Source organism: Scardinius erythrophthalmus, assembly GCF_964197995.2.
Source record: "Scardinius erythrophthalmus genome assembly, chromosome: 1".
In the NCBI taxonomy this organism is placed as follows: domain Eukaryota; kingdom Metazoa; phylum Chordata; class Actinopteri; order Cypriniformes; family Leuciscidae; genus Scardinius; species Scardinius erythrophthalmus.
Genome location: NC_138221.1, coordinates 36953328 through 37024694, shown reverse-complemented (window position 1 = coordinate 37024694; position 71367 = coordinate 36953328). Strand labels below are relative to the sequence as shown.

The 71367-nt window shown below is 39.1% G+C and overlaps 4 protein-coding genes, 1 long non-coding RNA gene and 1 pseudogene across 10 annotated transcripts; 2 read left to right on the top strand and 4 right to left on the bottom strand.

Annotated features, from left to right (window-relative positions):
* Positions 1 to 18647: 18647 nt before the first annotated feature.
* On the top strand, positions 18648 to 21014 carry LOC308692213. 2 transcript variants are annotated; one of them, XR_014030315.1, is made up of 4 exons: positions 18648 to 18983; positions 19108 to 19300; positions 19455 to 19583; positions 20768 to 21014. It is a non-coding gene; the product is annotated as an uncharacterized lncRNA (long non-coding RNA). The 2 variants fall into 2 exon arrangements; XR_014030316.1 differs by having other exon boundaries at positions 19455 to 21014.
* A 63-nt stretch (positions 21015 to 21077) lies between these two features.
* LOC308695980 (putative nuclease HARBI1) lies at positions 21078 to 22098 on the bottom strand (annotated as a pseudogene). The gene has a single exon. The product of its transcript is annotated as a putative nuclease HARBI1 (transcript).
* A 2121-nt stretch (positions 22099 to 24219) lies between these two features.
* Positions 24220 to 30120, bottom strand: LOC308704315 (uncharacterized protein). 2 transcript variants are annotated; one of them, XR_014031787.1, is made up of 11 exons: positions 29815 to 29998; positions 29635 to 29705; positions 29081 to 29207; positions 28829 to 28989; positions 28548 to 28693; positions 28291 to 28447; positions 28108 to 28201; positions 27931 to 27997; positions 27747 to 27832; positions 26311 to 27654; positions 24872 to 25334 (listed from the first exon to the last, which is right to left on the bottom strand). XR_014031787.1 is itself a non-coding variant. In XM_081388519.1 (10 exons), the coding sequence occupies exons 2-10, from the start codon at positions 29693 to 29695 to the stop codon at positions 26805 to 26807; spliced, it is 1749 nt and encodes a 582-aa protein (XP_081244645.1). In that variant the 5' UTR covers positions 29696 to 29705; positions 29815 to 30120; the 3' UTR covers positions 24220 to 26804. The 2 variants fall into 2 exon arrangements, 1 of the variants encoding a protein (XP_081244645.1); XM_081388519.1 differs by having other exon boundaries at positions 24220 to 27654; positions 29815 to 30120.
* A 9245-nt stretch (positions 30121 to 39365) lies between these two features.
* Positions 39366 to 43245, bottom strand: LOC308691271 (uncharacterized protein). Of its 2 annotated transcripts, XM_081366323.1 has the most exons (11): positions 43092 to 43236; positions 42922 to 43001; positions 42743 to 42813; positions 42248 to 42374; positions 41995 to 42155; positions 41714 to 41859; positions 41458 to 41611; positions 41275 to 41368; positions 41098 to 41164; positions 40912 to 40997; positions 39366 to 40819 (listed from the first exon to the last, which is right to left on the bottom strand). In XM_081366323.1, the coding sequence occupies exons 3-11, from the start codon at positions 42801 to 42803 to the stop codon at positions 39970 to 39972; spliced, it is 1746 nt and encodes a 581-aa protein (XP_081222449.1). In that variant the 5' UTR covers positions 42804 to 42813; positions 42922 to 43001; positions 43092 to 43236; the 3' UTR covers positions 39366 to 39969. The 2 variants fall into 2 exon arrangements, with proteins under 2 accessions (XP_081222449.1, XP_081222448.1); XM_081366322.1 differs by having other exon boundaries at positions 42922 to 43245.
* Positions 43246 to 46998: 3753 nt separating this feature from the next.
* nsmce1 (NSE1 homolog, SMC5-SMC6 complex component) lies at positions 46999 to 54054 on the top strand. Of its 2 annotated transcripts, none has more exons than XM_081366301.1 (8): positions 46999 to 47143; positions 47702 to 47840; positions 48029 to 48150; positions 48338 to 48415; positions 52377 to 52523; positions 52676 to 52792; positions 53046 to 53172; positions 53587 to 54054. In XM_081366301.1, the coding sequence occupies exons 2-8, from the start codon at positions 47723 to 47725 to the stop codon at positions 53682 to 53684; spliced, it is 807 nt and encodes a 268-aa protein (XP_081222427.1). In that variant the 5' UTR covers positions 46999 to 47143; positions 47702 to 47722; the 3' UTR covers positions 53685 to 54054. The 2 variants fall into 2 exon arrangements, with proteins under 2 accessions (XP_081222427.1, XP_081222428.1); XM_081366302.1 differs by having other exon boundaries at positions 47136 to 47456; positions 53587 to 54039.
* A 1597-nt stretch (positions 54055 to 55651) lies between these two features.
* On the bottom strand, positions 55652 to 61422 carry kdm8 (lysine (K)-specific demethylase 8). The gene is made up of 7 exons (XM_081389040.1): positions 60421 to 61422; positions 59252 to 59424; positions 59040 to 59172; positions 58893 to 58940; positions 56690 to 56839; positions 56502 to 56594; positions 55652 to 55912 (listed from the first exon to the last, which is right to left on the bottom strand). The coding sequence occupies exons 1-7, from the start codon at positions 60868 to 60870 to the stop codon at positions 55748 to 55750; spliced, it is 1212 nt and encodes a 403-aa protein (XP_081245166.1). The 5' UTR covers positions 60871 to 61422; the 3' UTR covers positions 55652 to 55747.
* Between the last annotated feature and the right edge of the window lie 9945 nt (positions 61423 to 71367).

Genomic DNA, 71367 nt, shown 5'->3' with positions numbered 1-71367 from the left:
TTGCAGCATGGCATTATAATCGTCCCAAATCCTTGTTAATAGGCCTACATAAAGATTTCTGTAAGATTCCATTAACATTAAAGAGTGCTAATAATAGACATATATATATATATATATATATATATATATATATATATATATATATATATATATATACACACACACACACACACACACACACACACATCACGGTTTTGAGATACAAACCCCCAAGCACAGACAGAATTAGGTGAAACAGTTTATTGTAGTGTTGAAGACAAGGAAAAGACATGGAGAAAAATTATGTAGAATATCGTGCTTTTCCAAAATAACCGTTTAAATATGTCAGGTTTGTCAATAATATTTAGCCTCTGTTATATTTAACTTTAATAATACACCGTATATAACTTTCTAAAACAGCCATTGCAGTAATCAAATGTGGACTAGTAGAGGATACAACAGAAGAAAAAGAAGTTAAACTAAGGTAAAAAAAAAAACGTGTTACAACGTGTCTTCACACGTAAACAACACGTTGGGAAGACGATCAGTTACTCGCACTTCCGACCGGTCGCCATGGGAACGCGTTAACAACACGTAAGCACATGTAGGAACGTGTTACATATGATTTTATTTAAATGATCATTAAATTTTTTTGGGGTCGTTTATATGTGGCAGACATGAAAATCAACGAACCTTAATTACAAAGTAAAGTATATTCAGCTGAACTTGTCTAAATGTAATATTAGAACTAGTATATATGTTTTTGATAAACCTTTCCACTTTAACATTTATGATGTTTATTTGTGAAAGATTATGTTTATTTATTTAAAGTTTATTTACTAGATTATTAATTTAGTAATTTTATTAAGATTGAGTAAGTGTTGAGAAGTTCTTGAAACAAAAAAGGATGCTTGATTAGGTTTACTTTTTATTACTTTATTTGTTTGATGTTATGTATAAAAAAATGCATGTATACAGTTTTCCTGAATTGCTAAAATACATTTCCTGGAACCATCACCCACTTTCTCAAAACCTTAAACACAAAACCAAATCTTCAAACTACATTCAGAGAACATCTGACACTTGTCAAAATAAATAAATGTACTATTTTTATCTGTGCTCAAAATCCAACAATGCTTTCAGATCATACACACAGCTCAATATCATAAACACTACAGAGCATTCATTATATCATTCAGTCCAAATATAAATCTAATATGAAAACCTTCTGGATCAAAAAGTAAAAAATAAAATAATAGACTACATTTATGTTGAGTGTTTTTTATGGACTGTGGGAACTTTGTACATTGGGCAATAAAATTAACAATAAAAACTAGTTAAAATGATTATACTGGTCAAGACTATTGAATGTCTGTATAGGCAGTATTTCTGCTCTTTGAAAGTAAAACACATAGCCCCACAAGCACAGGATCCAGGAAAGTTGTTTTTGGGGTACAATATTTATATGTATTGCCTATCATGTCCATTTATAGTCTTACACATCAGCTTGTATACTTGTATGGTTAAAAAGCTGCAAATTTCAATACGAGGACTTCACGTCAGGTCGTCACGTGGGTCACCCGTTTGAAAGTTCAAGACGTTCGGATAGACGTTCGGACAGACGTTCGGTCGGTCGGTCGGTCGTTCGGATGTTTAATTTCGGCACGGAGTACCCGCCATATCGGACGGCTTAAATCCGATACTTTCAGCCGTGTTTACTTAAGATGACGACGAATATGATGCGTTGCAGCCGGGTGTACCTCGCGGCCGCGGGTAGATTGCGTCATCATAGCTTGTGTACTTTGAGCCAGCTCCCAACCCAACTTGGAGAATAGATTAACGGCGATATTTTTTTACCGCGCGATAAGAGTCTCGCGTTAACGCGCCACTAATTTAAAGATTATTTATTCCCTAGCAAGGAAAGGTCAGCAGTCATACAGTCATTACAAAGTGCCTGCAGAGTGTGACAAAGAGTGGGGGCACCCTTCCTTCTTTATATTTGACTCCCTATATGGCATCAGAGTGGCTAAATGAACAACATGTCCCACAACTACACAGTAAAAAATTCCTGTAAATTTACATGGAAATTGTAATGTAATAACAGCAAGTTTTTTTTTTTTTTTTTTACAATGCATTATGGGAAGACTTGTTCACTTCGGGTTGCGTGGTCGACCAACAACAGTTTGTCACTGTTATTTAACAGTATTATACCCTATTTTCGTCGAATGTGCACAAGGGGGCATTTTGGATTATCTGAATGAGGCTCCGCACTTATTTTAATCACCCTGTTATCAAGTAGCCTACCGGTAGCCTACTTATAAAATAACGTACTCGGTTACTAACGTAACCTCGGTTCTCTCTAGAAGAGGGAACGAGTACTGCGTTTTATCAAAACGCTACGGGAAAAGTCTCTTTTCACGAAACACTGAAGCAAAAAATTATCCTTTAATTTTCATATATGTAAAACGCGTTGCGGCAGCAGCAGACAGCTTTGGCGAGACGGCTTGCTCGCTCATTGGCTGCTCTGCGGCAACTGCTTAAGCCTATCGAGCGAGGCCTGGGATGACATCAGGCCAATGAGGGCGCTTCGCGCCCTCCTCGCCACTTCCCGCCGAAACGGGCGTGGCTTACCTCTATAAAAGGAGCTCGAGAAGGCTGACTCACTTGATTTTGATCGCCGAAGCGAACCAGAGTGAACCGTACGCACGGCAGAGAACGCAGTACTCGTTCCCTCTTCTAGAGAGAACCGAGGTTACGTTAGTAACCGAGTATGTTCTCTTACGAGAGTCCTCTCGTACTGCGTTTTATCAAAACGCTACGGGAACCCCTTGCAAAACGCCGTGCGTGCTGGGATAAAAACACTGATCACCGGAAGCTTTTTCAGGCATACAGTGCATAATCACCAGATTGACTCACACAGAGTCAGGGAATAAGGGTGAGAGCCTTAAATCCCTAAATCTTAGCGTCGTAGAAAAAACATGTCCACAGACGCAAGTATAATCATCACATAGACAGGGTAGGGAACCTGAACTAATGTGGAAAATGTGGGTCTTACACAGTTCTGCCCAAGATAGTCGGTAGCGCATAGCGCATGAGTTTCAGCGGTCTGATTAGACGGCTGAACAGATTACACCGACAAAAGCTTAGCCTGCAAGGCGGGAACCTCTAGGTTATAAAACCTGATAAATGTAGACGGCGAGGCCCAACCTGCCGCCGTACATATATCCTGTAGGGAAATCCCGCTGGACCAAGCCCACGAAGAAGCAACGCTTCTCGTAGAGTGCGCTCTGACTCCCAAAGGGCATGGAATGCCCTTGGCAGTATAAGCCAGCGCTATGGCGTCAACTATCCATCTGGATAGACTTTGTTTCGAAACAGCCATTCCTTTGGAACGTCCGCTGAACGAGACAAAGAGCTGCTCTGTCTGTCTGAAGACAGCAGAGCGGGACATATAAGCTCTTAAAGCCCTAACAGGGCAAAGAAAACTCGAGTCCCCTTCCTCACTCGATGCCGGCAGGGCAGCCAGGGATATAACCTGAGCCCGAAAAGGCGTGTTGAGGGATTTCGGCACATAGCCATGCTTAGGTTTGAGTATGACTTTAGAGTCATTAGGACCAAACTCCAAGCACGCCGGGCTCACAGAGAGCGCGTGCAGGTCGCCTATGCGCTTCACTGAAGCGAGAGCCATCAAAAACACTGTTTTGAAAGACAAATGTTTGAGGCTAATAGACTGGATAGGCTCGAAAGGGGCACCTTTCATGGCCGCTAGGACCGTAGAAAGGTCCCACAAAGGAACTGAAGGAGGTCTGGGTGGATTCAGTCTCCTAGCTCCCCTGAGGAAGCGGATGACTAAATCATTCCTTCCCAGCGACTGACCCAGCGTTGAACCAAAGAACGCTGAAATAGCCGCCACATACACTTTGAGCGTGGAAGGGGATCTGCCCTTATCCAACAGCTCTTGTAGGAAGGAGAGAACCTCCGTTACCTCACATTCGAGGGGTGAAATGCTCCGAGCTGCACACCAGCCGGAGAAAACCGACCACTTCGAAGCATAAAGCCGCCGTGTCGACGGTGCTCTAGCCTGAGTGATGGTATTCACGGCTCCCTCTGTGAGACCAACGGGTATCCGTTGAGCACCCACACATGAAGGGACCACAGTTCCGGGTGTGGGTGCCAAATCGAGCCCCCGGCCTGCGAGAGGAGATCTCTCCTCAATGGCAGCGGCCATGGAGCGATATCTGCCAACTGCATCAGAACTGGGAACCATGTTTGGTTCTCCCAGAACGGAGCTACAAGCAGGACTGGGCATTTCGTTTCCCTGACCCGTTCCAGCACCTGTGGCAGGAGGGAGACGGGGGGAAAAGCGTATAACGGGCAGCGCGGCCACCTCCGGGACAGCGCGCTGTCGGTCTTTGAAAAGAACGCGGGGCAGTGCGCGTTTTCGCGGGACGCGAAAAGGTCCACCTCCGCTCTGCCGAATCTCTCCCACAACAGCCGGACTGTTTGTGGGTGTAGAGACCATTCGCCCGGGGGAACATTGTTCCTGGACAGTCTGTCTGGGCCCACATTCTGAAGCCCAGGTACATGCACTGCTCTCAGCGAGCGTAAGTTGTGCTGAGCCCATAGTAGGAGGCGTTTCGCCAGCCTGTACAGGGATATGGATTTCAGACCGCCCTGGCGATTTATGTAGGACACCACAGTCATGTTGTCCGAACGGACTATGACGTGTTAGTCCTTGATACGGGGACAAAAACGTGTCATCGCGTTGTGCACTGCCAGCATTTCTAGGCAGTTTATGTGTAGGAGCTTTTCTCGTTCCGACCACAGGCCGAAGAACGGTCTGCCCTCGAGCAGAGCTCCCCATCCCGAGGTGGATGCGTCTGTCGACACCATCCCCACTCTCGAGGAAGTCCCCAGGCTTACACCTGATTGGTACCAGTCGTCCGCCGTCCAAGGCGCCAGGGCTGAAACACAGCTCTGATCGACCTTGAGGCGTAATCGACCGGTCGCCCACGCTCTGCGCGGTACCCGCGTTTTCAACCAGAACTGCAGCGGGCGCATGCGGAGCAAGCCCAGCCGGAGAACTGACGATGCTGAAGCCATGAGACCCAGCATCTTTTGAAACTTCCTGAGCGGGGTGACAGCGCCGCGGCGGAAAGACCTCGCCGCGCGCTGAATGATCAACACGCGCTGTGGTGACAGCCGCGCTGTCATAGACTGTGAGTCCAGAACGACGCCCAGAAACAAAATCGTTTGACTGGGGTTCAATGAACTCTTTGTCCAGTTGACTGTGATACCAAGATTCTCGAGGTGATCGAGTAAAATGGTTCTGTGCTCCACGAGCTGTGATCGTGATTGAGCTAGGATCAACCAGTCGTCCAAATAGTTCAGCACTCGCATGCCTCTGAGTCTGAGAGGAGCGAGCGCTGCGTCCATGCATTTCGTAAATGTACGGGGTGCTAGGGACAAGCCGAATGGCAGGACTGTATACTGGTATGTCTGACCCTCGAAGGCGAATCTCAAGTATCGCCTGTGGTGTGACGCTATTTGTATTTGAAAATACGCGTCCTTCAGATCTATTGACATGAACCAGTCTTCTCGGCGAACATGCGCGAGAATTTTGCTGGTTGTGAGCATTTTGAAACTGCGTTTCACCAATACTCTGTTCAACCGTCTTAGATCCAGTATGGGTCTGATACCGCCGTCCTTTTTGGGGACTAGAAAGTATCTGCTGTATAGCCCCCCTTCGCTTAGAGCTGGGGGAACGCGCTCTATCGCCCCTTTGCTTATCAGTTTTGATATTTCGGCTCGAAGTAGGTGAGCTACTTCCAACGAGACCGTAGTTTCGACGCGCGCTATGAAGCGGGGAGGGCGTCGACAAAACTGTAGCGAGAAGCCTCTCTTTATAATGCCTAGCACCCAGTCCGAAACCCCTGGGAGCGCTGCCCATGCTTCTGCATGGCTGGCTAGGGGCTGGATACGGAGCGCACTCTGATCGCCGTGCGACAGAGGTGCTTCGGGGGATACAAACATAGGCGTTATGCCTGTGGCATTTGAGGCGGGGCGCGCGCTTAATACAGCGGGCGAGACGCTCGTCCTCGACCTTACTACAGTGCTTAGCTGAGTGAGGGAGGACTGAGAAAGTCTCATAGGACCCATGTGAGCGAGTAGATGTGGGCTGGGAGCGGGCACATTTACTGCTTTGGGCGCGGCGTCTGCCTGAGCAGAGCGCGCGCTCACAGTTCTCGTTTTTACAGAGAGCCTGTGATGTGTTAGACATAGTGTTCGTGGGCACTGGGAAGTGGGCACTCTCACTATGCTGGAAGCGCAACCGACCTGAGTCGATTTTATGTGCGCGGGCCCTATGTGTAGGGCTGTGCTTATGTGTAGTGATGGGCACTGAGGAGTGGGCATCGAGACTACATTTATAGCACCATCGGCCGTGGCCGGGACACCAGAAAATACACTCTTTTCGAGATTTATCTGGGTAGCCGTGAGAACGGCTTTTGTGTGCAGGCAAGCGGGCGGCAGTGCAGGCTTGCTCTCTGCAGAAAACACTGGAACAGTCGCAAACCTTGGGACTGAAACAGCGGGGCGCTTGGGTGGGAGGCCGGCCGCAACGGGACTCACACACCTGCGCTTTCCCAGGCTTGCTAGGACTTCTTCGGCACTTCCGGTTTTACCACAACCCTCGATCGCGGCCCGCGCGAAGAGGGGCGCCGGGCGCTGGACCGAGAGCGGGGCCTCGAGCTGCGCTGTTGTGGCTGCTGCGAAGAGGCGGCCGAAGGCGGGGGCTGAGGCTGAGAGCTCTGCGGGGTCCGTTTGTCACGAACCGCTGCAGAACCGGAGCGCTTCGGTAGGAAGTGCTTGAAGGCTTGAGACGCTTTCTGGGCCTCGGTAAATCTCTCCACGAACTCGGAGAGAGAAGAACCAAAAAGGCCGGTGGAAGACAGCGGGGCATCGAGAAACGCAGTGCGCTCGGAATCGTCCATCTCCGTGAGCGTCAGCCATAAGTGCCTCTCAGCGACAGTGGCGGAAGCCATACACCGTCCCATGGCTTGTGCGGCGGCTTTAGTAGCTCGGAGCGTGAGATCTGAAGCGCTCCTTAAATCCGCGATGCAGATAGCGTCAGGTCCCATCTCGTCCAGCTTACGGAGGAGATCACCCTGGTAAATCTGCAGCGTAGCCATGGTGTGTAGCGATGACGCGGCCTGCCCAGCGGCGGAGAAGATTCGCGCGAGCAGCGTCGACGTCATGCGGCAGGCTCTGGAAGGCAACACCGGTTTAGTCCGCCGTCCAGCAGAGGGCGGGCAAAGGTGGGTCGCTATCGCCTGTTCCACCGGCGGAAGAGAGAGGTAGCCTCGGTCACTGGCATTATCCAGAGAGGAAAATGCGGGTGACACAGATGAGCGCGTCCGCGCAGAGTAGGGCGCGTTCCAAGCCTTCGCAACTTCTTCGTGTAACTCAGGAAGAAAAGGAGCGGGCTTAGATTCCGGAGAAGTGCGCTCACCAGGGAGGAAACTACCATCCAGCCGGGTTCGAGAGGGGGGCTCCGGTGCAGACCACTCGAGGCCGAGGCTCGCCGCGGCCAGTGCGAGTACCCGCATGAGCTCCGTCTCAATGTTGGCTCTCGTTGAGGGCTTGCGGGCAGGAGGCGCGAGATCCTCAAAGCTCGCCCAATCCTCGCTGCCTGAAGCTAGCAGAGAGCAGGAATCCTTCTCCCCCGACGCGGCCTCTGAACCGACTTCCTCTGATGAAGCGGCGGCAGACTGCGGGCGCTGAGCATCAGGAAGTGATTCGAGAGAGGCCGGTGAAGCTGGCGGGCGAACCGGCGAGCTTGGTCGGGCTGGAGCGGGTTCCGGGACCCGCTGCGAGCGGCGCTTTTTACGGCGCGGCATCGCGGCGGTGAATGCAGGCTTGGAAAAGGATGCCAGGCGAGTCCTCAGAGTCACCATCGGCAAAAGCTCACAGTGAGGGCATCCGCCGTCAGCGAGCGCGAGCGCTGCATGGTCCTCACCCAGGCAGGAAACACAGATGACGTGCTTGTCTCCCTCGGTGAGTGGGGCTCGGCACGAGCCGCAGGAAGGCATCTTGAAAAAGACGCAGCTCTTTTAGGGGTGAGTGTTGCGAAGAACACACACACACACAGAAAAGCAATAATATGAAAAGGATATAGGCGTCGGAAAGCGCAGCAGGTACGGCTGTAGAAGGCGGCGTTGGCCAGCGGCTTCGAGGGCTCGTCCCGCTGATGTGCTTGCTTCAACGACGCTGCTTCCGTGATCCAGCGATGCGTGCGCTTCGCTGAAGAGATTAAAATCAAGTGAGTCAGCCTTCTCGAGCTCCTTTTATAGAGGTAAGCCACGCCCGTTTCGGCGGGTACGCCCTCATTGGCCTGATGTCATCCCAGGCCTCGCTCGATAGGCTTAAGCAGTTGCCGCAGAGCAGCCAATGAGCGAGCAAGCCGTCTCGCCATAGCTGTCTGCTGCTGCCGCAACGCGTTTTACATATATGAAAATTAAAGGATAATTTTTTGCTTCAGTGTTTCGTGAAAAGAGACTTTTCCCGTAGCGTTTTGATAAAACGCAGTACGAGAGGACTCTCGTAAGAGAACAATATATAAAGATCCAGTGAATCCTTTGTAATTTTTTTATTTTAGAAGCCGGTTAGTGAACGGGTAAGATTTGCACCTACATTCATAACGCGTTCGTACTGTCAAGCATGCAAGTGAATTATGAAGTTTGAGTTTTGAATGAGTGTTTATGGAACGAGCACATGTGCTAATCTTTTTTGTCAGTAAATGGTAAGTGAGGTATGAACAAATTTTTTAATTGTTGTCTAATTACTGTAAACGTGCCTATGCAAACCAAGCGGCAACCTCCCTGTCTCTCTCTTGAAACCAGGGCCGTGCACAGGGGGGTGGCCCGGTGGCTAGAGCCACTGCCCCTCTGCCCTCATCGACTGAGGTGCCCCTCTTTCCCACCCCCACCGCTCCGCTCAAAGCATGCCGCTGATTCCGCTAATGCGCTCCAGGTTTTCCCGCTCGCTCCGCAGCATCACTCAAAGTATACGACAGTTCACGAAAGCTGTCGCATTAACAGGTAGGCTATGCAAGACAGTGGTTGAATCTGCGAAATTAGTCTTTTTTTATTTTTATTTTTTTATTTATGTCGGTAATGTTTTGCTCTTGGTCTTCTGGCTTCTGGCTCTTTGTACTAGTGCTAACAACTTGTAGCCTACAACCAGGGCTGGACTGGCCATCGGGCATACCGCGCACTTTCCCGGTGGGCCGACGTGCTTTTTGGGCCGATACATCTCATACTCATATATTATTTGTATTATTATTTTTTTTTTCTTTTTAACGGCCTATAAAAATTTGTACATCGGCAGCTCATTCGTTTTGTTTTGTTTTGCTTAATTTGCGGCCGGTGCTGGGTTTGTGCCGATGTAATGCATTGGTCAGAAAAAGTCAGCGTTAGGCTTCTGACCAGTCCATGAAACACGAAGATCAGCGGCCCATTGGTTCTTTTCTTGATTGACACTGGGCTGGGCCAATCACAACTTTAAACGAATGAGCGAGCGTGCAGCAGTGTCAGTGTGTATCTGTCAAAATAGAGAAGAAATGCAAGTAATGTGCAGAAAAACAGCGTGAAAAAATAGAAACAGGCCCTTAAAGCAGACACTGTAAAATGTGTCAAAATACACTACCGTTCAAAAGTTTGGGGTCAGTAAGATTTTTTAATGTTTTTAAAAGAAGTATCTTCTGCTCACCAAGGCTGCATTTATTTGATAAAAAACAAACAGTAATATTGTTAAATATTATGACAATTTAAAATGACTGTTTTCTATTTTAATATTTTTTAAATTGTAATTTATTCCTGTAATCAAAGCTGAATGTTCAGCATCATTACTCCAGTCTTCAGTGTCACATGATCCTTCAGAAATCATTCTAATATGATGATTTGATGCTCAGAAACATTATTATTATCAATTTTTCAAAATTCTTTGATGAATAGAAAGTTCAAAAGAACAGCATTTATTTAAAATAGAATATTTTCTAACATTATACATGTCTTTACTGTAACTTTTGATCAGTTTAACTCATCCTTGATGAATAAAAGTATTGATTTATTTTATTTCTTTCCCTAAAAATAAAATTAAAATTCTTACTGACCCCAAACTTTTGAAGGGTAGTGTTTAATGTTACAAAAGCTTTAGATTTCAGATAAATTCTGTTCTTTTGAACTTTCTATTCATCAAAGAATCCTGAAATAAAAATGTAAATAAATGTTTTCAACACTGATAATAATCATAAATGTTTCTTGAGCATCAGATCCTCATATTAGAGTGATTTCTGAAGGATCATGTGACACTGAAGACTGGAGTAATGATGCTGAACATTCAGCTTTGATCACAGGAATAAATTACACTTTACTGTATATTCACATAGAAAACAGCTGTTATAAACTGTAATAATATTTCAGAATATTACTGTTTTTGTTTGCATTTTTAATCAAATAAATGCAGCCTTGGTGAGCAGAAGATACTTCTTTTAAAAACATTAAAAATTATTACTGACCCCAAACTTTTGAACGGTAGTGTATGTTTTCTGCCCTTCATCAGCTCCAGCGGCAGATGAGGATAGTGAGGAGGATCATGAGAGAGATGAGAACGTGTAGAGCCTGCGGTAAGCAGAACTACTTTCAAAACACTTAGGCTATGTGATGAGTGTAGGAACCCATAACCCAGTTACAGATTATTTCCACATCTGCATAGTTGACGATTACAGCAATTCACTAGAAATTGAATGAGAGGCGTTTGTAAACCATGTTTTCCGCCAAAATAAAAGCTTGATGCAGTTTCTGTCAAAATAAAAGATTATGTGCTTATATCTCTTTCAAGTATAGAAATTAGTACAAAACTAATTATGAAAGTTTCCTTTATTGTTTTAGTGCATTTGTTTTACAAAATATGGCTATTACTGTCATTGGATTAATATTATAACTATTATTATGTAGTAGGTGTAATGTAAATAGACACTGTAACTAAAAGAGGTTTGAATTTTTCTTTGTTTAATTTGCACAAAGAATATGGTTTGGAGCTTTTATTTTTGAACTCAAAGTGCACCAGATTGTTGAATTTAACATTAAAATGCACAAAATTTTCTTATGGCCCCCAAACCCCCCTAGAAGGACCGAGGTCCACCCACCACAGTTTTGCCAAAAATCCTGTGAGAAACACTGGTATTGCTATGCCAATGCAGATTATAGCTTGTTTTAGGCTTCATCACTGTATTAATAAATGTCAAATTTTTACTTATTTCATCTGTTAACTCTCACTCGTTCATATACTCACTCATTACATGGCATTAGTGGTTTTAAGGAATTGGAGTTGGTATGCATATATTTATGGGCGTGCAAAGATGGGTGGTGTTTATGATCATATAGTGGGCCAGTCTAGGCCAAAATGCCAGGGCCGATTTTTTTTTTTTGTTGTTGTTGCTCCAGTCCAGCCCTGTGTACAACATATCTCGTTCTTAGAATTAGCAGCTTGTCTAATCAAATGATTGTACTCTCGATCAGATCTAATACAAATAACTAAATTTTCTGTTGTTGGCACACTTTGTAGTGTGCCAACCCCCCCCCCCCCCCCCAAAAAAAAAACAAAACAAAAACAAAATAGTGCCCCTTTTTTGGTTTAGGCCACTGCCCCTTAAAATGTCTGTGCACGGCCCTGCTTGAAACCAACACGGAAGTGAATTCAACGTCAATTCATCAACTGGCCGCTTGAGGATGGGTGCAGAAGTGAGTCAAATCTGCATCCCCCCATGTTAAAATGCCCAACTTTACAGCAGAAAAAAAAAAAAAAAAACACGTTTACAGCCTGGTGCAAAAAGTGGCTTTGGTCTATATAGCTTATTTTTCCCTTCATGACAACTGTGAGGGGGGTGAATTTTTTATAACTCATCCGTTTAATTTATATTAAGCCTTAAAATTTCTGCATAATTAAGGGTGTCCACTTTTGAGTGACAGGTGGATTCCCGTTGCTGTGGTCATTAGTCATCATTAGCCGTTTGTCTGCTGTCTGTTTGCCGTCACGTTACCTTAGCTCATTGGCTGACTGTAAAAATAAATCAATCCGGGAGTGACGCGCTGCCAAGATGGCGATGGTCGGCCACGCCCACTTTAGGCTTCAAAACCATAGACAGTATAAGAAATGGACATAGCGACCCCATTGGATTCAACGGAGAAAAGTGAAGTCAATTAGAAGCACTCACTTCCTGATGGCCGACCGTACTGCGCAGACTCAAACTGAGCTTGACGACGTAGATGTGACGTGAGCAACCCGTCTGTCTTCTAGTAGTCTTTAAACACCTCAGATGTAAAGTTATTCGCTGTCAAAGTGACGCCAAAATGAATGGGAGTCACTGGATTGCTAACAGCAGGTGGGGGTCAGCTAATCAATGGCGGCGCCCAGGGAAGCTTCAACGTTTTATGAAACATTGGCCCCCTGTGCAAAACCAGTCTTCAGAAACCTACGGGTGACGTCACGGACACTACGTCCATATTTTTTTACAGTCTATGATGCAAACTGCTGCTGGCTTGATTGCAGAACTATTAGCAGCAGGACAGCGTCTTGCACTGCATCTGTTTCAGCCATTTTATAACGTATTTTAACGAGAATCGATGGCTTCGGTAGTTATTAACTAGAGAATCTGTTCTTTACAACATGTTTCCTTGTCAGCTCTGCCGGAAAACATGTGATACCCCTGTGATCTATGTGAAACATATGAAAATACACAGCAATGTCTCAAATATTGTATTTCGTTGCTGCATACTTAACTGTAATAGGAAGTTTAAAAAACATGCTGGTTTGAAATCTCACGTGTACAGACACCATAAAGGATATAGGGCAGAAACCACAATGTGCACTACACTTTCCTTGGAATGTCATGTTGGTTTGTGTAGGGCCAAAAGTTCTTCTTTATCTGAGTTTATTTCTCATGTCAAAATGCACATTAAAGAGGGATAAAAAGTCACATGCCCTTTCAAGCAGTGTGGTAAAACATTTACTGTTAAATCAACATTTACCTCTCATTTGTCCAGAAAACATAACGAAAATATAGGAGGCTTAATTGACTCCATTACAGCAAACCCCGAAGCCAGCTGCTCTCAGATTAATGTTCATTAATCACATTAATGTTCAGTCTGATTCACAGACTGATGCTGGTGAAAATTATGAGGAACCAGATGTTAGTCCTAAAAATGTTGACAACACTTTGTTTTTAAGGAATCTTGCTCTGTTCTCTTGAAATTGCTTCCAGCCTCAGCCATTCAGACAATCACTGAAGACATGCAGTCAATACATGAAATCAATCAGTCCCATTTGCTTTTCAGACTTCAGGAAAAGTTAATCTCACTTAATGTTCCAGAAGCAATGATAAAAACTTGACGATCTTAAAGTTGAAGATCTTTTTACATCCTGTAATAGCCATACATTAATTGTATCAATTTTATTCTGTATATATCAAGTTGTGTCTGTACAGATCAAGTGAATTTTAACTACATGTTCAATATTTTGTATTACTCATAGAGTCAGAAACTGTCACTTTGGATCTCACCAGCATGCAGCACACTCCTTCCTTATCAGCTGAGAGCTCCTCACCACAGCCATGCTCTTATGTCGGTAACTACTGATGGAGAATCAAGCTGTCTTGAAGACATTCAGCCATCTACATCCCATTTTAGGAAATCGTGGTCAAATACCTTTCAGGTACCATGGCAGCTCATGCCTGCAGAAATTCAGTCTGCTATCTCCTCTGGGAAGAGACCTTCACCACCAGCAAGACGACAAAAGGTCAGGGTGCTTGCAGATGAAATGAGAAAATTCCTTCAAAGGTAACAAGTTTGGCTTTATTTTATTTATTTCCAATTAATATGTTAGTATTAGTATGGTGACAATGAAATAGTTCACCCAAAACTTAAATTTATCCACCCTCAAGCCATCCTAGGTGTATATTACTTTCTTCTTTGAGCCGAACACAGTCGGAGTTATGTAAAATTATATACTGGCTTCCAAGCTTTGCAATGGCATTGAATAGATCCCGAGTTTTTGAAGCTCCAAAAACCGCATCCATCCATCATAAAATCCATACGACTCCAGGGGGTTAATGAAGTGAAGCGATGGGTTTTTGTAAGAAAAATATCCATGTTTATAACTTTTATATACTATAATCACTGGCTTTCGGCAACAGCCGTATGCCAGTTAATGAGATAGTCGAGAAGAATGACCTCTAACTCGACATATGAAATCTTATATCAAAGTCCTTTTCTTTCAAAACGTCTCTTTTTAGACCTCTAATTCATGACCGGCATTTTGTGTTTTGCTCTATCCTCTTCACTTCCGCGTTCATCAATTCTAACCTACGATTTCGCCAAGTCTTCGCCATACGTCCTACGTCATGCGTCAGGTCAGAGGTCATCCTTCCGCCAGAACTCAACTCATGCCAGAAGAACGCATGGCTATTCTTCAGAAGACATTTATTAACCCCACTGGATTCATATCGATTACTTTTAGGATTGATTGATGCGTTTATTGGAGTTTCAAAAACTTGGCACTGTTCAAACTTGGCCATTACAAAGCAGGGAAGGATATTATTTAATATAACTCTGATTGTGTTTGGCTGGAAGAAGAAAGCCTGTAAACCCGAATAAGTTAGCAGAACTCAAAAAATTTATGGCAATCGATTGCCTCATTTTTTTTAAGTATTGAAATTCAAAGTTTTAAGTAAGCAGAACTTAAGATTTTAAGTTTGTACTTAAAAATTTAAAGTTAAGAACAATTAAAATCAGAGTACACTAATTCATACATTTAACTTAAAACCTTCATGCAATCTCAATGTGAACACTTTCATTAATATTAACTTATAGTTTAAACAAGTTAGTTTGCTATACTATAAAGTTATCATGCTAACAATAGTATGTTATTCAGCACTTGCTATGAGTACAACATTATAAAGACTTTAGTGCTCTCAAATGAAGCCGCATGCACCACTTGTCACCATGATGGTAACTATCCTAAAACCAACATTAACAGAAATTCTTCTAAATTGGCATAATAAAACATTAATTACTACTAAATCTCCCACTTAACATTAATCTTGCACAAAAAAACATTATATTACACTTAATTTTAGCATTTATTCTCCCATTCAAGTGCCATCAGCAAAGCATGCTGGGAAATCGACATCCCAGCCGTTTCAGTTAAACTTAAGTTTGTTTAAATTAAAATAAATCATTTCATAAAACTCAAAACAATGAAACAGTTTAGTTTACTTAAAATATATCAGTTCTGTGAACTTGAAAGAAAAAGAAAGTGCTAAATACTCATAAAAATTAATTTGATTTAACTAATTAGTTCAATTTAAGTTTGTCCTACTCAAACCAATTAATTATTTTGAGCGTTAGGGTTTACAGTAGGATGGTTTGAGGGTGAGTAAATTATGGGATAAATGAATGTTTTGGGTGAACTATTCCTTTTAAATCATTGTTCACTGAAGATATTCTCCTCTTATTTTTCATACGTTTTGTTGGAATTAATCCAGAAAAGGGGACCAAGGCTGCAAGGGGAAAAGTGATGTCCAAAAAATCTGGGAAAACCGTGCAGAAGAAGACCATAACCGTCAGTACCAAAGTATCAAATCTTTTAAAAAGACTTATGGACTTTGAGTGGCACTTCATTTAAAATGTAGCTGACACTCCCCACACATGCAGTTTGTTTTCAGAAACATGGTGGCCTGGTGTGTTATATTTTGTTTATACAGAGTTGTTTAGATATTAAAAAGGGCTGGTGTTTTTTAAAGCCTAATTTATTTATTTTTTATTATTTAAAATAATTACTTTGTTTTAGTGCAACTGTTTTTGGGCTAATGTTTGCTGAAGCTGGTGTTTTTTAAAGCCTGATTTTTTAAATTTTTTATTATTATTTAATTATTTTAAATTACCTCGTTTTAGTGCAACTGTTTTTGGGCTAATGTTTGCTGAAGCCTCATTTGAGACTAGATTTGTATTTTATATACAGGTAAGTCAATTCTATATATTGTGTATTTGTTTGCCTTTTCTTAAGCCATTTTTGCATTTTTATGGGTGCTTATTTGTATGCACTGAATATTACTTGACTACTTGTATTTTTTTATTTAATTTTTTTTATTTGCCTGTTTTAGTTTACAATAACTGAGCAGAATTTATCTGGTGTTGTATCAGAATAATAATAAAAAAAATTGGCTTTATTCCTTTTTTGTAATCCATGACAGGGTTATAATAGCATGTAGAATTGAAATTATTGGGGTGTCCTTGTAAAAAATAATACTGTAAAAAAAAACAGTAGGCCTAAACTACTAGCAGCTACAGCTGCTAGACACTGGATGCTATTTAGTTATTTAATATATCAAACGTATGTAAAGTCAGGTACCCTACACCTATGGTGTGCTCAAGCCTTACCTGATTGAATTATGTTTTTATATTTAATTTTCAGCTGCTGCCACGTTCTTTTAATGCCTGCAGGCAGGGCCGGCTCTAGCCCTTTGGTTGCCCTAGGCAAGATTGAGTTTTTGCGCCCCCCCCCCCCCCCCATCCCCCCATCCCCCCGCTCTTTATAAGAAAATAAGAAATAAGAAAATTGATAAGTGTCAAGCCTTTATTTGTTATAATTTTGATGATTATGGCTTACAGCTTATGAAAACCCCAAATTCAAAATCACAGAAAATTAGAATTGATATGAATTGATATGTCATAAGCTGTAAGCCATAACAAAGTCTTGAAATATCTCACTTTGCATGTAATGAGTCTATATAATATATTAGTTTCACCTTATAAGTTGAATAATTGAAATAAATGAACTTTTGCAATATTCTAATTTTTCGAGTTTCACCTGTAGTCACTCCAACACTTCAACAAGCAAAATATTACTTAATGATACACTCTAATAAATTGCACATACAAAAATGCTACAAAGAATGTTCATTGATGAACAAACAAAAATGCTCTAATAGTCACTCCAACACTTCAACAAGCAAATTATGACTTGAAGAATCAACTGTAAATTGTTTATACACAAATTCTACAAAGAATGTTCAAGGATATTTACCAAATTGGATTAATTTAAGCAAATTATGACCATTAAACTGGTTTAACTATACCTTCTACAAACAAATATGCTATTATGGATCATGTATGTACCACTACAAAATTAAAATATTTAAGTTCTTTTAGTTCTATCTCAAATAATAAAATATTAACAGTTGTTTCTGCCATTTCTATTCACCTTCAAAGTAACTATAGCTAGCAAACTATAGCTTAGTGACAGCAATGAAACGTCCAATATTAGGTGATGTAGGCTACAATACTAAGCAAATTTATTTCATTGGACACCTTAATAGCTAAGATGAGAAGACTTACTCTATACTGAGCTTTATTTTTTATCTTCTTCCTTTCTCCGTTTTCGTCCCTGTGCACCAAAGGTTTAGACCGCTTCATTTTCGATCAACGCGCCAGCAGCTGAGCACTTCCCTAACGTAACGTAACGCAACCCTCCCGCCCCCCGCCAATCCAGAAATGGTCGACAAAAATCATAAATTCAATCTAATAATCAGGTTGACAAGTAATTAAACGTGTGGTTGAGGGGGCGCCTTTTGATCATGTTTAATAAAAATGTTTTATTTCGCGTTTCGTTCTAATTTTATGATTAATATGGGAAGTAGAAAGGGCGACACTAGAGTGCGTCCGCGCCCCCAACACATTTGTCGCCCTAGGCAACCGCCTAGTTCGCCTATAGCAATCGCCGGCCCTGCCTGCAGGATTGCACCTACATACAAATTTTAATTAGGTTTAATAACATACTGTTCTTCCAGTTTCACCTCTGATAGAATAACAGTTGGGTAAGTTACTCTAAAATAGTTATTAATTACTTTCTACAAATGACATCTTCAATAGTGTAATTAGATTAATTACTTTCTCTAGAAAGTATTGGTCTACTTATTACTTTCTCTAGAAAGTATTGGTCTACTTATTACTAATTACTTTCTAAATCCCATATCAATCTCAACCACTTGAACAATACAAGGAGAGACAAGAAACTGCACTTTTAATGCTCTCAAATAAACAATATACAATTGCATGAAAACTATTCTTAAACTGACCAAAGTGTGTAGAGGGAGAAGGTTACATTAAAAAACATACCTTTTAAAATTTGATGTTAAATCCACTATTGTTTTTTAAAGAATTGTTATATAGTCTATGCAGCATTTAATGCAATTACTTCAGATTTAACTTTCAATTACAGAAGAATTAAGAGTAATCCCTTTAATTAAATTACAGCATTGATTCGAGCAGCCATTTTCTCCAAAGCTAACTCTCTGTCCTTCGCCACTGCAGCTGTGTCGCTGTTTTTTGTTAGTTTTTTTTTTTAAATATGTGTTTGTGCTCTCCATATGCTTGCAGAAGAACATCCAGTTCTGCGGGTGAGAAATATGCAGACCTCTTTTTTTCTGCCACTGTTGCCATGGTGACTCATAATATCTGTGCTCCATTGATAATAGCTTTTTATAGTTGTGGTGCACACGCTTAACTCAGAGTCAGTCAACTAACTCATTTCAGCTGTTCTTAAACTGAAAACTCAGAGTTTCCCATCTCAGGGTAAATCAGCTCAGGGGCGGTTTCCCAGACAGAGTTTAAAATAAATGAGGACTTGGCTAATTCTACTTAAATTAACACGGACTTAAAAAGGGCTTTCCGAGACATTGCTTTATTTGAGATTAAGTAGTACCCGACTAGGGAGTTGCAGACTAAGGTTAATAAAGACTAACTAGCTACTCTCTATGAAGCCTGATTATTGAGAACAAACAGCATGATTCAGCAACAGAAAACAAGAAAAATAATGCTTGGACTTCAATTTGCAATGAATTTAACTCGAATGAAAAAGTAAGCAACAGGACACTTCAACAACTTCAGGTAAGATACTGTATTATTGTTGGTCTACTTTTACATGTCAGTAACTTTGAAATGTTGCTTCATTTTGATCCAAGAATATTACAAACAGCATCATACAGAATTTAAATGTTCTCATCTTTCTAAGATCCTGTGGAAAAAACATAAAAATAAACTTAAAGAAGACAAGTGCTGTTGCACGTAGGGAGCGTTTCAAGACTGGTGGTGGACCCCCAGAAAGATCGGAGACCTTGGAGACTTGTTGACTTCGATCATTGATAGCCACACAGATGATGATCATTTGGACAGTTCAGATGGGGCCCCGTTCCAATCCTCATTTGGTAGGCCACATTAATTCAATATATGCCATCCTTAAACTGCAGGGAAAATGTATTGTTGTCAGTCATTTCTTGCAGTCCTATAACCACAAATATTTCATGAACTGAACTTTTGAATACATATTGTTCACTAATGCTGCAATATAATACTTTTCAGATGATCACCAGAGCTTGGTGGTCCTGAGAGAGGATGAAAGTCAGCCCACTACAGCTGCAGCAGCCTGGAGGGAAGATGGTGTCACTAATTCAGGCCAGATGAGAAGGACCAAGAGTCAAGTCAAGTCAAGTATATTTGTATAGCACTTTTCACAATACAGATTGTATCAAAGCAGCTTCACAGTATTAAATCAAAATAACACAACAAGGTTTGGTTCTAGTGGAAAAATAAATGTCCACGTTTGGTAAGGTTGATCAATAGTATTATTGATTGATTAAATTAAATTAAATATCCCCAACTGAGCAAGCCAAAGGCAACAGTGGCAAGGAACCGAAAAACTCCATCAAGTGACCTAATGGAGAAAAAAAAAAAAAACTTGGGAGAACCCAGGCTCAGTCGGGGGCCAGTTCTCCTCTGGCATTTATGAACTAGAGGCCGGATTTAACTGTAAGATTAAAAATATTATATGAATGCCTGGCTGAAGAGATGCGTCTTTAATCTAGTTTTAAACTGGGAGAGCGAGTCTGAGCAACGAACCGTATCAGGAAGGCTATTCCAGAGTTTTGGAGCGAAATGTGAAAATGCTCTCCCCCCTTTGGTGGATCTGGATATCCTAGGTATGACCAAAAGCCTCGAATTTAGTGATCTTAAAGAGTGTGATGGATTATAGGGCGATAGAAGATCCGTTAAATAAACTGGAGCGAAGCCGTTTAGGGCTTTATAAGTCAATAGTCAACTTTATAGGTAACCAATGTAGTGATGATAAATTGGTGTTATATGATCATATTTTCTTGATCTAGTAAGAACTCTAGCGGCAGCATTTTGGAGTAACTGTAGCTTGTTTATTAAGGATGCAGGACAACCGGCTAATAAAGCATTACGGTAATCTAGTCTCGAGGTCATGAATGCATGAACTAACTTTTCTGCATTAGAAACTGATAGCATATTACGTAGCTTAGCAATGTTTCTAAGGTGGAAAAAGGCTGTTTTTGTAACATGAAATATGATTTTGAAAAGACAGGTTGCAGTCTAGTATAACACCCAGGTCTTTTACTGTAGAGGATAAAGTAACAGGACACCCTACTATGTTAAAGTTGTATTGTAAGAGGTTTTGTGGGCGTTTTTTTGAACCGATAAGTATTACCTCTGTCTTGTCTGGATTTAATAAAAGAAAATTGCGCGTCATCCAATCTTTTATATCTTTAACACACTCTGTCAATTTGGATAATTTAACGTTTTCATCCGACCGTGATGAAATATATAACTGAGTGTCATCAATGGAAACTAATTCCATGTTTCCTTATATTTCCAAGTGGCATCATATATATTGAGAATAACAGAAGAGAAGAGAAGAGAAGAGGCTGAGATATATTGAGAAGAGGCTGACCATGCACGAGAAACTGGCCATGGAATTCCATGAGCACAAATTAAAGTATTTAAAAGATGAACATGAAAAGAAGATGAAAATACTTCATGTTGAGTTAGCCATGAAGGAGGAAGAGAGAAACATGAAGCAGCAGCAGTACAAATGTTCTACTGAAACCAGCACCAATTCAGGGTCCCGATATCTCAATTTGTGAAATAAAACTTTTGTTCATCATCAATCTGTGGCAATTGTTGTCTTCAATCATCTGAGGTAACTTTATTGTTAGAAGTGCCACAAAGCAAAAGCATCTCTGCTCGCCAGTCATTGTCTGGCTCAACCATGGGAAGATCTGGTTCATCCCTATGTTCCATTTGAGGATCTGGGCAGCCATGCTGTAATTGTGAAGCACTGCTGTTGCAATTATGACAATATAGCGTCTTCTTGGTTCAAAGCGCAATGTGTTTCTGAGACACTGGAAACGACTCTTCCATACACCAAACATGCGCTCCACTGTACCTCTGGTATGGATATGAGCTTGGTTGTACCGCTGCTGCTCAGGTGTGACTGCATGAAGGTAAGGGGTGAACAAGAAGTTGTTTTGTGCATACCCACTGTCACCAAGTATGATTCCACTATGTTGACCACCTTCAAACTGAGCGTATAGACAGGAGTTCTGGAAAATTCTTGTGTCATGAGTTGCACCTTTCCAACCTGCAACAATGTTGGAGAACTGCATAGTGGGAACCAGTTTATTGAGAACCAGTTTTTACGATTTCTGTACTCCTCAGAATCTGCAGTAGAGGGACACTTTATTGGAATATGACATCCATCAATACAGCCAATGACTCCAGGGGAGTTTCCATATTCAAAGAACTCCACCTTGTAGTTGGCTTGGCCAGCAGCATCAGGAAACTTGATGTAATCGTACTTCAGTTCACATATAGCTTTGCACACTTTGTGGACTATTTTGCACACAGTTGGTTCACTTACGCCACACAAATCGCCTGTTTCACGATGGAAGGTTCCACATGCCAAAAACCTTAAGGTGATCAGTACTTGTAGCGAAGGACGGATAGGCATTCCCCTAAAAGAATCAGATGAAAGCCTTGTCTCAAGCAGACTAATTATGTCTGCTGCAGTTGCTTTGTACATGCGAAAACAGTCACGAAAGTTGATGTCATCAAAATCATTCAGTGGGTTGCTCCTGTCCATAACCACCCTTCTGTCTGGTCTAAATGGAGCTCTTTCATCATCATTAAAATAGTCCAGGTAATCCATTTTCCTCTATTGCTAAGGTCAATCTGGAGGCCAACATCAATTAATCTGAAGTTAAACCTGCCTCTGGCCAGGTTTAGTTTAAGCCTTTACTTAAATCTAGACTAGTTCTAATCAGACTTCTGGAAATCAGACTTTGTAATTCAGGATTAAGGGAAAGTCTGAGACTATTTTAAACCATGTCTGTGAAATTAAATTTCAGTTAGTCCATCTTAAATCTCCAATTTAGTCTATGATTAGTCTTAATCAGTGTCTGGGAAACCGCCCCTCAGAGTTCAAGTTTTTACACAGAGTTGGTTGATTCTCCTTATTGAAACAGGCCCCAGGTGTGGTTGGCCTTGACAGCTCAATAAGTTGCCCAGCAACGCTGACAGCCAACAAGGCAAAAGAGAGAAATGATACCATACCACTGATCTATATAAATGACTGGATTTCTCACTCAAAGTGGTCAAGCGGCCATCTATCGAATGCCATGTAGAGGGCATTGATTACAAAATGTTGAGGCTAATAATCATGACACTGATCATATAAAAAAGACTGACTGATTTGCTCCAGTTTTAAAGGAATACTCCACCGTCTTTTCATATTAAACTATGTTATTCCCTTAACTAAGACGAGTTGATACATACCTCTCTCGTCTCAGTGCGTGCACTCAATCGCTCTGGCGCGCGGCGAAACTTTGTTCACTCAGTTCATTCAATACGGGCCAAGCAGAGAAGCTACTAAACACCTCCACGTTTTCCCTATTTAAACACAGTTACTCGCGTAGTGTAACTCGACCTAGGACGGTGACACAAAACAAAACGTTGCGCTTTTCTAAGCGTGTAAAATGGATAACTATATTGTATGGCGGAATACCATAGCAAGTGCTTATGAGCACTTCGACTTGGCGGGGTGATATCTTCACTCGTGAAAAATCCTCTCACCGGCCCCCGCTCCCTCTGGTGAAGATATTACTCCGCCAAGACGAAGTGCTTACAAGCACTTGCTATGGTATTCCGCCATACAATATAGTTATCCATTTTACACGCTTAGAAAAGTGCAACGTTTTGTTTTGTGTCACCGTCCTAGGTCGAGTTACACTACGCGAGTAACTGTATTTAAATAGGGAAAACGTGGAGGTGTTTGGTAGCTTCTCTGCTTGGCCCGTATTGAATGAACTGAGTGAACAAAGTTTCGCCGCGCGCCAGAGCGATTGAGTGCACGCACTGAGACGAGAGAGGTATGTATCAACTCGTCTTAGTTAAGGGAATAACATAGTTTAATATGAAAAGACGGTGGAGTATTCCTTTAAGATACGTTTTGGGAATGTATCCCTTATAACTGGAAGGCTATAATTATTGTAGTTTGTGAGATGTGATAGGGTAAAACATAGTCTTCGCTATCCTATACTAGCCTACTATTTAACAAGGCTCAAATATCTGCTGTCATTTCAGTGCATCATGATGTCATGGAAAATGAGCCTGTTTTTGAACTTCACGTAAACGCCCAGCTGATGGCGCTGCAATTGACCACTGACTAATCTATACTTTATGCTTATAATATTATTTTGTTGTTGAAAATATCGAATAACTTAAACAGATCGATTAGTCTCATTCACACTTAAATTAATTATACACTCACATTCTGTAGAACTGTCTGATGCCATTTCAGGTCGTGTCGTAAAAGATGATGCACGTTAACGACCAGCAGATGGCGCTGTAATTGTCCGAATGACTAATCTACAATATTTTGCTTTTGCTTGACAAGAACAATATATTAATTTTACGTGCCAAATGTGCACAACCGTATTTCATCTCAAGACGGTCCATACTTCTGGACCGTTAGCTCTTTATTGTTATACATAACCTAATTCTATTCATACGTTATGCCTACTGCTTTAAGAGAAAGGTGTCCCGTCCCATGTTTAGACAAGACATACTTCAGTGAAGCAGACTTTATTAGAATGTGTAAATGTCTACATGCACTTAGGTGTATGACGTGTTTTCTATGGAAAAAAATAATGTAGCTTCCTGGTTAACACAGGTAGCATAAAACAAAAGCCCCGACAAAACCTGTTCAAATTCCCCTGTATTATTACCCAGACTGTTTCATCATTCTGAGGTTTTACTTTAGAGAATAAGTATAAACATAACAGTGTATTTTATTGATAATGTTTTGAATGCTTTAGTTTACATGGTATCATGGTGTAGGCAGATTTATACACATATACACAATTATACACATTCTGTAAGAATGTCTGTTGTCATTTACGTCGTGTGTTATAAAATATGATGCACGTTAACGACCAGCAGATGACGCTGCAATTGTCCAAATGACTAATCTACATTTTTTTGCTTTTGTTTGACAAGAAAAGCTATATATTAATTTAACGTGCCTAAAGTGCACAATTGTATTTCATCTCAAGACAACTTTCAGTAGTTACATACTTCTGGACCTTTAGCTTTCATTTTGTTATACATCATACTTTATAACTGCTTTAAGAGAACAAAGGTTTGCCATGTTTAGACATCAGTGAAGTATGCCTAAACATAGGCTACTGCTTTACAAGAACCAATTAAGGTCAACCAAGGTGTCCCATGTTTATACATACTTCAGTGAAGCAGCCTTTATTAGAATGTGTAAATGTCTCGACATGCACTTAGGTGTATGACGTGTTTTCCCTGGAAAAATTTATGTAGCTTCCTGGTTAACACAGATAGCAGAAAACAAAAGCCCCGACAAAACCTGTTCAAATTCACAACTGACAGACTCAAGTATTTCACAGACTCTGTTTTACCATTCTGTGGTTTTACTTTAGAGAAGTATAAACATAGCAGTGTATTTACATTGCTCTTATTTAGCATTTTTAGAGTGCTTTTAGTTTGCATGGTAGAACACCATGGTGTAGGCAGATTACATAGACAACATACAAAAAATAATGAAAGGTTTTAGGCACGTATCTATCACTTGTTTGACAGCATAGTTAAACAGGTTGATAAGTCTTTATGAAATGTCCAAGCTAACCAAAAACATAACAGTGTCATCTAAATATATCAAACAGACTGAATCTTGTTGTTTGTAGAAAAAAAAAATGCACAAAATAAAAATACAAGTTATTTCACAGACTCAGATATCAAATATAGGCTTAGAAATGTCTTTAAAATTTGAAATGAGAAAATGTCAAATAATAGAAAACAAACATGTGAATTGACAAGAAATGTAATACGTTGCATATTCCTAGAGTATTTAAAGGGTAACTAAACCCTAAACCAACTTTTTTTAGTTAATGATTTGTAAGAATGGGGCTTTATTAGTGCTGTTCATTGATTCGAGTTACTTTTTTGGCATTTGGGTATGAAGTGTTTTAATTCTACAATATATGGTGTAAAAACGTCTGAGTGCTGCCCTCTTCAGGTTGAACGGTGGCTACTGCAGTTGAATTTTCCTATTGGATGTTTGCGGTACTACGTGATGTAAGCAGGTTCCAGCTCACCACGCCCTCCCTTGGTACGAGCTACCACGCATAGTATTGCATCAATTAGGATAGCTTCAAGTTAGCGTAGATATATCTGTATTTAGTACAGTGTTCAGGAGGGTACGTAGGTGTAGTGTTGCTGGTTGCAACAGCACTGTTGGACTGCATAGCTTTCAGACTTGGAAATTAGGCGCCAGTGGAGCTCAAGTGTGCAACCTGAATTTTACGCGGGATTGCTTCTCCAACGCAATAGAGGTGGAAATGGGCTTCTCCACACAGCTCGCGCTTAAAAGCGACACAGTGCCAAACGCTACTCCTCCTGCATGGACTCCACCACTGCAGCGGCGTCTTGATGTGAGTGATCATATATATAATCACAATTTATGGTTTGGCTAAAGTTAATCCTCTGGGGTCGACAAACGTGCCGGCGCATTTTGCTGGATTTTTTCCACATGGCGGCAAAATATGAATATGCCTACAGAGAGTGCGCTATTGACATCAACTCGATAAAACTCATCAGATGCATGTACTTTACGTCGTCTTACGACCCTGTGAGTCACTCTCCATTTTAGAGTCTGACAGCAGCTGTCAATTGATCCGTCACGGCGGGTCTCAAGTGCACGCCACCCCACTCAGCCCCGCCCTCAGTTCGTCCCCTCTATCTCTGCTGGCGTCTGCCCACTTTTCCAGCATTTTTCAAATATTGCCAGTGGATGGAGTCAGGCTCTGACCAGGGGTTTAGTTACCCTTTAAGGCACAGTGCTTCTTATTGTTTCTATGTCCAAAATTCTATGCAAATATTTAGCTATTAAACCTAAAGTTTCCTATTACTGGTGACACTTTCAGAGGAATGATTCATTGCAACTGTAGAGTTGAATAAGCAAATATCTATCATTTGGTTCAACTTTGTTTCAACAGCACAGAATGATAAGAACCGTCTTGGCCTTGTTATCTTGCTTTTAAAATTTGCATTTGCAAATGTGACTCAGTGTTGCATTTAACATTGCGTGTGTAATTGTGATCAATAATAAAGAAAAATGAACATCAAGAATAGAAATGCATAACCTCTTTGACCATTTAAGGCACTGTTCAAAGTCTTCATGTAAAAACAGTGAAACCTAAATGCAAGGTCTTGGCTTTGAGTCTACATAAACAATGAACATTTGCATAGATTGTATACTGGTCATATTTCTTTGTAACTTTGTATGTTACATCTAAAAATAATTCAGTGCTTCAGTTATGTACAGCACAGCTAAAAAGACTGATATGAAGTGTCTATTTCAATAGTGGGTGGAAAATGCAAAGAAGGTGGCCACAAACTTTGCTGCTCTGATGATGTGGGATCTTGGCCGGTGCTGTGGGGGAATTTCAGCGCTCCACATTCATTAAGCGCTTGTTCAGTTCTGATGCTCGTGCTCCACTGTCCTTCTGTGCTCTTTGTTAAGCCTTCAAAAGCCTGATACCCACCATCACTTGGTGTGACGCTGCCATCATGAACAAATAGAGAAGGATAAAGTGGATTTTTACTAGTGATGAGATTTTTCAAAATTAACTTTTCATCAGAATCAACATCATTTGAAAGGTTCAAACAAACATCCGCATCATTTTCCTGTTTCACAACACCGTTGAAGGGCTGATATCCGTCTTCCAAAGCATCATTAGTGGGAATTGTACACTGGCTCTTGCTGATATCAGCAATCATAGAGTTTTCAAAGCTAAAAATGTCCCTTTTGTCAGATTGACAGGAATGATCCCGGCACTTGTGACCCAGGAAGGAAGAATCATCATCATTGGCCGATCCCAAATACGACATGTTGCTGAAAACCGATGAGCCAGAGCAGTTGCCCGAATCTCGGTTTGCACGGTTGCGTTCTCTTGAGGAACTGGTATCATCACTCTTGACTTGCTGATTGATGGGTGTGTTGTTAAAGAGTTTGAAATCTTCCTCCAGGGCATGTTCGACACGTGATGAGATGTTGATCAGACTGCAATTCTCGTTGTCATTACCAGAATCAAAACCAGCCTGGCCATAATCGTCTGCCGCTGACTCAACACTGTGGGAACTATTCTCATTGTTTGTATCAAATGATAAAGCAGAGATCCTGTAGAGAGACAAACATGTTGAGGCATTATTAATCAGAATTAGAGCGATGCTAGTCTGTCATGTGTTTCTGAAGATTTTGGGAAAACTTACAAGTTCTTTTCCTCCTTAAAGTCCAGTTTTGGAATCTCTACATGGATTGAGGAGAAGTTCATAATGGAAGGAGGCAAAATATGACCCTATTAAACAAGAATGAAAAAAATAAAATAAAACAAGGGGTTGAGCATATAGAAAACTATAAATAGTTAACCAAACAAATTGCATATCTTTCTCCAACCTTCTCTTCTCCAAGACTGGCATTTATTTTTGGCTTGGAGATCTTGTCCCACCAATTCATCTTCATCCTGTAACGAGGAAGTAAAGTGTGTCAGAACTAAATTTGTCAAGGATGCACAAAGGAATAGCAAAAATGCAAAATGTAGAATGATGGCGAGACACAAAACGGAGATCTCACCTCAAAACACAGATGAAGATAGTACAAATGATGATGATTAAAACAACACACAGAGGCGGAACCATCGTTCTGAGTAATTCATTTGGAGATGAGGCTGTGGAGCACATATAGATTGATCAGGATTATTAAAGAGCATTAAAACACATGCAGTAATAACTCTGAGAACAAAACACATTGACTTACAGCTGGTGAACTCAACCGGTGCGCTCTGGTCACTCAATATCTTGCGTTCATTATAGTCTGTGCTCATTCTTGCTGTCAGAATGTAGTTGGTGTTTGGCTGGAGATTTATGCCCACAATCTCAAAGAATCCCAGGGAGTTTGACACATTCTTGGACATCTGTATGGACAAAGTGTTTATTTTATTTTATTTCTTTATGATACATCTATATGTGAATATGCATGAATTAATTTAATATCATCTATATCATCTTCCTTACGGTTTCATCTCCTCCTTCAGTCCTATAGGTCAGATGTATTTCCAAACTTTCTGCAAAATATCTTTTCCCATACTTGTCATCCCAAGTTACATAAAAATTTCCATTTTCAGTCTTCCGCACTGATAAGACTGGAGTTTTTGGTTTGACTGCAGGAAATGAAAATCACATATTTGTAAATGTGTCAGATAAGGCCAGATAACACCTTTTTCTTTTTAATTTCAGAATATTTAAAAGTAATGGAAAAAGCCTAACAAGAACATATAGACAACAAATATACTCACTGAAGTCCATTGTCACAAATGTTTTGCTTAATAAAACATTTGGTCCGTTCAGAAGTGTAGTAGAGATATTCTCTGTTAAAACAAACCCTTGGACTTCAATTTTGCATTCACAGTTGGCACTGAGATGACTTCTCTCAAAGATGCATGTATATTTTTCTAACCTGTAATATAAGAGTTAATAGTGTCAGTTGATTGCTAAATGAACAGTAATAATTTTAGTTATAGTTACAGAGGAATTGAACAAATACATACGTATCTACTACAGTCTGTGTGATGTTGAGTTTGTATCCAGAGCAACTTATGAGTCCGTCAAACCAGAAACTGCACTTCATTTCTGTCTCATAGTCATTGAAACACTTCAAGTCCTTCTCTGTGGGTTCTACAGAGATTTTAGAGATGGGAAATAAAATAAGTCACTATCACAAATTACTAAGATAGAGGTTGTTTTGTTAAAGTAAAAGTTCTTTCGACAGTAAAACACTGCATAAAAAAACATAAAAGTGGTGTCATCTGAATCAGCATGTTCTTGTTTAATTTTTTATAAAACATCCACATCAGCTTGTCATCAACATGTTTTTTTTTTTTTTAAATGAATCAACGATTATATACTGAGCAGAAGGGAAAGACACTAACTTAAAAAAGTGTATAGAGCTAAACATTTGGAAACGATTGTGACACACACACACACACACACACACACACACACACACAGAAGAGCAGAGTAGATACACATGGGGATATTATATATTAATGTAACAAAGTCACAAATAGAGCAAGAGCATATTCTTAGCGAAAGAAACATTTACCGTAACAAAGTGTTTGGCAGAAGAGTGTGAGGATGATCTGACAAAGAAGTGTGGAAAACATCCTGTACTTCCTATAAGCAGAAATATAATGTCATACATCTTTAAACAATTACATATAGCATATGTAACAATATAAAATGTTAAAATATGATATCCACACAAAATATAGTTTTCTCATACCTTTTGACTGTAACTGTATGACAGTTCGTTGTTGCGACCGCAGAGTAAAAAGAAAAGAAAAAGAATTTACTGACCACTCTGTAGACAAATTAAACGTTTGTCAGTCACAGACGCATGAAAACACACGACGACCAGTTGAAACCGTATAAATGATGGTCTACCAAAAGCTTCCCTCTTCGCCCACGCAACATGGAAGTGGAATATGCCAAAAAGGGCGTTTCGAACTTTCCTGGAACACACGCAGCAGTTCTGCTGTTCCACTGACCCCAGCCCTGCGCGCGATCGAGCTGTTCCCGAATCCCGACTGAGAGACGCGCGCTCACACTGATCTCTAGTCTGCTCAAGCACGCGGATAGGCACACCAGAATTACACGGAAAACAAACAGAACGCCCATTAGATATAAACAAGATTGGTCTTCGTTGTAACGTGTTATTTTTTGGGTAAGGTTAGGCAAACACAAAGGAAATTATTATGCAAGGTTCACAAAAAAGGAAGCACAAAATGAGACTGCATTTCAGAGACACATGCAATTATTTTCAGTTCCTGTATCGTATATATATATATATATATATATATATATATATATATATATATATATATATATATGAAGAGTTCAGATGCAAAAGCCTCTAAGTGCCATCTGAAATCTTCTTCTAGAATGACCATTTTTATAAAGCTTGTATATTTAAGTTCAATAATTTCACTTAAATGGCAATGCAAATTACCTATTAATTGTCATTTAAGTGAAATTACTTAACTTAAATATACAAGCTTTATAAAAATGGTCATTCTAGAAGAAAATTTCAGATGGCACTTAGAGGCTTTTGCATCTGAACTCTTCATATATATATCATTTATTTGTTTACCTCTCTGCAACAGTTTCTGGGGCCTGTTTCAGAAAGGAGGTTAAGTGAAAACTCTGAGTATGTTAACCCTGAAATGAAGGAAACTCTGGGTTTTCTGTTTCAGAATGGGAGGTAGCCTATGTCAATCCTGAGAAAGCAGAGTAAGTCAAGCCCGTTTCTGAAAGAGAGGTAACTTATACTCAGAGTCAGTTACCATGGTAACTTACTCTGTGAACCTAACCTGGTCGGGAGCAGTTTTTCTTTGGTAAACCCAGAGTTTCTTTTCGGTCTCCTCCCCTTTTTTAAAGAGGAAGCGGTGTTTAAACACCTCATTCATTATTTCAGTAAATTTATTGATTGCTGTTTTTACTGCTGGTTTTTTTTTTCTATTTTTTTTTATAAGATGAAGTCTATATAACTCATTAACTGCCAACTGAAAATACAGTAGTAGATTAGAGTTACATAATATAGTTCTAAACAAATTCTACAGAATTAAACTGGCATTTACAGAAAATCACTGAACTGTGTTCATCTGTGCAACAGAATTTGATGGACCGTCCTCTTGCTGTTCTTCCACACTCTGGGGGCGCGGGGAGAGATAAGAATACCCGTTTATACTTAGATTTAACCTTAGATTCCATAGGCTACTCCACATAAAAATGTGAAGAAATGTGAATGTGTAGATTGTTTGATGTGTAGACACATAATATTAACATTACCTCTGTAGGCCTCTCTGTGGCAGCAGAAACTCTTTATCCCCATCGTCCTGTGAAGATGAGCATTTGGTTGAGTAAACTTTATAACACTATTTGTCATAATTTTTGGTGTATTGAGTAGGCTACTTACAACTGTCTGAGCCTACACCCATAATATGCGTTACCTGATTGAATTATGTTTTTATATTTAATTTTCAGCTGCTGCCATGTTCTTTTAATACCAGAGAGATGTTCTTTTTAAGACCCCTCAATCTTACTGGCAATAGTGACGCCATGTGGTTGCAAACGGCATGACATTATTTTGCTTTCAGATACAAAGGCCATACTATGTGTGAATAATCATTGACAGATCTGGCATGAGTTTAACAATACAACATGGCCTGCAGGCAATATCCCAGCAAACACAAAACTTTTTTAAAACGTATAGTTGTGTTTGCTTTGAATGCCTTACATATGGTTTTGATATAATCACATAAAAATAAAAAATAAAAGAAAAAAACAGGCCTACCAAGTACCAACCAGGTAGCCTCCCAGACAGCAACAGTGTCCGGCCCACTTCTGCTACGCATGGAATCCACGTGTACCAGATTTGGCCCGGATCTGGGCGGACATATGTTGCTGTCTGGGCTACTTTATAATGTCATAACCGTATGATGACAAAACACATTTGTGCTTTGGCTTTTATCTGTTTCTGTTTTAGATCATCCCGTCGCTCTTATTCCATTTGTTCAAGGAGTTTATGCCACCTTTATAATTAGTAGGCTAAACTTTGTGTTTGTAGATTTGTTTGCATGGTGTTGCAAACAAATGTTGTTTTGTAGATTGAAAATGTAGATTTGTTTGTGTTGTTTGCAACTTTACATAGTAAATGTGCCATCTTTTGTTCAAAACGAGTCAAATGCATTCCATATTGAAACATCTTCGTTCGTAGATTGCAGTATTTTTGTACATTCGTGCTGGGGAAGAAATGCAAATTAATGTATATTAACACAAATCCTTGCTCACACTAACACCAAATAATTGGTCGAAAGATTGTTGTTATGTATAGCTGGACATCTATAAACGTTAACATATGATATGCTATGAGAACAGAATAATGGTGAGACCAAGCGTGCCGCACAAGCCCTGAAAAGTGAAGCCAAAACGTCTCGATCGCCCCCCGGTGACTCGTCCTAGTATAGGTCATAAGCCCCACCTCCCTGTGTTAGTCAACGGGACGTGAGACTCTCACGTCCCGTTGACTAACACAGGGAGGGGTGAGACCAACTAAACAATTAAATTACACTTCAAATCAGGGGCGTAGCCAGAATTTTATTTTTGGGGGGGCCCAACTTAAAATGAGGGGGCAACTAATATACAGTATATATATACAGTATAGCCTATATATATAGCCTAGGCTATAGCAGCCTACGACATAGCTCGGCGATTATTATCTTTTACATGAAGTAGGCCTACAAGGGCGATTATAAAAAGTGTCAATGATGTCATCTTACTCCGCAAATAAGAGTTTGGTTCCAAAACGCGATAAACGTTAAATATGTAGGCTATATATTTTTTTTTAGTTCCCCCAAAAATCTGTATTGTAGGCTATCTGGTCGGTGTTGAAATGTCCATTTTTAATTTTACATAAAATGCTATCCGCGCAGTCAGCGCACCATTCCACGCTTTCTAAACCGCAACGGCGGCGCTTTGAACAAACCCGGCATCCCAGTTTTCCTTCTACTTTGTGATCAGCGGCGGTTTCTTCATTAGGGCGATCGGGCGACGCACCACCAAAGTGTGAAAGGGACTTTTTCAATCACAATCTCATTCAACCACAGAGTTACGCTAGCAGTCACTCACTGTTGTTCTGCCTCTGGATATAGTCCAATCAGCGCCAAGTCACGTTCTGTGGAGTACCGCCTCTTTTTGGGCGATTTCACTCTGGCTGAGAATCGCCCAGAGTCTTCCCATAGACTTACATTCAAAGATTTTTTTTTTCGAACTGCAGGCACTGCAATGCATTCTCTATGGGTTCCGGGAGGGCTCGCACTAACGTGCTTTCGTCATCATACGTAAACTTCACTTGTGCAGCGATTGGTGGAAACAAATATACCTCTAATAATATTTAGCCATAAGCTGAAGTGACATCCAATAATTTCCTCAGTGCATAACTTACATTTCACGGACATATTCTCCATCTGTAAATGTTAGAAAGTCAATATTTCCAGTTTGTTGTCATGAGTGGGCGAGCTTTCTGCAGCCTACTTCCGTGAACGAGCGCCGCCGCGTGCATGCGCGCCGAACAGACGGAGTGCAATAGAATAGGAGCGCAATTATTCGGACTAAAATATACATTAGCACTAAATTATAAATATATTTAGCTAAAATATTTGTTGTTGAATATTTGTTGTTGTTTGTGAACATAAATGTGCTAGAGAATTTCAAACCTACATGTGTATTTTTATGATATTAGCTTTGTTTTTACTTTCTTTTATTTTAAGTTTAGTAAATGTAACTACTTCTTTAAAAAGCATTATTTTATTTTTAGATTGTAATGTTGCAATGTTAGAATGTAATGTGATTTGACCCCTTTTTTTGGATAGACTGCAGATAGACAGCAAGGTTACACTATGTTTGTTTTTATAACCTTCAATATGAACATTGTTTGTAGGACAATATTGATCAGGATATTAAATTTTTTTTTTAAATTAAATACAGGTTTTTTTTTTTTCAAATAGAAAAATAATAATTAAATACTCAGATTATACCATACATCACCATTTAGCCCAAAAATTCAGATTTATTTGGCAATTGGCTATTTCCCAACCCTACAAGCTGAAGTTTTAGCTAAACTTTAGGCTAATGATAGCTACATTATTATCACTGTTAAATTGTTATTTAACAATTAGCCTACATTCAGTCCTGGATTAATAATTCAGTTTGTTGCGCCCCCCCAAATTTTTTTAGCACCAGCCGCCACTGTTTGTGATCCACAAAAAAATAAAAAATAAATAATAATAATCATTTTGACGGCATTGGTGACCCTGTGGTGGGGAAGAAACGTAAGCCATTGAAATCTAATCATTTAGGCTACTTGAGGAGATTAAGAAGATGACTGAGGGAGGAGGAAAAATCTCGACTGTTGCTTTTTCTCACACGACAGCATCAAACTTCTGTCACGCTGACACTTTAACCCCAGGGGATCTTTTGAAAAACTTTCAATTGTTTTACTCAAAGTCAACAAAAACCGAGCAGGACCAAGCCATTTTACAGCTGATCGCCGTAAAAAAAAGTTCAGGAGGTATTTCTTAGCGATGGTGATTTTAATGTCGGCTATTTTTAGTCCAGTGCCTGTAAGTTATATAAGATTAGTATTGACCAAGTTCAGAGGCTGTCATATGTGGATCAACTTACTTTGTTGTGTATTTCAACAGTTAAAATATGAAAAATAACTTTTATATTGATTCAATGGATTAATTGCATTTTGGGGAAAAAGTGTCATGAATTTATTGCATTTTGGGGGGAAACTAATCCTTTTTTATAATAAATATTTGAAAATCAAAATATGGATTTGAAATTGTTATGTTATTATAACCTAAATATGCTATGTGAAAGTTTGAAACAAAAAATAGTGGTTTTAATCTTTCCACTCTCTTGGTAAAGAAAACACATTATTACTCAAAATTAATCATAATGAATTTATCGCGTTTTGAAACCAAACTCTTCATATACAACAGATATAGGCTATACAGGAAATGTGGTCATTCACTGGTTGTGAAGGCGGTTCATCAATTGCAAACAAGTCATTGCGCATTGTGCCGATCTGAGTCGAAGTCTCACCGCTATTCCTGTGCATCCTGTGATGAAATATACGTTTCTGTCTACTAGCCGCTTCACTCGCTGTCGTCTTGTAGTAAGCTGAAGCAAACTCAGATGTAGATAGCTTTTCTCCTTCTCGCTCATCTTTCCGTGCGTAATATTGTACTTTGCACAACGCTGCCATTCACCGCATGAACTCTCACGCGAAGATGACAGCGTAGGTAATGCACAAGTCAAATCAAGTTTGAAAACAGCCGCATTTTACCGCGCAGTATTTTGACCGGTCAATCTATCAGTTAGACTAACACATCAATAATTTCTTATTTTTATTATTTTATTTTAAGCCATCAGAAATCTGAGGGGGCCGGACATATAAATGAGGGGGCCTAGGCCCACCCAGGCCCCCTCGTGGCTACGCCACTGCTTCAAATATCTATTTTCCAAATGTGGTTTCTTTCATTTGATGTAAGTTCAAGTGTCTGTTTCAAAAATAAGTTGTTTTTTAGTTAGTTACGTGATGCTATAAAAACGGTGGTGTAACCATATATCATATAAAGGCTAGATGTCTCGTCCGCGCTGCTGGCCAATGGAGGTCGACGTCCGCACACGGCGGCCATCTTACGACAGGGTGCTCGCTCACTCGTAACATGGTGCATGTACTTTTAAATAACCATAACTTGCTCAATTTTCTACCGATTTGGTTTGGTTTGTTATAAACATCAGAGATGTAGCTATGAAACTGCATACATATGAAAAATTATACAAATGGACTTCCATATGAAAGAATTATAGCCATGGTAATGACGTTTGTAAGAAACCAAACCGTTTGTAAATCCGTCAAGATTTCACCGAGATAAGAGGATTTGTGTGCATGCTGATCACTCACCTTAATTCACAGAGCCCTGTAGTAAGATGGCCACCGGTGATGCCGGAAGTGACTCCGCCTTAAGACATCTAGCCTTTATATGATATCTATGGGTGTAACGTCATGATTGACAGCTGTGATTGACAGGTTTCCTGAGCAAAGTAGTCATTGAAGCACCAACAGACATTTTTTTCGGGATCTTCGGAGGACTGAGGAGATTATATTTACTTTATTTTAACATTTGAGAAATATTTTGACGCAGTGGCGAACACAGCAGAAATGCTATAAAAACAAAAACACGGTTTTTTTTATTTATTATTGTTAATTATTATTCGCGAATTTCATTTATTCTTGTTGTTGTTAATTTCCATATCATGTCAATTAGAGGCTATGTGGTAGTCCTATGCACACAGTTTACTCAGTCACACACACGAAGACGATACTAAAAGGCAGAAAGGGGTGGGGTAAAGTTATGCCCTCTCTCTACTCCTCCAGCTCAGTCACACACAGCGGAGGGCTGTCGTGGAGGCTAAACGCAAATAAATGCCGTTTACCCATCTCTGACATGTTAGAAATAGTTTATCCACCTCTCAACAGTTTATGCACTTCCAGAAAACCATTAAGTAGGCCTACCACTGGTTATAAACATTAGACAACACCAGCTTCCACCATCATCAAAAACACCCCTGGACAACACCGCTGACATCACTGGGCAGCAAGTAGCCTATTGGACAAGCCATGCACCAGGCAGAAATGACATAAGCCCATATATCTTACAGGCAGCCAAGTATAAAACACAAATGCAGATAGACCCAGCAAACATTCATCAACAATTCACCTGCTTAGTAGGCCTTATCATGAAAGCCAGGGCTGGCTTCAACAAGTGAAATGAACAAACAACTTAACCTCAGAAGAGTTGCAGGCGACGAGTGTTGCTGCTGAACCGTCTAAGGCCATGTCCACAATAATACGTGTTCGTTTGAAAACTTATATTTTTCTCTCCGTTTTGGCCTTCCGTCCACACTGGGACGGCGTTTTTATTAATGAAAACGAAGCTTTTTGAAAACGCACTCCAAAGTGGATACATTTCAAAACACCGCTTTCACGTTCTAGTGTGGACTGTGAAACCGGTGGTATTTAAATCCGATGACGTGAATTTAGTCATGTGACGCATATTGTACCAATAGATATTTGTATTTATACCAGTATTGTGCCTGTTATGTGCTGTTCACTTTCACACTGTTGCTAAAAGTATTCGACATTGCACACACTTCATATCACAGTCCTGCAAAGATGACAGGATTTACTCACATTTGCTGTCCTGCGGCAATACATGAGAGCAGTTTTAGCGTTTTAGACCAAACTTATGGTGACTGCGTGTGACCTGGACCGCATCAGTGAATGGTGAGATATTTGACTAAATTATTTAGATTTATTTATTTAAATTTTTTATTAAATAAACTACTTCATTATTTATTTTTCCATCTGAATCATATCAGTGATCTTTTGTGGGGTTTTAACGCATGCGCAGTAAAGGTGAATTTAGCGTTTTTCAAAAGTTTCTCATCCACACTGAAACATCCGAAGACGCCTGAAAACGCTAGTGTGGACGGAGAGCGTTTATAAACGAAAACGCCGTTTTCAAATGTATCCGGATTAATGTAGACGTAGCCTAAGTACTGTGTCCTTCCATTCGCTTGTGCATTTGCGTGTCAAGTCTTTCTCGAATGCAAGCTGAACCAACCTGGCCTTTCTCTCGTGTAGCATTGTGCGTCTGTGTTCCGAAAAAACATTTTTCAGAGTGGAGAATGAATTCTCACACATTGCTGTGGATGCGCCAAATGTTAATGCATGTTTGAAAGCAGTCAGCATGGGCATGGCAATCAGATGGTTGAGGTACGTTGAGATTATGTGCTGTATGGTCCAGTCTCCCTGCATTGCTTGCTTTTGTGACATTAAAAACTCTTTAGCAACTTCAAACTCAGCATCAATCATAATCGATTCTGACAGGTCGAGAATATGCTTCACAGCTTTCACATCAAGGAAGTTATCGGCCTCTGGATTTAGTGCTGCAAGTGCACTTGCCAGTTGTGAGTTGCGCTCGCTGAATCTACGCTCCAGTTCCCCAACCACCGAATCAATAGTGTTGTAGTACAATCTCCGAAGTTCAAGTCATCATCACCTCTGTGTCCTCCTGTAGGCCCTGTAACGAGGTAACCATCCATCCGTGTGCTCTCTATGCGTCTCCGTTTGGCCCCGGGTCTCAGTGACTTGCTGGTGGACGTGGCAGTATCCAGCATCTGCTTAAACTCTTCATCACAATGAAATTTTTTAACACGGCCCTCAAATGCCCCACCACAGCCCCGACAGTGATGAAGTACCATCTGAGTCAAATATATCTTAAAATGACTGCCTGTGTCCCATTACCGTGGGAACATCATCATATTTGAACTATTGTTTAGTTGAACTTAAGTATTGTCTTGGTTATACATAAGGGTTCTCCAACAGTCATTTTTAAGAGAACAAAGGTTTCCCATGTTTAGACATACCTCAGTGAACCTGCTTTATAAGAACCAAGTTGTCCCATGTTTAGACATACTTCAGTGAAAGCAGTCTTTATTAGAATGTGTAAATGTCTAGACATGCACTTAAGTGTATGACGTGTTTTCCCTGGAAAAATTTATGTAGCTTCCTGGTTAACACAGATAGCATAAAACAAAAGTGACACAACTGACAGACTCAAGTATTTCACAGAATCTGTTTTACCATTCTGTGGTTTTACTTTAGAGAAGTATAAACATAGCAGTGTATTTACATTGCTCTTATTTAGCATTTCACTAGTTCACACTTACAAATAAGTCAGATAGAATAAATGCGTATTTGGCGTGCTGTCCGAGGAGAGGGCTCAGGGCTCGGTATTCGGCCCGAACCCAGAGTACTCACCCCGTATTCCAGGCTATAAAAGATTGAGCCAAGAGTGAGGAGTCGGGGTGGTGGAGGGATGCTGGAAAACTGTCAAGGAATATTAGGTGAGTTGACAGAGTGGATATATATATACTTCTTGTCATGCTGATTAGGGTAGACATAATTGTTTGATGACGAGTAGATTGGATTGATTATTTGAACGTGCTCCTCCCGAACTTTGTTTATAAAACATCATTTTTAGACACCATGGTGTAGGCAGATTATATAGACAACATACAAAAAATAATGAAAAGTTTTTGGCACGTATCTATCATTTGTTTGACAGCATAGTTAAACAGGCTGATAAGTCTTTATGAAATGTCCAAGCTAACCAAAAACATAACAGTGTCATCTGAATATATCACACAGACTGAATCTTGTTATTTGTAGAAAAAAAACAATGCACAAAATAAAAATACAAGTTATTTCACAGACTCAGATATCAAATATAGGCTTAGAAATGTCTTTAAAATTCCTAGAGTATTTAAGGCACAGTGCTTCTTATTGTTTCTATGTCCAACATTCTATGCAAATATTTAGTTATTAAACCTAAACTTTCCTATTACTGGTCACAGTTTCAGAGGAATGAATCATTGCAAGATGAATAAGCAAATATCTGTCATTTGTTTCAACAGCACAGAATGATAAGAACCGTCTTGGCCTTGTTATCATGCTTTTAAAATTTGCATTTGCAAATGTGACTCAGTGTCACATTTAACATAGTGTGTGTAATTGTGACCAATAATAAAGCAAAATGAACATCAAAAATAGAAATGCATAACCTCTTTGACCATTTAAGGCACAAGTCTTCATGTAAAAACAGTGAAACCTAAATGCAAGGTCTTGGCTTTGAGTCTACATAAACAATGAACATTTGCATAGATTGTATACTGGTCATATTTCTTTGTAACTTTGTATGTTACATCTAAAAATAATTCAGTGCTTCAGTTATGTACAGCACAGCTAAAAAGACTGATATGAAGTGTCTATTTCAATAATGGGTGGAAAATGCAAAGAAGGTGGCCACAAACTTTGCTGCTCTGATGATGTAGGATCTTGGCCGGTGCTGTGGGGGAATTTCAGCGCTCCACATTCATTAAGCGCTTGTTCAGTTCTGATGCTCGTGCTCCACTGTCCTTCTGTGCTCTTTGTTAAGCCTTCAAAAGCCTGATACCCACCATCACTTGGTGTGACGCTGCCATCATGAACAAATAGAGAAGGATATAGTGGATTTTTACTAGTGATGAGATTTTTCAAAATTAACTTTTCATCAGAATCAACATCATTTGAAAGGTTCAAACAAACATCCGCATCATTTCCCTGTTTCACAACACCGTTGAAGGGCTGATATCCGTCTTCCAAAGCATCATTAGTGGGAACGTTACACTGGCTCTTGCTGATATCAGCAATCATAGAGTTTTCAAAGCTAAAAATGTCCCTTTTGTCAGATTGACAGGAATGATCCCAGCACTTGTGACCCAGGAAGGAAGAATCATCATCATTGGCCGATCCCAAATACGACATGTTGCTGAAAACCAATGAGCCAGAGCAGTTGCCCGAATCTCGGTTTGCACGGTTGCGTTCTCTTGAGGAACTGGTATCATCACTCTTGACTTGCTGATTGATGGGTGTGTTGTTAAAGAGTTTGAAATCTTCCTCCAGGGCATGTTCGACACGTGATGAGATGTTGATCAGACTGCAATTCTCGTTGTCATTACCAGAATCAAAACCAGCCTGGCCATAACCGTCTGCCGCTGACTCAACACTGTGGGAACTATTCTCATTGTTTGTATCAAATGATAAAGCGCAGATCCTGTAGAGAGACAAACATGTTGAGGCATTATTAATCAGAATTAGAGCGATGCTAGTCTGTCATGTGTTTCTGAAGATTTTGGGAAAACTTACAAGTTCTTTTCCTCCTTAAAGTCCAGTTTTGGAATCTCTACATGGATTGAGGAGAAGTTCATAATGGAAGGAGGCAAAATATGACCCTATTAAACAAGAATGAAAAAAAAATAAAATAAAACAAGGGGTTGAGCACATAGAAAACTATAAATAGTTAACCAAACAAATTGCATATCTTTCTCCAACCTTCTCTTCTCCAAGATTGGCATTTATTTTTGGCTTGGAGATCTTGTCCCACCAATTCATCTTCATTCTGTAACGAGGAAGTAAAGTGTGTCAGAACTAAATTTGTCAAGGATGCACAAAGGAATAGCAAAAATGCAAAATGTAGAATGATGGCGAGACACAAAACAGAGATTTCACCTCAAAACACAGATGAAGATAGTACAAATGATGATGATTAAAACAACACATAGAGGCGGAACCATCGTTCTGAGTAATTCATTTGGAGATGAGGCTGTGGAGCACATATAGATTGATCAGGATTATTAAAGAGCATTAAAACACACGCAGTAATAACTCTGAGAACAAAACACATTGACTTACAGCTGGTGAACTCAACCGGTGCGCTCTGGTCACTCAATATCTTGCGTTCATTATAGTTTGTGCTCATTCTTGCTGTCAGAATGTAGTTGGTGTTTGGCTGGAGATTTATGCCCACAATCCCAAAGAATCCCCGGGAGTTTGACACATTGGAAATCTGTATGGACAAAGTGTTTATTTTAATTTATTTCTTTATGATACATCTATATGTGAATATGCATGAATTAATTTAATATCATCTATATATCATCTTCCTTACAGTTTCAACTCCTCCTTCAGTCCTATAGGTCAGATGTATTTCCAAACTTTCTGCAAAACTTCCATTCCCATACTTGTCATCCCAAGTTACATAAAAATTTCCATTTTCAGTCTTCCGCACTGATAAGACTGGAGTTTTTGGTTTGACTGCAGAAAATGGAAATCACATATTTGTAAATGTGTCAGATAAGGCCAGATAACACCTTTTTCTTTTTAATTTCAGAATATTTAAAAGTAATGGAAAAAGCCTAACAAGAACATATAGACAACAAATATACTCACTGAAGTCCATTGTCACAAATGTTTTGCTTAATAAAACATTTGGTCCGTTCAGAAGTGTAGTAAAGATATTCTCTTTTGAAACAAACCCTTGGACTTCAATTTTGCATTCACAGTTGGCACTGAGATGATTTCTCTCAAAGATGCATGTATATTTTTTTAACCTGTAATATAAGAGTTAATAGTGTCAGTTGATTGCTAAATGAACAGTAAATAATTTTAGTTATAGTTACAGAGGAATTGAACAAATACATACGTATCTACTACAGTCTGTGCGATGTTGAGTTTGTATCCAGAGCAACTTATGAGTCCGTCAAACCAGAAACTGCACTTCATTTCTGTCTCATAGTCATTGAAACACTTCAAGTCCTTCTCTGTGGGTTCTACAGAGATTTTAGAGATGGGAAATAAAATAAGTCACTATCACAAATGACCAAGGTAGAAGTAAAACACTGCAAAAAAACATAAAAGTGGTGTCATCTGAATCAGCATTTTTCTTCCACATCCACATCAGCTTGTCATTAACATGTTTTAAATAAATTAATGAATCAACGATTAAATACTGAGCAGAAGGGAAAGACACTAACTTAAAAAAGTGTATAGAGCTAAACATTTGTAAACGATTGTGACACACACACACACACACACACACACAAGAAGAGCAGAGCAGATACACATGGGGATATTATATATTAATGTAACAAAGTCACAAATAGAGCAAGAGCATATTCTTAGCGAAAGAAACATTTACCGTAACAAAGTGTTTGGCAGAAGAGTGTGAGGATGATCTGACAAAGAAATGTGGAAAACATCCTGTACTTCCTATTAGCAGAAATATAATGTCATACATTTTAAACAATTACATATAGCATATGTAACAAGATAAAATGTTAAACTATGATATCCACACAAAATATAGTTTTCTCATACCTTTTGACTGTAACTGTATATGACAGTTCGTTGTTGCGACCGCAGAGTAAAAAGAAAAGAAAAAGAATTTACTGACCACTCTGTAGACAAATTAAACGTTTGTCAGTCACAGACGCATGAAAACACACGACGAGCAGTTTAAACCGTATAAATGATGGTTTACTATAAACTCCCCTCTTCGAAAAAGCAACATTGAAGTGGAACTTCCCAAAAAGGGCGTTTCGAACTTTCCTGGAACACACGCAACAGTTCTGCTGTTCCACTGACCCCAGCTCTGCGCGCGATCGAGCTGTTCCCGAATCCCGACTGAGAGACGCGCGTGGCGTCAGTGAAAAAGTGAGTGGGCCTATAGTTTTTCTTAGGGGGGAGGGGCAAAGGGGGTGTGTTCAACCAACAGAGCTCAATAAAGGCTGGACAAACCAGCATAGACAATAACCTGTCTATTTTATTCAGGCTGGTCAGCAGCAGGGGCGGCGTTTGCGTAGCAGTCAGAGTCATAAAACATCAGCTAATGATGATGCTCGTTTAAGATTTTAGGAGGGATTTAAAGGAATAGTTCACTTTAAAATGAAAATACTGTCATCATGTACTCACCCTCATGTTGTTTCAAACCTGTATGAATGTCTTTCTTCTGCTGAACACAAAGGAAGATATTTAGAAGAATGTCAGTAACCAGACATTTTCTGGTCTCATTGACTTCCATAGTAGGAAAAAAATATACTATGGAAGTCAATGGGACCCAGAAACTGTCTGGTTACTGATATTCTTTTAAATATCTTCCTTTGTGTTCAGCAGAAGAAAGACATTCATACAGGTTTGAAACAACTTGACGGTGAGTAAATGATGACAGAATTTTCATTTTAAAGTGAACTATTCCTTTAACCCCCCTATTTACACCCAGACCCCCTAAAAATGTGCTTTTAACTGTACACTAATTCGTGATCGCCTCATATGTCATTAAAAGTCATATGAACCCGGCTCCTACCAGTAGCCTATTATCTCCGCAGCGTCAGCAGAGGACAACGTGTGTGCATTTATTGATAGATCGTTATGATATCCTATGCATCTGTGTAGTTCTTTGTTTGTCATAAATGCAGTTTACATAATATGATGCTGTAGCAATTCAACACAGTTTCCCACTGTAAAATCTGGGCTTATTTATTTATTTATGAAATTTCTTTCATCCAAATGCATGAGACTTTGTGACTTTTCCTTCTCTTGCTATACGTAATACTTCAGTGCAATAAAATTGCTTAAACAATTATTATAATATTAATTTGATAATAAATCCAAAGGCAAAACATGCGATGAGCATTCACGATGAGCACTGCTCTCATATGATCTTAAAGCCGACTTGATTGGATCCCACATCAGAAAAAAAACGTCTATTTATTATTTTAACAACGTCGAAAACACAATGTCCGATTGTTAATGAACACATACATGGGTACTATACGGTTATCCGGACCACACCTGACCACATCCGCCCTTGGTTGGTCGTAACCCCAGTGACGGGTAGGTTTAGGGGCGGGGTTGGGGTAGGTCATCACATGTGGTCCGGATAACCGTATAGTACCCATACATTGTATACATTATTGTAAAAGTATCATTATAAAAATAATTGTGTGGAGTGAGTGTGCGCAGCCACAGTTTATTGAATCACTAATCGCGCGTCCTTTTGACTAGCTGTCAGATAGAGTAAAAATGAAAAGAAACAGGCCTATTCAATCTTCCCTGGATGTATTTTTAACGAAGACATTAAATAATAGCAATCAGGAGAATGGAAGCTGAATAAATAAATAAATAAATAAATAAATAAATAAATAAATAAATAGGACTGTGCTGTCAGCAAAACGTTACACTTATGCAATAGAATTTGCACTGCAACAAAAAGGTATGGCATGCGTTTTTATATTTAGCCTAATGCTAATTAATATACACTATTAATTAAAACTCACAGCGTATTAACACTAAAGAGTCAATAGTGCATCGTGCATTTTGTTTGGTATAATGTGAGGTATATCGTTCGGTAATGTCGTTGTTCTATGTAGGCCTATGCCCAGAGGGAATGCCAAACTCTATGTTTTGTGAAACGCCGCCACTGGTCAGCAGTGCAAAGACAGTTCACCCGAAAATAAGTAAGCTAAAAGTAAAAAAAAATCAAATACTGAAAACATGAGCAGAGCACGGTTTGAAATAAATAACAACACTCTCCCTATTCTGTTAAATCAACCATAAGCTATAGGCTACAATGCAATCAGCCTGGTGGAAATTAAGCTTTTGTGCCAAAAAAAAACAACATTTAATTCTCATTTTTAATTTTCTTGCTCCTTGATTTTCCATTCTTGACAGTGCATGGAAGTATACCTTCAAATTGGGTTGTGACGGTGGTTCATCAATTGCAGTTAGATCGGCGGGTAAACCCGCGTCAGGCTGAGCGGGAGAGAGAGCACTGGAACTGCCGCCAGGGAAAAGCAAGCGGGCAGCCACCAGCGCCTGACTAGCCTACTTGTGGGTTAATGAGTCTGAAGAACTGGGCTGGGTGGACTCTGTAGATGAAGCAGGCCCGGCTGCAGGATTAAATGACTGAGGGGGCATGTGAAATTGTTATTATTTGCAGAACCCATGTACATTATCTGGAGCATAGCATGTGAATGTGCCATACTAAATAGAATATAGTAATACTAGGCTCAGCCACATTGTTTTGAAAAAGTGTCAAATGTTTACCTTTCGTGAATAACCATCAATCCCAACGAAGATACCATATCTGAAAGGAAAAATACATTTTCAGAAAGTGTATCACCTCTGAAAATTATAATAGCTCCAAATTAGTGCGTGCACTCAATCACTCTGGCGCGCGGCGACACTTTGATAGCACTTAGCTTAGCCCAGTTCATTCATTAGGGACCAAACAGAGATGAAGCTAGAAGAGACCAAACACCTCCACGTTTTCCCTATTTAAATACAATTACACGAGTAGTTAAACGACCAAGTATGGTGACACAAAATAAAACGTGGCGCTTTTCTAAGTGGGTAAAAAGGATAACTATAATGTATGTCGGAATAGATTGGGAGCACTTAGACTAGGCGCAGTAATATCATCACTCCTGTAAAATCCTCTCCCCCTCTCCCTCTCACTTCTGTCATTAACCAGCGTGACTTTTTACTGAGTCGAGATGAAGGCAGTGGCGTCATCTTCCTCAACTCTTGCTTTTTTCCCTCTTCATTGTTATATTGTTTTAAATGTGTATTGACATATTTCAAAAGATGATTTTCAGGGTTAAAAAACAATCATTGCAAAATCAATTCCTACAGCACACAGATTATTTTTTTTACACTTTGAATAGTGCACCTATGGCATGTTATTGGCTACTATTAGTTTAATTTAAATAAACAACATGTCCTTAAATGGTCATGCTTACCATTTTTGTGGAATATTATGAAACCTTCTTTACACAAATTTGTACAGTTGTTTATATTTAATGTGTTTTTTTAAATATTGTTTTATATTTCAGAAAGTAAAAGCATGCAAAACATAATGTAAATAAGCCTAGTTACATTTTACTTCATGCCTATTCAGATCTACAGCTGTCAATTGTCCCTAAATTATTATGATATATATTAAATAAAATATAGGCTATGATAATTTAGGCTATACTTGATGGGTGATAGTATATTATAAGTATACGCAACGCAAGTATATTTCGTCTTGATCATACTAAAGTGTGTCTGTCGTGTTTGATCCCAAGTGAACCTAAGGTTTTCTTCAAGGCTTGCACCTTGGAACCTTCAAAGTTTGCGTTCTCGAGCCACCTGGACTGTTGTTGTGCAAATGAGCAGCCAGAGCGCGTTAAGGGTTTTCTGTTAGAACGGTGTCGTGTTAGCGGCCCCTGTATCGTTGCGACGGAAGTGAATCAATCAAAACTAACTTTAGCTGGACAATAACTTCATTCGAGAGCTGCTGTAAAGCCAAAACAATCTCTGTTACTTTAATTTCCTATTATCATGTGTAAGGCTGCTTTGAAACAATCTACATTGTTAAAAGCGCTATATAAATGAAGGTGAGTTGACTTGAACGAACTTTTCCCTGATAAGTGTGCAGGATGCAGTGTTAGTGTACACCGCGTAGGAACCCAAGTCATGTGATCGGAAGTATTGTTTCTAGTGGGACCTCGCGAATGTTGCACAAATTGACAGCTCGGCGGCACAACTTTGAAAACAGGTATGTGAGGCGCAGATCAACACTCTAGTCTACAACAATAACTGTTTAATGTAAATCTGTCTCGGTCAGACTAACGTACGATGTCGGGTTTTGAATGCCCGGACAACGGACGCTTGATTTGACGTAGCATGTCGCGCATCTTCGTTCGTAGCTTTTAGTGTTTTTGTACATTCGTGCTGGGAAGACATGCAAATTAATGTATATTACCACAAATCCTTGCTCACACCAACACCAAATAATTGGTCGAAAGACTGTTGTTATGAATAGACGGACACCTATAAACGTTAACATACGCTATTAGAACAGAATAATGGTGAGACCTAAAGATGAAGTACCATTTGAGTCAAAGATATCTTAAAATGACTGCCTGTGTCCCATTACCGTGGGAACATCATCATATTTGAACTATTTTTTAGTTGAACTTGTTAAGTATTGTCTTGGTAATACATAAGGGTTCTCCAACTGTATACTAATGTGTTATCCTAACTTAACTCATGTTTGCCTGGGCAGCATTTGCAGGTTTGAGAAATTGTGTTTATCAAGATATGTGTTTTCCAGCTCAAGAGGACATTAAGCAGAATGTCCCGACCAATGGCAGACAGTCACAGGCGCTTCTTGCAGACCATGATGAGCAATGGCATCATCAGTGCATCTCAGGCCGAAGCACTACACAAACACTGCTGTGAGACCCATGGAGGTATGAAGAAAACACTGCAAGCAATGTATACAAATTCTGTTGGATCATTTGTTTATTATTTCATTTTTATTCTGCACTAAAGGCAGGATTATGCTTTTTTTGATGTTTATGTGTGTCACACCTGGACATTGAATGTCAGTTGTATATAAGTATCCTCTTTGAATTATGCATCTTTCTTGCATTTCTAGCGCACTATGTGGCAGACAGATTAGATGATTTCATTAATGTCATCAATGCTCAGCTTCAGACCTTGTTCATGTACATCAGGAAAGGCATGTCTGAAGAAAATGGACTGGAGTATTATGCCTTGGTTGGTTGAATCTAATCGATATACACATCTTCTTAATTTATGTGTTTGATGTTATATTTGATTTATGCATTATTAATATTTATTAATAATGATATTAGTGTTTTAACAAACTTGAGTTTTGACATTATAGTATATTATATTTTTAAGTCAAAACAGAAATGACAAATACTTTTCATCTGTTATTCAGGTAAACATGACCGAGACAGACATAACAAGAATGGCATCTGATTATGCAGATAATGAACTGGAATTATTCAGAAAAACGGTACGTTTATTCACAAAAAAAGAAATTTGATATATATATGTGTGTGTGTGTGTGTGTTTATATATTATGTATGTGTATATATATGTGTGTATAATAATATATATATACACACACACACACACACACACACACACACAGACAGACGTTCGTTATGTATATGACATTCGTTATGTATATGAAAACACTCCAACCGAGGCATCAGAAAACCATCATAGAAAGTTTATTATTACACATTTGAGTGATTCTAAGAAAATAAAGTTGTTACATCTATATACAAAATTATTCAACCCCCCTAAAAATCAAATTTTGTAGAGAATCCTTTACTCTTTATATAAAGGTAAGTGCTTACAGGCCTTCAACCCTCTCTACTGGAATCTTAGGCCATTCTTTGTGTGCAAAAGCATCCAACTCACTGATATTCTTTGGTGAAATTTGGAGAAAGCAGTGGCAGCACAGAAACCAAAGGGATTTAAATTCGGAGACTGGGCAAGCCACTCAAGAACATTCCCGGACCAATCCCTGAACCAAGCTTTGGTTGATTGGAAAGTATACTTGGGATTGATCCCAAACTGCTGGAAAGTGAAATGATTCAGTGAAGCTTCAGTTTATGTACTGAAGGCATCATAATCTTTGCCAAAATGGCCCGATACTTCAAAGAATCCATGACAAGGGTAACATGGTCAAGATTTTCACTTCCTGCAGCAGTACAGCGACAAAATTGACCATGTTTGACCCTTTGGATGGTGTTCTTCTGGTCATAAGTCATACCTTTTTTTTGTGCCAGGCATCATACCTGTCAACATTTGCGTACCAAAATACGGGAGACCTGGGGGGGGGGGGTTTCAGTTCTACCACATGCGGTTTCATGTCGTATTACACACCCCATTGCCAAATCATTGAAAAATTCAGTTAAGACAGTTGTATTCATCTTAACAATACACAAGAAATCAATATACAGAAAAACAGATTTCTAAAATAAGGTATAGGCCACAATTCTGTGAGTAGGCTACAGTTTTCAAACAGGTGATGTTGTGTAATATTCAGTTACTGTAAGAAACTGTTCCAGCAGGTGGAGTATACTGGTACTGAATATTAGACATCACCTGTGTATAGCCTACTCCATTAACTGGAACAGATTTTCACTGGAACTGAATATTACATCCAAATATTGTTATGTAATCAATCCGCATATTGTTGTGTATCTTCACCTATTGAAACAGTATTTCACAATTTTTCACAGGAACTGAATATTACAAATGACTATTGCGAAAGGACGATTTACAAAACGATTGCGAAAGGACGATTTACAAAACAACGATTGCGAAAGGACGATTTACAAAACAACGATTGCGAAAGCGTGCACGGATGAATTTGTCCACTGTTACCATTGTACGTTTTTTTTTTTTTCCTGTATAGTTCTATTTTGTTAATACATTTTGCATTCTATTTTGGCTTTCCCGTGTGTCCCTATTTCTGTTGTGTCCTTTTGAGCCACGGGGCGAAACGGGTACGGATTGAAAAACCAAAGCAACTGTACGGTTTACAAATCTGAGCACAGCTGAGACTTTTTCTCTGGTATAGCCTACTTTTGGCGTAGGATATTTATTTCCGTCAAGATCAGGCTGCGATGTCAAATGTATTCCCAGGAGTGAGTGATGCGCTTTCCGCTTTTAAAGTTTTATAAAATAAGTAGCCTAAGATATGGCTTGAATGGTTTAAAAGCATTAGCAAGAATAAAAGCGCATCATATAATGTAACGCCATGCAGCCAAAGGATGACAGAAAAAAACGGATGCTGCGTTAATTGCGTTAAATATTTAGCCTACTTACCACTGAGTCTTTTCCCATTTCTACCAGTAACGCTTATTCAACTTCCCGCGTCTACTACCTGCGCAGATATCGACGGCACAACTGGTTTGTAGGTTGCCAGGTTGAGCTCACAAATGGGTTGAAATTGATGTGTTGATTGAGCGAGTAGGATGGGTTTCAAACAAGATCTGGCAACTGGACAACCTTGGAATAATATATTGATGTGATTATTCATGTAACGACGTTTGGGCCATACAAATAACGGGAGTTTCACGGGAGAAATAACAAAACGAGAGGGGGGTGGGAGATGGGTGTGAAATACGGGAGACTCCCGGGTAAAATGGGAGTGTTGACAGGTATGCCAGGCATACTGTGGTCATAAGTCATGCCTTTTTTTGTGCCAGACATACTGCTGACCCATGGGCCCAAAAAGTTCCAGTTTAGTCTCATCATTCCATAAAACATTCTTCCAGAACTCCGCAGGTCCATCCAGATTCCTTTTACATACATATTCAAGTTATCCTGTTATGTTCTCTTGGTCAACAGTGGCATTCGTTGAGGTGTCCGGGCTTGAGGTCAATGCTTGTTTTGTGTTCTTATATTCTGCATTGAAATGTTTTTTCCTTCTTAAATAATTTTATCCATCAAGTCTTGAGCAGTAAGCCAAGGGTTTCAAACCTCTTACTCCTTATTTATTTCGTCTTATTGATGAAATTGTGCCCTGGAAGGTTTGCTATGCATTGCATTTTAAACTTTCAAACAATACTGCCAGTAGTGAATCTAGGAACTTTTATTGTCTTGGAAATGTTCTTGTAGCCATAGCCTTTTTGATGTAACAAGACTACTTCTTTTGTGAGAGCTCTTTTGTCTTGGCCATATTTGCTACTTAAATTCAGCACATACATTGGTTAATACAAAACTAACTAAAGCTAATTAAGGGTACGTTTACACGACAACGATGTACTAAAAATGGAAAAGCTTTTCCTTTGCGTTTTTTGCGTACAGATGCTAACGTTGTCAAAACAATCCCCATTCATACGGATCTGCGAAAAAGACTAAAATTGCTGCATTATGCTGCCAGGCCAGTAGTTGGCAATGTGTCTTTGTAAAGAAACACTACGCGCCGATAGACTGAACACTTAATACACATGTGCATGGTGTCACCGTTTTCACAAAATCGTGTTTTTGTAGTTTACATGGAGATGATAACAGTATCGTTTTCAAAAACTTGCACTTTGAAAATGCTGTTGTAATGTAAATGAACGGCCAAAACGCATAAAAAGTTTCAGTTTTTGCGTCGTGTAAAGCAGCCCCTAAGGCTACGTTCAGAATGCAGACAAAAGCGGCCCAAATATTTGCTCATATGCGACTTGGATCTGTTTTTTTCTTCTTTCTTTTCATATCAGTGTGAACAGCACAAACCACATGGAATCTGGTCTTTTCGATTCTGATTTGGGCCACTTCCATATGTGGTCCCAAATCAGATGCAAGTCTGATGTTTTGCAGTTAAACCTCAGTCTGAACAGTCATATCGAAATTCTTGTGACTTTTACGTCACTTATTTGTCACTTCGAAGATTTTACTACATACCGTAGTTCTTTGGTCACTCTGTGAACATGGAAGACGGCAGCGCTAGTCAGTGGAGGGACGGTGAGCTGTTATACTCGGAAGTATTACAGTGAAAGCTCTATACAAGCAAAACTGTGTCTCCTCATCATCGCCTGCACACAAATTCATTAGCCTTTAATTGAATACGTTCAGAAACGTCCATGTTTACTTTGGTGTAATTCTGTGCTGCATGCTATCTTTGTTATCGTTCTTTTGCACATGCGGGTCAGTTCAGGATTGTGACCTGTTCACATGCGAATCTGATATTGACCACAATTAAAAAAATGTTAACAGCCAAACAAACAAAAAATGAATCTGAGCAATTAATCAGAATTGAGCGCTAAGGCTTCCAGTGTGAATGAAGCCGAAGTGTTGTTAAAGAGTTCCCAAAGGCTTAGCTGTGTTTTAACACAACCATACTAGTGAGAGATTTAGCGTTTGGGGGTTGAATAATTATGACATGAAAAAAATTACTAAAACATGTTGGTTGTATTTATTTATTTATTTATTTTTTAAATATCTCCTGCCGTTGTTTCTTCTGTCAGATGGATCTGATTGTGGACTCTGAGAGCGGCTCTGCTTCCTCCACTGATATTTTAAATTGTGCGGACAGCCTCCGGACAAAGAAACTAAAGAAAAAAGAAACCGAGCATGTCTTAAACAAATTTGTCCAGGACAAATGGTTAAATGAGGTATACATTTTCAGATATATTTGATTAAGTATTATAAATAACTCACTACCCTCAAAAGCATTTAGCATGAGCACCGATGGTGTGAGGACCCTCTTGGAATTGCTCCGTTTATTATTAATTACTGTTTTTGTTATTTTGTTATGCTACTTTAGAAAGACGGTGAATACACTCTTAGTGTCCGCTGCGTTGTGGAGATGGAACAGTATATGCGCAATATCTACCAGGATCTCATCAAAGTGTGTCATGTGTGCCACAACATTGCCCTGCAGGTATAGACATACACATACGAGTAAAGATCATGAACTTTGATTTATTGAGGGAATCCAGGCTTTAGAACTCCATCATTTGATTTCAACTGGGAAATTTTTTAAGGGAATACCTCATGTTTATCTTGCTTAGTTTTTTATTTACTGTTAGTTATGTATTGAAATGTATTTCCATAGAATTGACTTGAGTTGGCTGACTTTTATGCCATTTTCAGACATGGGAAACTGCAAACAAAATGTTTTCTTTTATTTTCAGTGCCAAATGTGTGAAAACCCAGCATGTGGAATCAGGGTGCACCTTCCGTGTGCTGCTAGATATTTCAGAGCACGCAGTGACCCTCATTGCCCATCATGCAATGAATTCTGGCCTCACGAGATTCCAGGTGAGCTGTTGTTATTAAAGTGATAGTTCACTCAAAAATCTAAATTCTGTCATCATTTACTAACCCTCAAGCTGTTCCAAACCCGTATGAATTTCTTTCTTCTGTTGAACACAAAAGAAAATATTTTGAAGAATGTTGATGACAGTTGATGGACCCCATTGACTTCCATAGTATGAAAAAAAAATACTATGTACTATGGCATTCTTCAAAATATCTTCTTTTGTGTTCAACAGAAGAAAGAAACTCATACAGGTTTGGAACAACTTGAGGATGAGTAACTGATGACAGAATTTAAATTTTTGGGTAAACCAACCCAATTGCTCCATCGATCTTATGTTATAACTGCAGAGTTGTTTACTTCAGAAGGTTTTAGATATCAACGTTTTTATGTGTCTTTTTCTTTCTTATTTGCAGAAATGCAGCGTTTCCAGTCACAGAGTTCGCAAAATCTACCTTCATCATCCAGAGAGAACACTGCACCCACAACGTCCCGGCGGTCGAGAAGGTCATAATCTCAAATCCTGCTGATCCATCGCTGCAGCTGTTATGGGGATATTTCAAGTGCCTTCTCTTAAGAGTCTAAGATTGTTTTTACATGTATTTTCTATTATTAAAGTATTGTTATTGAATAAGTTCTCAATTCCACTTTTTTTGTTGTTGTTAGAATTTGAATTCAAGATCAAATTGTTTATGCAAATAAACGTATGTTTCTTTCTTTGCTCTTATATGGAAATGTTTGCTGTAGCTGTAGCATTTTAGCGCATTTTGTATGGTTGCTAAGATAAAAATAATTTTTTTTGAGAAGCATTTTGTTCTTTCAATCAAATACCCCTTTTAGAAGTAAAGTTGTTCAAACATTAATTTGCTTAATACATGAAATCTAAAAATATTTCAAGTTATTTAATTTAATAAGTTCTGAATGTGGTTAACCGTTCAATTTAGCAATACTTCTGGCGGCCACTGAACCGAACGGAACGAAAATCAAGACCAGTAGTTCAAATCATATAGAATTGCATGTACTGATAAAATATATTTCTTGACAAAATATCAGCAGAGTTTTTAGATCAAAATTAAGGCTTTTTATGACTTATTTTAACACCTGCACTGTATGAGAGGGGAGAGGGGAATGTCTATGGTAAAATTAAACCGTAAAATAACAGTAAAAACTACAATTTAAACAACTTTACAGTTAAAATATATAGGTTTTGACAAAGACATTTTTTTAAAAAATGCTAAACCTCACATTTCAGCCGTTAAACCATTTTTAAGAAAAGGGATGAGTTAAAATTCTAAATATATTTAAATTATAATTATATTCAAAGTGAATATAATTGAAATATTTTTACATTATAATATGAATCCTTAAAAAGGTCTTAAATGTTGACCTTTATTCATTAAATGTTGTATGCATTGCAAAAAAAAAAATCTTTCTCAGTATTTTTGTCTTTCCAATACAAATATCCAAACATCTTGAAATCAATATACATGTACTTCAAATGCAAATGTAAAAATGAGTCTGGAAAAATCTAACAAAATTGAGTTTATGCTTAAAACAAGAACAAATATCTGCAAGATTATTTATTCCCTTGCAAGGAAAGGTCAGCAGTCATACAGTCATTACAAAGTGCCTGCAGAGTGGGGGCACCCTTCCTTCTTTATAGTTGACTCCCTATATGGCATCAGAGTGGCTAAATGAACAACATGTCCCTCAACTAACACATTGTTGCATCCTACTACCATTGAGTAAAGGCTCTTTGTCTTAGTCATACATTCAGTCACACATTACTTTTTGTCAAGTCACGTACACAAGGTCATACACGTACACTTTGTTACATCAATGTAGCAGAGAATCATGGCACTCTGCATGCAATCCTCATGTCATTTTACGACATTAATCTTATTACTATGAATATATAAAAATGACACATATAGAACATATTAAATTTCTTCCACAGAAAGAACATCTTTTTTTGCAACACAATCAGAAGATACAGTAAGTTATTTCCATATTCTAGTAGTTGAGAGCAGAGCGATTGAAGCTACTTTTTTCGTCAAACGAATGAAAAAGTAGCCTAATGGACAGCTGTAGGAAATTGTATTAAGTGCTGCTAATAACATTTATTGCATTTCTCCCTAGACATTTACATTTAGAGAACATATTGATTAATTGTTTTCACCTCAATTCTTTTTTACTTGGTCTAAAAATGTCTTAAATTTACCTTCATAAAACCTGCAGGACATTTAAAACATTTTTCCCCCCGGGTTTCACAGACAAGGCTTAAGCTAGTCCCAGACTAAAATGCATGTTTAAGCTGATTTAACAAAGCAATTTGCACTGGCATATCTAAATGTATAAAATGTATAAAAAGTATAAAATACATCAGTGCAATTGTTTTGTCTCAAAATGCACACCAGTGATTTTTTTTTTCTAAGGTACGTTTATAAAAGTGATGCAATTGAAATGATCATACTTCACGTTCCTCCTAAAAGTGATTATATATTTTGCATTTGTACAAATAAAGACAATACAAGACTAGACAACAAACACGGAGCATGCCAATTTATTGTGTACAAATCAGGACCACCAAAAACTGACAGAAAAGCTGAGCTCAAGAGAGCGCACATAATGCCAGTGTTGCAGAGGGATGAAGAGCACATCTCCGGGCCTGAGAACACACTCCTGATATGAGGCTCTAGAGAAGTCTGGGAACTTCACCAGGTCTGGATTCTCCACCTCCACCTGGTGGTGGTAAAGCAAAAAAGATCATGTTTTATGTTTTCTCATATATTTATATATATATATATATATATATATATATATATATATATATATATATATATATATATATATATAAAAATATCTAGTTCAATCATGAATGCTGCAAGAGGGTGCAAGCTGAAAGGTCCTTCAAACGCAATCTGCCAGCAATATCATCATTACCGCATGGAACGAGCTGACTGGCCACTGCTGAACCAACAGCCAATGAGATTACTTGCTCTTTTTAAATAGTCTGGTTCATTGTTTGCTGTTTGCTAGTCTTGCAGCGCACAATCAGATTTACTCTGAGACCCCCCACCTCCACCTGCCTATATCTGCTACAGTATTTATGTATTTGTGTCTTGGTATCTTTTAGCAGTGGCAAGTCCATTCTTGCTCTGCAACAGCAGTGTAGCAGACCTGGTCTGCCAAGACCAGATACATTAACATTGCCATATTCAATAACATGCTAAAACCATTCCAAGAGTTGTCGTTATTGAAATTACCAGAAATATACAACAACTAGGGCTATGTACAAGAAACTTCAGCAGTCATAAAGTAGATCTTCTACCTGACTTGTGTTGTGCAGTAACTGCGACTGGTGTGGATAGAGATTTTTTGTCTCATCTGGGCTGTAGAGCCGGATGTATTTCCTTCCAACCACCTGACATTCAAAAACAAAAGCAGAATGCAATGAAACAGAGGGAATCAAAAGCCTTGCCTTTCAAATGCCAAATGAACCATTTGTCTCGTGTTTACCTGTGCCAAAAAATTCTGTTGAGGATCCTGATGAAGAGGAGACACAGTCCCTCCAGGCCCAAACCAGGCATTAATTGTTATGTCATCTTCATCTCCTTCTCCAAGACAACAATAGTCTGGGATACGAATATCTTCTTTTAGCTCTGGAACCTATCAGAATGGATAACAGCCAAAGTTACTGCTAGGGCTGTCAAACGATTAATTAAACGATTAACCAAAATAAAAGTTTGTGCTAACATAATTTATGTCTGTGTACGGAGTATAATTATTTTCTATATATAAATACACACACATGCATATATATATTTAAGAAAATGTGTTATTTATATAGAAAATATTTATATATAATACAAATTATATATAATATAAATATATATACACCGTATATACATGCAAATATTTCTTAAATATATACATGCATGTGTGTGTATTTATATATAGAAAATAATTGTACACCGTACACACACATGTATTATGTAAAAAACAAACTTTTGTTTTGGATGCGATTAATCGCGATTAATCGTTTGACAGCCCTACCTGCTATTGCTTTTGCATGATGCTACATCCTTTAGTAAATGTACAAGTCCGAGAAATCTGGCATAGAACAACCTAAAATTACAGAGTTCCCTTTTGATTCGGTTCACTTCGACATTGCGTTTGTTAACTCTTACAGGGAAAACCCCTTCCTCCAAATACTACCTCATCTCAGGGAACCGAGGTTACGAGAAAAACCGGAGACGTTCACTTTTAATATTACAGTGCCCCTATTGTGCTTTCTTTGGATTTTACCTTTCATGTAATGCTTGAAAAGAGTCGTCTGTAATTCCATTCTTGCTGCGTGAAACCTACGTAGGATTGTAACAAATTTACATAATGCCAGCCCTATGGTCTTCATTTGCTGCTCACCAACAACGTCTACTTTGCCCCGCCCTCAAACACTGTAGTTGTAGCTGAGGCCTGGAAGAGTTTGTTTTGTGTTGTCGACATGAATTAATGCGGTAAAACCAACGCCATCATTACTGGTTGCATCAAGGGGTGCTTCTCAATACCTAAATTGATGCTTCCTCGTTTATTCGCTCCTACGTCCTCCAGCCCGTGACCCGGAAACTGATCAATGAAAGCCATCTTAAAGCCACACTATGCAACTTTACGCCGCTAGAGGTTATTTATTATGCCGCAGACCGCTTCCGCTTCTTCATGGGGTAACGCAGCGCTGTTTTATCATACATTGGAGTGTGTTGAAAGTTGTTATAATGCTACTGTTGCGTTTGATCTACGGCTACTATGAGACACTTGTTGCACACTGCAGTGAGCTAGATCGATATTAGGCATGTTAAAAATGGTACTCGTGGTAAATCAAGAAAACGAGATTTAAACAAAAAAACTAACTATGTTGAGCTGTATAACAATGATTCGTTTTCTGTCGATGTATCCAAACAGTCGCTCGCCTGTCTAATAAAACACATAATATATTAAAGCGTCTTTGGTGTTAACGCAGGTATGATTTCATACATAGGCGACGCACGGACATGGTCCGTGTCCTGGTTAAAACGGCTTATTTCTTTGGATTTAAACATTCTTAGAAACATGTGGGATAGTGTAAGAACAAAATATATAACATTGTTCTAGTGATTTTTGGATATTTAGGACATCTCAATTCTCTAATTCCACCGCGAGGAATGAAGAATGAGGAAGCTTCCTGAGGAGTCATGAGAGAGGATAGACAGGTGTATACTTCCCTTGCATCCTAAGGCGGTGGGGCTAAGACATGAAGAAAGGACACGAGGATGCACAAATAAGAAATGAGAAGCACTCACTGTGCATCAAGCACTGAGGAAGCCTCCGGAACTGAGATTCAGATATGCTAATTTGTATATGCTTTTGTTTCCGACACTCGATGTAAGCGGTAGACCAATCGCAACAGACTGGGCCATCTAACAAATCAGAGCAGCCTCTCGGAAAGGAACCGAATCCTTTATCGAACCTTTTAAGACACTGTGAGAAAAGAGGTGATGCTGTAATTTATATTACAGCAGTGTGAAAGTGTTTTTGACCTCATATGCATGTAAACCTAATATTGGAGAGCTCCAAAATAAAATAAACCTTTGAAATAGCACAACAGTGGCACTTTATTATGAGAAAGTTAAAGGTGAAGTATCTAGTTTCTACTCATGTAGCGCCACCAAACAGAACTGCAACTGACCTGATCAAACAACTGATGCTGAGCCAGATATCCCACTCCATTCTCCGCCTATGAGAAAATAACCAAAAATAATAGTGACAGACAACTTTACAGCTCCTCTAAGCAAAAATATTTTAAAAATGTCTCTTGCAATGAAATTTGCCTTACGGTTCCTATAATGTAGCGGTCTATGAAGTCATTCACTGTAATGAGCTTTTGTGACCACTCTTCATCAGTGTACTTGGATCCCACTTCAATAGGTACGGTCCGGCAGCCAGCGACAGTTCTTAAGTAGTCTATGCTTAGAAAAAGAGAGAACAGTATGGTAGTGCACAGATGTTTTAAAGGATAAAATCTAAAAATGCATATTTTATCAGTACCTCCATGGATGCTCTGTGAAGGCCGGCCAGTGGTCAGTAATTCCCTCTATAATCACAGGCCGTTGAGGATCCAGGAAATCTGATCTGAAGCGCTCCAGGGATGGGCACTGAATCCGTGGCACTTCTTGAGCAGGGTTTATTACAGGCTCGGACACACAGTCCTGTTTCATCTTCTGTTTTAGAGAAGCTTTATAAGTGAATAGTGTATGACTGAATAATGTAACGCTGATACAAGCCAATTAATTACAAAGCATTAGAACAAGGTTTCCAAAGAAGCATGACATGATTTAGCCAAATAGAACACATCCTGGATCAACAACTTTTGTTAGTTCTGGAATATACTTTATTATTATTAAACAATTACAGACCAAACCCTATCAAAAAACATCAGATGGAAACAAATTCCTCTTCTGCTTGCGCGGTTGGGTCAGTATTTCAGTTTTAGAAGTTAAATAATATATTGTGAATATATCATGTTAAAATGTAATGTTTTTTTTTAAAAAAGAATTCACACATTTTATCATATTGAAAATCTAAATGTTCAATAATAGCTGAAATTTGATATAAGTTATTATAATTCTACAAGGAACTCCAAGACTGCCATAACTTCATAAATACTTTTGTTGGAAAATAACACCAGTCATGGAAAAACATTACTGATTGGTTTGCTATTTTAAAAAGTTGATCCAGGAACAGTGTTAATAACTCTAAAACTTTTATTTTAATTTATTCTCGTTAATTGAAATTAAAGCTAGAATAAAATAAAATATAAATATTAAATGAGAAAAATTACATTAAAAATTTCAATGAAAATTATAAATATTGCCTTGGCAACTAACTGAAATAAAACAAGTTGAAGTTGAAGTACTACATAGGCTACAATTACTAAAACTGTAAAAGAAAATTCTAAGCTAAACAAAAATGTAAAAAAGCGAATAAAAAAAGACAAAAGCACATACAATTACAAAAAAATATGCTGAAAATGAAAGCTAATTCAAAGCATTAATAAATAATACTAAAACAACACTGTCCAGAAACATATCATACTTGAGTAAATCAACCCTAAACATTTTAAGAAACCATTCACAGTGGGAAAGCAAGTAAAAACAAAACATGTACTATCTGTAAATAGTTTTAGTTTAATTTCCCTTCAGGAAAGATGACTTCACCTTTGAACAGGGTTCTTCACACCTCTCTTTGTTTGGACTCTTCATTTTCATTCTTAAGATACCAACAAGTCTTTGCAGAATGTTGTCCATGATAGCTGCTCCCATTAACAAACTCATGTCACATGTCTTAATGGCCTCCTGGATGTTGTATTGTGATGGATTAGTATGACACAAACTTAAGACTTTGAATAAGCAGCCGTAAGAGTAAACTCTCCTCCACTCCTTGTCCACATCTCTCCATGTTCCAGTGTTAAGCTTCTCCCAGGAATAATCTACAATGACTTGGGCTCGTTCAGCTAAAGCTGGGCAATCTGGTGCACTGTACAGCTGATCTCTGGCCAGCTCGAGAACATTCAACACACTGGATTCAATCTTTTCACTAAATTCAAGAGGGAATTCAGACACTGTCGAAGGCAAAACAGCGCGAACACCAGGCCAGATTGAAGCCATGACAGAAGACACTTTTGCAGATCACCTGTAATTGATTTCTAATGGATGATCTGCTGAAAAGCGACCATAAAAATAGTTCACTTGCTAGGGAGAGAAACAACTAACGTTAGGCTACTGCTCATGGTATATATTACACGTCATATTTGTTACAACAAACAGTTAACAGCGTTTAAAATGTTTACAGTTGGCGTGAATTACGTGATAAATGTGTAATTTATGTCAAAACGAGAGGTATTAAAACGAAAGTTTCCGTGCACGCAGTGTGCTCGGTTTTAATGTCCGGCTAGAAACACAGAAGACAAACAACGTTCCGCTCAGTGTTTCAGATTGGAAATGTCCAAGTATTGTACCAGAAGCTCAAAATGATCGTACTAGAGTCAAACGTTTAGAATACAGTTATTTATCTAGACCAACAACTTTTTGACACGACCTGCAAATTACTTTATTGCTAAACTATCGAACTCAGTTTGGAAACAACTGACGGTTCCTGCGGCAGGGACCAGAGCCATAGAGAGAAAGAGTTGCGACACTCTCTGATGTCGCCGCTATGGCTGTCACGTGGTTCATGTAAGCCCCAATAGTTCTAAAACATACGCTGGCTGTCATGCTCTTCTATGGGACAGACAGCAGCGATTGCATTATTGAACGGTAAATATAAAATAAAACACACCCCAAGTACTTTTTCAGCTGTTATTGCATTTTGTTAATGTCAGTTTTGCATTTGGAGACAAGTTTTAGGCTATATTTTCGGAGGGAAAAGCTTAGTGTTCATGTTCGCATGGTAGTAGCACTGGCTTTAGCGGCTCTAACCAGGGCCGTTTCTAGCCTTTTTGGCACCCTAGGCAAGATTCCTATATTGACCCCCCCCCCCCCGTTCCTCTAGGGGGGTTCGGGGGCATGCTCCCCCGCAATAATTTTTTTTTACATTTTAAGGTTAAATTAATGCATCAATCTGGTTCTTTGAGAGCTAAAAATTAAGAGCTTCAACCCATGAACTGTTCACACTGAACAAAGAAAAACCATCGACTTGTACCTGGACACTAAAGAGGGCTCAAACATCTTATTAGTTATCATGATTTAGAGTCTCAGACTCAGTCTACATTACATTTTCACTGGTGTTTATTATTTATATAAGTATTCCTATGACGTAAAATCCATATAGCCAATAATATGTAGGCTACTTTATAAATTAAAATGAATATTTCAAAAGCATATTTTACATTACACTATAGTATCGGAAAATTACAATACTTCTGTTTTCTTCTTTTCTTCACTTGCAAGAAATAAACCCTTGAGCTTTTATTTTGGAGAAAAACACCAGATCACCATGCTGATCGCATGAGCAAAGTGCGCACTTTTCTCTAAATCACGCAGCACAAACAGAATGCCTATATAGGCTACTTAATTAAAGTCTTGTGCTGTTTTATAAAGGCACAAAGCCATATCACAATTTCGATTTTAATTCGTTGACAAAATATAATGCTAGAGACCTTTATGTTAGGCTATATATTTTACATCTCAAGTGTTGGGAAAAGGGAGAAGAGCGATTTCGGCAAAAGGCGGATTCGAACTCGGGTCGAACGCATCTAAAGCTACTTTCAGGCACCTCACACCCTTACGACCTATGCCACTGTAGATATATAGTGGTGGGCGTATTTTTGCTAAAAGACAGGCACTTAGTGCAAATATACGCTCCATTATCGGAAATGTAAAAAAAGAAGGATTTTTCTTCCACTCGCTTGGGCAAAAATCTCTTGGTGTGCTTGCTCTCACTGGCGCCCCCCAGCTGTTTGCGCCCTAGGCGACCGCCTAGTTTGCCTATGCCTAGAAACGGCCCTGGCTCTAACTTAACTTTTCCATATCATTCATCTGATGATGGACGTCTCGTGATATTTATTTTAGCACAACTGGGCTGTATTAGGCTATTGATTCCCGTGATTTTGCTTATAAATTTTGATTCAGCCATTAGCCTACCTTCGTGATCACGCAAAGAGGTCTGCCGTGGCGGTCCGTTCAGAGTTCGCTTAAACTAGCTCACTTCTTCTGATGAAAGTGGCCACCCCAGGACCACAACGTGGAACATTATCATGTTAAGAAGACTAAGAATATTATTTTAATATTAAGCCATACACATTATCAAAACTATAACAGATTAAAAACGAATTTAAGCATTGCTGATACAAATGAAGGTTTTCAAATAAACTATTTTTATTAAACAATGACAGACAACAAAAAATGTGTGCTTGTGTGAAAAAGAAAAGCAAAAATCAGGGGCAGGTGATCCATGAAACAGACAGGACTGATGATGGCCATAACAATCCTAGAGGTCCAGCATTGTTCTCACAAGCCGCTTCACTCAAGACAATAAAACATAATGAAAAGTTATTATATCCAAAAAAATTAAATTAAATAAAAGTTGCTATAAAGGTGGCAGCGATTCATTACCGAACTCTTAACTGACGAAGTCGCGTTAGCTAAGTAGCTAAGTTAGCAGGCAGTGCTTGAAAATTGGTTGAAACAACTAACATAAAATATAAATAATTACGCTGTGCATGTACAAATGAAGACCAGTATAAGCATCGCAAAGGGCCTCTGATACAAAATAGACAGTTGACAATTCAAAAGAGGTCGATATTTCAACAACTTAACTCTGGAACAACTCGACGCGCAGCAATGTAAGTGAATGGGGTCCAACGCCAAAATGACAGTGTTTAGAACTATTCCGCTCTTCAAATCCCGGAAGTGGGCGGTTAAAAGCGCCGCCATTATTTACAACGGAGGTCTATGGGAGTGTCGCAACTCTTTCTCTTTATGGCTCTGGCAGGGACATGCTCGTGAGAGAGAGTCATTCTCCCTGATGATTGGCCGAGAAGACGTAAACGTGAGATGAGATGGAAGACGTGCATAACACCATGTTCACGTTCTCCTCACAATCATGATGTTGGATCCACAGCTAGATCTATGTATAGAAGTCCTATGATTACAAAGACTATCATTTGGAGTGACACAAAATTCTGAAATGATCATACATCATGGGTATATGTACAAATTATACCCCCCCCCCCATTATTGATCGTACATCGTACAGAGGTCAAAATTACAGTAGCCTACAAATAGAAATACGATATCGTATGTCTGGCAACACTGGTTTCTCTCAGGTAACTCATTGCGGTGTTGTCAGATAAGGGTTTAATAATAAAAAATATATATATTCCAGAACTAACAAAATATGTTGATCCAGTTGTCCAATTTGGCTAAATAATATGTCATGCTACAATTGTTTTGTTGGAATATAGATGGCTCAGCTAAACAGGCCAATAAGAGATTAACTATTAGCCTATTACTTTCAATCATACAAACGTCTCATTAAAACGTCTACAAATTTGTAAAACCCGCATGATTCATCATGGTTCACAGAGATCATCACCCCTGGAAGAAAATTAGTGCCAAATGTATTTGAAACAAAAAAGCTTGTTGAATTGCACCAACCGTGCTTGCATTTTAATGCATTGTAGTATTAGTGTTTGCATTTTATTGGCTGAAATTCAACATGGTTGTATATTTAGGCTGTTAATATTTCAATTCAAAACATTTCAAACACATTTTAATTATAAAAAAATAAATAATCCATATTCACCTTTCAGATTTCACTTCCAAAATATTCGGTCTATTTATAATTAAAACATAATATTCGACAGGCAATTTTCGGTCCATTTCATTTCGCTTTACAAATTCACTTCCACAAATTCAGTGGTTCAAATTCGACAGAAAATTCAACATTGTACATCCGGGAAATGAAGGAATAGCAGTAGAGTACCGATGCATGATCTCCACCTGCTGTTAGTCGTCTTCACTGGAAGGTGGTGCAAGTGGCTGTTTACAAAGACCAAAGCAACAGGTAGAGAGTCATTCATTCGCAAAAAAACTGATTTGTATAAATGGAGCAAGTGGTAAGTAAGTGATGATTATCAGGGCCAGTAGGCTATATGCGGAAAAGCTGATAAAGACACAAAAGCTGTGTTTACGTTCAAGTCTTCACGGTTACTTGTGTACATGTAAGCAGCTTTCTCTACCAATAACGAAATTATTGTAATGTTATTCCCCCGACGCTTATGTACAGATCAAACATTCCATCGGAGGTAGACATATATTTCTCTCGGCTGTTTAGTTTCCTTAAATTTATATCGCAGCGCTGTGCTACAGTACTAGGATTCCCCTCATTCGTCATACTCCAGGATTCCCCTGCCATTGGGACCGGTCGGGACATATAAAATGCAAACGCTTAGCGTAGCTTAGGGGACTAATACAGTGATATAAAAGACCAAACTCGTACCTTATTGGGAATTATGCTATATAGGCTACAGGGAAGCAGATGCACTAGAATATGTTCGTAACGCGCAAAGATTGATATACGGCCATGAAGTTGTCTTGATGTTTGACGTTCAATTTTCGCAAATTTAGGGACTATCTCTAAAGTTACATACGACATTGCACACGCATTGACACGTTTCTAACTTCAGTATGATTTGAAGAGAATGACTTACAGTCATAAAACCAACTGTAAAGTGTACATGTAGTGTTCATAATGTTTCGCTACCACGTGAGTTCATATTTATTTGAATGAATATCAACAATCTAAAAGTTGTGCATCACGCCTGACTCCTTCATGAACACTTTACAGTAAAAGCAGCGTTACGTGTGGAAGTGCGGACTCGTAGGAAGACCGTGAGTGTTTAGGGTGCCATTTGGGATGGCCTAATATACGCACTCCAAACCACAACTGATTCGGAAGTTGAAACTGAAACAAAAGATTCATGAAGCTGTGTTCATGAACGCCTCACATCGGTGACATCTTTAAGTTCTGAATGGTTTAATTATTAGTTGATTTAATAATGTTTTTGTCTTTTCGGGATCCCTGTTGAATAACCTGCTTGTGAGGACATCCTTTATCCACATGTGTGCATCCAATGGGCAATAATATATCTAGTGCAAATGAGTATGCAGTCTCTTCATGCAGTAAGCCTGTGTCTTTGTGCATTTCTTAGTGTGGGTATGTCCTTTGCCCACTTGTTTCCCATCTAGATGGAAAGACATGCTGTCCATAGTCTCTGAAGTTGTTCGATCTCCTCTTTTTTCTATTTTCATTGTCCATTCTTTTCTATTTGGACCGCAAGTCCTTCTAGAATAAACAGTCACTGGTGTTGTTCGAGTATGTGCCTCTCCATCAGTTCCAGCCATCCCATGGTGGGTCTAAGGGTTTCTAGATCTTTTAAGCCTGGAGTTCTGGATCTTTGTCTAGAAATCTCTGCATTTCTAGGTCATGGATCACTCTGTTCTTTTTCTTGAGAAAATCCCCTGGATCCACTGGTTCCTTCTCATCCTTCAAACGACCAGATCATCTTTCTTCAGGAGGTTACACATTTCAGACAAACATCTCAAAGCTTATATCTGAAACAATAATCAGAAGAGGTTGGCCCCCTTTCCTCCACAAGAATCTTTTCACATTTAACATCAAAGTCACAGAAGTTTCATCTCAAAACATCAAACATCGGTACTGTTTTTAAAAACTAATTCTAAAAAGAATGCCATTAAAACATTTATTATAAATTACAACTACATATCAATGCTAAAATATATATATAGCCTATATATTTTTATTAAATCATAAAGAACCACCCCCCTTTTGATAGTGAACATTTTTTTCTAAAATGTGCTACTATCATAAAACAATTCTACTTTGTATCAGCATCTGTGTCTGGCAAGGTGTGAATGGCTCCTTTATTTCCATTCAGCATTGCCAACTGGGTTTCTAAACTGCTTATTTTCTTAAGCAAATCACGATAGCCCATCTTTCTTTTGTGTGAATATTGACACTATCTTGCCTTGTGTCCCATCTTCCCAGATGCAAAACACACAACTTCCTGATCTTCCCTTCTTTTCCCAAACAATGCCTGGCAATGTGACCATCCTTTCCACATGTGACAGACAAAGCTTTGAAGAGGTCTCTCATTGTCTTGACAATGTCTAGCAATGTGACCAGCTTTTCCATATACGTAGCAAAGAATAACACCTTCTGAATTTACTCTTGCAAATCTCATTGGTCTATGTCAGGATGTACCAGCTGCCAGAGGTGTAAATGACGTGACAAAGGCAGAAATAGCACAGTTTTAATTCCAAAAGGTGCAAAAATATCAATATCCAATGGCAATAGTAAAGTAATAGAAAAAACAGATTATCAAAAATTATGATACCAAAGAAAATGAATCAAAGTTGTTGACAATACACAAATGCAAGTTGGCTATGCCAATGTACAGGCCCACAAATACAAACGAGATTCAACCTCTCCATACTTGCCCTCTCCCCTTCTTCTTCTTCTTCTTCTTCTTCTTCTTCTTCTTCTTCTTCTTCTTCTTCTTCTTCTTCTTCTTCTTCTTCTTCTTGTTACTATTTAACGGCGGTTGGCATCCAGCTTATTGGTGCATTTCCGCCACCTTCTGCTCCGGAGTGTGGACCTGAAATAGCCCTCTCCCCTAAAATGGCTACCTCTTTTATAGGCCTTAGCTCCTCCTATTTTTGGAAAATACCATTTTAGGGAGAAACCTATTAGTTACAAAGCGGTGACAAGACATAAACAAACAAACAAACAAATTGTCATGACATTTCAACTCTAAAGCAAACAATTTATTTTTAGTACAATTTAAAGGGCTCAAAACAATAAAGACCAAACATAAGAAGAAAACATAGATAATAGGTTCCCTCCCTCCCCCATGGGGTCAGAACCAGATGGAGTAATCTTACATGAGCACATGCTAGTTTAAATATGGCTACTTTCCTTGTGTACTGGTTTGGCAAGTGAGGGGTGCACCAGAAGGCATGTGTAGCTGTTTGAAATGCATAAAGCTAACTTGGTAACTGAATTAAATTAAATAAACCCTTATTGTATAATTTCTTTTTGGTGTACTTTTCTGTGTAATGGTGGAAACAATTTGTTGTGTGCACATACCCACGCTCAATCCCTTCAAAATAAAAGTCCTGTGTCACAGTCAGTCTGTGACAGTCTATGATGGAAACCATTAGATAATCTAGAACATTCTCAAAGGCAGCAACTGATGTCTAGATTTGTCAGCTTTGATTTGACTATTTGCATTAACATTATTGTTGTAAAACTGTGTCATTTTAGCAATAATGTCATTGTATTCAGAGAGAGGCGTCACAAGCATTGTCACAGTCAGACCGGGTGAGTGGATCATATTTGTTAATCAAGGTAGACATGAAACCGACATGATTCTTAGTAATATCAGGATTGCCACTGAAAGTTTTAAACGTCTCCAATAATCGTTCAGAAAATGCTGCTGGATGCTCCCCTTTCCTCATGTGCATCTCAGATATTGTATCTCAATTAACTGACATTACACCTAAGACTTCAAGCAGTGCCTTTTTCCTCTCTGACTTATTAGCAGTTCTGCCCTTTACTTTCTGAGTTAAGGCTCCAGACAAAGTGTCAGGCAAGAACATTCTTAAAAAAACGCACACATCACCATCTGTAAAATTGTAAACTTCAGCATATTCCTCCAAGTTTTTCAGAAAGTCTAATGGATCTTGTTTGGCAGGATCAAATTTCCCAATGTTCTTGATCACAGCCTCTAGTTGGATTAAATCCTCTGACTATGGTGTAGAGGTCATTGGTTCATTCACTAGCACGCATAGACGTAGTTAGTGATGGCAAAATGAGGCTTCCTGAACCACTGAGACGATGCAGCCCATTGCTTCACCCAAAGGTTCATTACTGGAAGCTTCATTCAGCATTGCTCACTAGTGACACCTAGCTACTGTGCAAAGAAATAGCAGACAAATTAATTAATTTTGAACCAATGACCTGAGCAGACATTTGTCCATCGCCTGGGTATAAAATATGTACCTTTCTCTGTCTGAATTTACTTGTGCAGAGACAACTGTCACACACACAATTAATTAATTATTCATAAATTGTTTGGATAGTGACAGTATGAACAGCAAAAGTGACACTGTGTTGAGTGCAGTGCTTCTGGTGGAGGGAGTGTAATAAAGTAAACTGCAAAAGAATAGTCTGGGGTGGGAAAAGTTAAGAATTGTTTCTGGGGGGTTTTGTGCAGTGAACTGATACTAGTTTTATTGCAGTGTTGTGCTTATGGGACTGGTGAATTTTTTCAAGTGTGTTGGGGTTTAGATGATTCCTCTTCTTGGACAAAACCTCTCCAGCCACAGAGGAAGCAGGGGAACATAAAAATGCCAGTGCCAGCTGGTATAAATGACGACATTGATGCTTCTGTTGAACCCAGACAGGGGAGGATTTCCTCTTTCTTGCTGGTTCCATTACCAGGAAAAAGGAAGAGGTCACAAAAAGCAAACAAATCCAAAAGGGCAATCCAAATCAAAAAACAGTCCAGGCCAGATCCAAAAATCCAAAGCAATCCAAATAATCCTATCTAATAATATAACAAGACTATAATATAGCTAGGCCTACTATAATTAATAATAACAATATACTATAACTATTCTAACCTCATATAATGTAATAATATACAGCCCTAACACATATATGACACAATAATGACAATGACAATGGGAGTTCTCTAACTCTCTGACACTACCACTGCTTCTACTACTCCTGACAACACCCACAAAGTGGCGCGAGTTTCGAACCCCCTTTATCCGGAAGCGACACTCAAACCGAACCGATGGCGTATCCACACAAACCGAGGCCTCGTTTGTCATTAGTCACGTGATTTTCACGTTAACAACACAAGCCTCGAATCGCGGCTTCATCTGGCACGCCCACGTTTTCTCGACACAAGCTCTGACGCCTCGCTTCAAATGTCACATCACTAGTCGTAGTAGTATGGACTGGTGCCATGGGAAATCTGACTCTTCAGTCTGAGTATTGGCTACTGAATGACTGAGAATCTTTTTCCCAACCCTCAGCGCTATCTTCCTGCAAATCTGGCATTTCTGGAAATGGGTTACCCAACGTGTCACTTAACAATGTCTTACTGGTGTTTTTCTGAGTTGTGCCATTCTTTATCATCAACTGACAAGCAGTCTTCGCTTCCTCCAATTTGTTGAACAATGTTTCCACGGATTATTTAAGCATGTCTATTTGAACTAGCTACCATACGTCAGATGCAAATGAACAAAACAGCCACACTACCTCAAGCTTCTTAACCATGGCCACAATCCTTTGGGCTTTAAAGGGCACCTATTATGCCCCTTTTTAGAAGATGTAATATTGGTCTTGGGTGTCCCCAGAATGCATTTGTGAAGTTTCAGCACAAAATACCCCACAGTTAATTTATTATAACCATTTGAAAATGTCATTTTTGGGGCCTGTTTTAAAAAGAGCTGTTTTGGCGTCTACCACTTTAAATGTAAATGAGCTGCATATCCCCGCCCTGCTGCTGGACCTAGATGATGAAGAGGCTCCGGCACAGAATAAACACGAATGAGAATGGACTAAACGTCTCGGAATGGTTATTTGATACATTTATGTACTTACAAAGTTTTAATCACGTCCCCTTTGCCATTATGGATGTGCAACACACACACACACACACACACACACACACACACACACACACACACACACACACGAACTGTGATAACGTTCGCGCAATTTTTTGAAACTACACACACACACACACTACTGTGATAACGTTTGCTAAGTACAAACGATTTATTTATTTTTTTCTTAAGGGGAGGGAGATAGACGTTTATATAGCCTACTGTCTATGGAGATAGAGCAGACCTTAATTTATTTACATTTGTAAATGCTGCAAAAAAAATGCCACATAAAAGACATCCTATGACGACGACAATAAATAGCTTTAGACGCATTTGTTGTTGAACTGGCTGACATCGATTGAAATGACTATTTGCTCATAAATCATAAAATACACTTACTTCTTCTGGAGGTGACGTTGGATCGCGAACTGTAGGCAACGATCCACACTTGAGGATTAACTTTGACCCTCGTTCACTAAACAGTCAGTCAGAACATGATTCTCGTATTTAGGAAGTTTAAGTGGTGCCTTTTCTTCATAAATAAAATCCATCCGCTGTGTTTTCAGTGGCTCTGATGTCAGTGAAGACTAGTATGTCCATTCTTACATCCCACAACAGAACACCTACACTTCTTAGGAGACATTACCGGCTGTCGTTGAAACAATGGAGGATGCAGATCACCGAGGGCGGGGTCTATGCCAAAACCAGATGTCAATCAAATCACGTCGGTGGGGCTTAGCTCATTTCTACGTCACAGTGAGAGCAATCTTAGAACAGGGCGTTCGGAGACAATGCTTATGATTTACTGAGATAGTAAAAAAACTACTGGGTGGATTTTTATCATTCTAGGGTGGTTTTGCTCACACACTGCCAACACACATTTATGTTCAAACACCATGTAAAAGTGAATTTTGCATAATAGGTGCCCTTTAAATTTCACAACGCAAAAAGGTTTAGAAA

Excerpts from the sequence above, each read along its gene's own strand:
- nsmce1 (XM_081366302.1), top strand. Across the intron at positions 47,841-48,028 it reads CTGCTGTGAGACCCATGGAG|CGCACTATGTGGCAGACAGA; the intron begins GTATGAAGAAAA and ends TTGCATTTCTAG. Across the intron at positions 48,416-52,376 it reads TGGAATTATTCAGAAAAACG|ATGGATCTGATTGTGGACTC; the intron begins GTACGTTTATTC and ends TTCTTCTGTCAG.
- LOC308704315 (XM_081388519.1), bottom strand. The coding sequence starts at position 29,695 with ATGTTTTCCACACTTCTTTGTCAGATCATCCTCACACTCTTCTGCCAA. Across the intron at positions 28,202-28,290 it reads ACCGGTTGAGTTCACCAGCT|CCTCATCTCCAAATGAATTA; the intron begins GTAAGTCAATGT and ends TGTGCTCCACAG. Across the intron at positions 27,833-27,930 it reads CCAGTCTTGGAGAAGAGAAG|GGTCATATTTTGCCTCCTTC; the intron begins GTTGGAGAAAGA and ends CTTGTTTAATAG.
- LOC308691271 (XM_081366322.1), bottom strand. The coding sequence starts at position 42,803 with ATGTTTTCCACATTTCTTTGTCAGATCATCCTCACACTCTTCTGCCAA. Across the intron at positions 42,375-42,742 it reads CTGCCAAACACTTTGTTACG|AACCCACAGAGAAGGACTTG; the intron begins GTAAATGTTTCT and ends AAATCTCTGTAG. Across the intron at positions 40,998-41,097 it reads CCAATCTTGGAGAAGAGAAG|GGTCATATTTTGCCTCCTTC; the intron begins GTTGGAGAAAGA and ends CTTGTTTAATAG.
- kdm8 (XM_081389040.1), bottom strand. The coding sequence starts at position 60,870 with ATGGCTTCAATCTGGCCTGGTGTTCGCGCTGTTTTGCCTTCGACAGTG. Across the intron at positions 58,941-59,039 it reads ACCGCTACATTATAGGAACC|GCGGAGAATGGAGTGGGATA; the intron begins GTAAGGCAAATT and ends ATTTTCTCATAG. Across the intron at positions 56,840-58,892 it reads AGCATCAGTTGTTTGATCAG|GTTCCAGAGCTAAAAGAAGA; the intron begins GTCAGTTGCAGT and ends CCATTCTGATAG.